General features: G+C 39.3%; 2 protein-coding genes and 1 long non-coding RNA gene across 3 annotated transcripts; 1 reads left to right on the top strand and 2 right to left on the bottom strand.

Moving 5' to 3' along the window:
- Positions 1-37,181: 37,181 nt before the first annotated feature.
- LOC110882301 lies at positions 37,182-38,110 on the bottom strand. The gene is made up of 2 exons (XM_022130356.2): positions 37,424-38,110; positions 37,182-37,367 (listed from the first exon to the last, which is right to left on the bottom strand). The coding sequence occupies exons 1-2, from the start codon at positions 38,108-38,110 to the stop codon at positions 37,182-37,184; spliced, it is 873 nt and encodes a 290-aa protein (XP_021986048.2).
- Positions 38,111-44,097: 5,987 nt separating this feature from the next.
- LOC110885533 (auxin-responsive protein SAUR21) lies at positions 44,098-44,631 on the top strand. The gene has a single exon (XM_022133232.2). It carries the CDS (start codon positions 44,215-44,217, stop codon positions 44,512-44,514), a length of 300 nt encoding a protein of 99 aa, XP_021988924.1. The 5' UTR covers positions 44,098-44,214; the 3' UTR covers positions 44,515-44,631.
- Positions 44,632-62,787: 18,156 nt separating this feature from the next.
- On the bottom strand, positions 62,788-63,606 carry LOC110938392. The gene is made up of 4 exons (XR_002591354.1): positions 63,587-63,606; positions 63,358-63,428; positions 63,143-63,235; positions 62,788-62,854 (listed from the first exon to the last, which is right to left on the bottom strand). It is a non-coding gene; the product is annotated as an uncharacterized LOC110938392 (long non-coding RNA).
- Between the last annotated feature and the right edge of the window lie 8,483 nt (positions 63,607-72,089).

Below are 72,089 nucleotides of genomic sequence, written 5' to 3'. Positions count from 1 at the left end.
TTCAACCACCTTATGCTATTGGACCAATTCAAGTATTGACAACTTTATTCATGTGAAGGTCACGTCTAATCATGCAAACATATTCATACATCATATTCATGTCATAAACTAGCACATATTTAAATAATAGGCGTTCATTAACACAGTGAGTGGCGGTCCAATTGTGTTCAACCCTTTTCAATTCAAATCAGTTTACATGTGAAAAGATTTTATCGGCTCAATACGTGGCAATATCATCAACATGCTCAACATACCAAACACTACATATTAATCACACACATACAAAACAACCAAATAATAAATGACATAGTAGGTTTCACTAACCAAGATCTTGATTAACAGGAGGCTAATACGTGAGGGTGGGGTTCTGCTGCTGTAACCGTGCGATCAGAGGAGAGGGGGTGGGTAGGATTTGTTGTTGTATTGAATTATTATATGCTATATGCTAATATATAAGGTGGAAAATATAGATAATCTACGTAACATCCAAGTTTGATACCAACTACCTACATGGGTCGGTTACCCTAAAACCGGAGTGGGCCTGAGTTCCTAAGATTTGGGCCGATGATCCCCTACTAATTTGTTTTAAGTTTCGTATATGTAACACAGTTTAGAGTAGTCATAATTTAAATCGAGTGGTGAGTTATGTGCAAAGTATATTTATAAAGCCCAATATGTACGCGACCCAACCCTTTCAAATAAATTATCTAATCGGATTATCGAGCGTTTTAAGTTTAATGGGTTTACGATCGCAAGATTACACGACACTAACCTTGAATGTTCGGGTTGTCACGTCATCCCCAACTTGAAAGAAATTTCGTCCCGAAATTTGGTAAGCGTCAAGTGTGCGAGAAACGAAGTGAGAAATCAGGATTGTTGCGGGTTCTGCTCGGTTGTGACATCATCCCCAACTTGAAGAGGAATCTCGCCCCGAGATTCACCAGTTTTGCTTGACTCGGCTTTGTCTTTGGGAAAAAGGTGGGGATACTTGAGCTTCATCTGATCCTCGCGCTCCCACGTGAACTCCGGTCCACGTCTTGAGTTCCAACGAACTCTAACGATGGGAATACGACTGTGTTTACGCACTTTGACCTCACGGTCCATGATCTCGATGGGTTCTTCAACAAACTGTAACTTGTCGTCGATTTTTAACTCTTGAAAAGGTACCGCTAATGCGTCGTCAGCATAACACTTCTTTAACTGCGATACATGGAATACGTAGTGAACATTACCCAGCTCAGTAGGTAACTCCAACCTATAAGCCACCTTACCGATACGCTCAAGAACTTTAAACGGCCCAACATAATGTGGGTTCAGCTTGCCCCGCTTCCCAAAGCGTACAACCCCTTTCCACGGCGAGACTTTCAGCATGACTCGGTCATTCACTTCAAACACTACCTCCTTGGCACGCTTGTCCGCATAGGCCTTCTGGCGGTCACGAGCAGCTGCCATACGTTCCCTGATTTTCACAATCATGTCTGAAGTTTCGAGTACCATCTCAGGACCGGTGATCTGACTATCACCCACCTCAGCCCAGCAGAGAGGTGAACGGCACTTCCTCCCATACAGTGCCTCAAATGGTGCCGCTTTGATACTGGTGTGGTAGCTGTTATTGTAGGAGAACTCTACCAACGGCAAGTGCTTCTCCCATCCTTTCCCAAAATCAATAACACATGCCCGCAGCATATCCTCTAGTGTCTGAATAGTGCGCTCACTCTGACCATCCGTTTGTGGATGATAGGCCGTGCTCATATCGAGACGTGAGCAGAATGACTTATGAATGGCCTGCCATAACTCTGAAGTAAAACGAGGATCTCGATCAGAAATAATAGAAGTCGGCACCCCGTGCTTAGAAACCACCTCTTTAAGGTACACTGCTGCGAGCTGCGAATACTTGTCTGTCTCCTTGATTGCTAGGAAATGTGCTGACTTTGTGAGACGGTCGACAATCACCCATATAGTATCGTTCCCTGCTTGTGTTCTAGGTAACCCCGTAACAAAATCCATAGCGATCTGTTCCCATTTCCACATAGGTATCTCTGGCTGCTGAAGTGGTCCCGAAGGCTTCTGGTACTCTGCCTTGACCCTAGCACAGGTCAAACACTTACTCACGTAGGTGGCAATAATAGCTTTCATGTTCGGCCACCAATACAAAACCTTGAGGTCCTGGTAAATCTTATCAGACCCTGGATGAATAGAATATCGTGACTTGTGTGCTTCGTCCATCACAAGTTCTCGAAGATCACCAAATGAAGGAACCCATATCCGTTCCATGAAGTAGTAGATATTGTCAGACCGTTGCTCGAACTTCTTCTTGTGTAGCCCTCGTAATCCTTCGGCTTCGATATTTTCTTCCTTTAGCGCTTCAATCTGAGCTGAACGAATCCGGGCAGGTAAATCAGAGTGAATAGTAAGCTGTAGGGCACGAACACGCTTCTGTTTCGGTTCCTTGCGACTAAGGGCATCAGCTACAACATTAGCTTTACCCGGATGATACTTGATAGCACACTCATAATCATTGAAAAGCTCGACCCAACGACGTTGCCGCATATTCAATTCCTTCTGGTCGAAGATATGTTGAAGACTCCTGTGATCGGTATAGATGGTACACTTGGTACCGTACAGGTAATGCCTCCAAATCTTCAACGCAAAGACTACGGCTCCTAACTCCAGGTCGTGTGTCGTATAGTTCTTCTCGTGTACCTTCAACTGTCGGGAAGCATAAGCTATCACCTTGTCTCGCTGCATCAACACGCAGCCGAGACCCTGAATAGACGCATCGCAATAAACCACAAAATCTTCAGTACCCTCTGGTAGAGATAAAATCGGCGCGCTGCACAACTTCTGCTTCAAGAGCTGAAAAGCTTCTTCCTGGTTCGATCCCCAAGAATAAACAACTTTCTTTTGAGTCAGGGCGGTGAGGGGTTGAGCAATCTTAGAAAAATCCCGGATAAACCGACGATAATATCCTGCAAGACCAAGAAATTGACGCACCTCCGAAGGATTCTTTGGTGCCGCCCAATTGCGAATAGCATCGATCTTGGCAGGATCCACATGGATACCCATTTCGTTAACGATGTGCCCGAGAAAGTGTACTTCTCGAATCCAGAAGTCACACTTAGAAAACTTTGCGTACAACTGCTCCCTCCTCAGGAGCTCCAAAATAAGGCGAAGATGGCGGTCGTGGTCTTCCTTGTTCTTGGAGTAGATCAATATGTCGTCAATGAAAACGATAACGAAGTCGTCAAGGTAAGGTTTGCACACGCGGTTCATGAGATCCATGAAGACCGCTGGTGCGTTGGTCATCCCAAATGGCATGACCAGAAATTCATAGTGGCCATACCGCGTCCGAAAAGCTGTTCGAGGCACATCCTCCTCTCTAACCCGTACCTGATGATATCCGGACCTCAAATCGATCTTGGAATAGAAACTTGACCCTTGCAGCTGGTCAAACAAGTCGTCAATACGCGGCAGAGGATGACGGTTCTTGATCGTCACCTTGTTGAGCTCGCGATAGTCGATGCACATACGAAAAGACCCGTCCTTCTTCTTCACAAATAATACAGGGGCTCCCCAAGGAGAAGAGCTAGGACGAATGAAACCCCTGTCTAGTAACTCCTGAAGTTGATTCGATAATTCTTGCAACTCTCCTGGTGCAAGACGGTATGGAGCACGAGCAATCGGTGCTGCTCCTGGCTGGAGTTCAATCTGAAATTCTACCTGACGATGTGGAGGTAAACCAGGGAGCTCTTCAGGAAAAACATCAGGAAACTCTCGAACAACAGGAAGGTCTTCGAGTTTCCTCTCGTCAGTCTGAGAGTCAGTAACAAGGGCCAAAAGGGAAGGATAGCCCTTACGTAGACAACTTAGAGCCTTCATGGCTGAGATAATACCTACTGTAGCACCGCTACGATAACCCTGAACCGATAAAGATTCACCACTAGTAAGGGGAATACGAATGACTTTCTCCTTGCAGAGGATTTCCGCCTGATATTTGGATAACCAATCCATTCCGACAACTACATCAAAGCTTCCGAGAGTGACAGGGAGTAGGTCAATGTCAAATACTTGACCTAAGAGATCTAATTTGCATCCCATGAGGACATGAGACGCTTCAATAGTTTTACCATTTGCTATCTCCACTACATGCTTAACAACAAGAGGTGTAGGACTCAATCCTAGACGACTACTGAACCCCGTAGACACATAACTCCAATCGGCACCCGAATCAAATAAAATTGAAGCATAAACACCATTCACAGAGAACGTACCAGTAACTACATTGCCGTTGTTCCGAGCTTCACCAGCTCCAATAGTAAATCCACGCCCACGCGCCACGTTGCCCCCATTGTTCCCACCATTGCTCCCTGCATTGTTACCACCTGTATTCTGTTTCAATTGTGGGCAATCCCGCTTCATATGTCCCTCGGCCCCACACTCATAACATCCTTTTCTAAACCCCTGACTCTGCTGAGATTGCTGCCCTTGCTGTCTCTGATTCGGCTGAGTCTGCTGCTGCTGCTGTTTTGGCTGTGGAGCCCTACAATCCTTAGCCTCATGGCCTACCTTGTCGCACCTGCGACAAACTCGAGCACACTGCCCATAATGATGAAACCCACATTTGCTACACTGAGGCTTCTTTCCCACATAAGAGCTCTGATTTTGATTCACTGAGGATGATTGGCTAAAGTTGCGAGTACTGCCAGTATCTGTCTTCTTTTGGGGCTGAATCGAGTGGGACGCCTTGTCCATATCACCCCACTTGCGCTTACTATCAGTGACAGGAGTAGTGGCTGTGGTGGTGGCAGCTGTAGCTTTAGAAACACGCGGTGGTAGTGAGTTGCTTTCCACCTCCTGATCAATAATCTTGTGAGTCAACCGGACAATCTGGGTTAAGTTATTGAGGTTTGCAGCAGTAACCAAACCCTTCACTCGTGGAGGTAACCCCTTGATGAATAACTCGATCCTTCGAGACATAGGTCGAGACAAATTCGGACACAAGTCAGCCAACTCATACGACCGCTTCACGTACGCTTCAACCTCAGATCCCACCAGTTTCAGATCGTAATACTCGTTCTCTAGCTTCTGTATCTCATCACGAGGACAGTATTCCTCCCTCATTAATTCCTTGAAGTCTTCCCAAGTAGTAGCGTTTGCTGCATCAATACCCAGCAGCTGAACCTGGGCATTCCACCAGGTTAAGGCACCATCCTCAAGCGTGCCTGTCGCATACTTCACGCGGTCCCCCACGGGACAGTTGCACATGGCGAACACTGACTCAGCTTTCTCGAACCACCTCAATAGTCCCACAGCCCCTTCCGTCCCGCTGAAGGTCCGTGGCTTACAATCCATAAACATCTTGAACGTACAGGCAGGCTGGTTGTTCGGGTGCGCTGGGTGAAGGAAGATACAACACAGGAGTAAGAGTTGTGTACACGATACAAGATTAAAAGTATTTGGTACAGTTCATACCAGCTTGGTAGGCTGCCAGAGCCTCAGCCACACGTGTGTTTATCAGATTTGTTAACTCAGCCTGAGTCATGTTGATGCTACCACGTCCGTGTCCTCGTCCACTCATGGTTCTATAATAGGAGAAGGGAACGAATTTAGGAGTCGAGAACGAGAAAAGTGTTCAGGTTTATCACGTTAGGGACGATTAACTACCATGTTCATACACAAACAGGGAAGAACCCCTCTTACACTCGTTAAGCCTCATTGGGATTTGCATGCACCACGCGTTATTATTATGTGTGCACCCATGATAATAAGGCGGTTTGCATGCTCCTCTCGATGCTTCTTAACTTATGTTTGAAGTTTCTCCCACCCCAATCAACACAAAATATGCACTACCAACAAGATTAGGATTTACTAGATGTAAGTGTTATGTTACACTATCAATGTGTCATGATGCCTACCATGCCGTATCGTGTATGCTATAAATATAGTTACGTTTACTAGGCATATAATGCGTAAACTAATGAGGAACGAACCTTGCAATCTGAAGCTGAGTGTCATGGTCATCGTTTGGATCAATTCGGTTATAGTATGGTTTTATGAAAACATTTTAAAACCGAGTTCTCTATAACCAGTGGCTCTGATACCAAACTGTCACACCCCCAAATCTCCACCTAGGGCATGTCCCTAATGGAGGTGCAACGATCCAACAAAGAGCCACCAATCATATCAAACACAAGTTATAATGTATTGAAATACCCAATTGAAAGAAATGTATCGTTTGAAAAGTTAAACCAAAACCAAAGTATTGAGCGGAAGCATAAATGTATAAGCGTATAAATGTATGAAAACCAAATCAATATAATTGTTTATCATGACCATAACCACTCCAGCAGCATCAGACGGCAAGTTCCCAAGTTCCTTCAATAATTACCTACAAGCATGTAAACAAGTGTGTCAGACTACGCTGGTGAGTTCAAGGTTTGTGTTTGTTTACTAAGTTGTGTTACCAGTCATATGAGTAAAACAGTTTACAAGACGTTATGTTGTTTGTTGTTATGATGTTTGACGTTTCGATGTTGTTATTACTCGATTACCGAATGGCCATATGATATGTGATTGCCAACCCCAATGCCTCTATCAAAGCATTGGTCATGTTTTAAGGTAATTAGTTCACGCCCGTTCTCCTCGAACGTCGTGAGGGTGCCAAACCTAATAGCGCTATCAACTAATAACCCCCGTTGCCCTACAAGCAACGTGCCGGTAGATATTGTGGTCTTACAATGATAGAAAACTGAGTACGATAACCAACATCCCATTACACATGCATTCCCCCTCGGAACGTTACCCATTATCCCTTCCCTGGGATCCATGCTTGAGAAAGAGCAATGAACTCACCTTGGTTTGCTCGGTTAGATATTGTACTTCTAATGTTAATTACCGCTAGGTCCGTTACACACGACCTAAGGTATGATGAACATAAATAGGTATGTGAGTATAAGGTTACGCAATACCCTAACGTGTATCCAAACAACCACGCATTTAAATGTGATCACTCAGTAAATTGAATTGAGTTAAATGGGTTTCGTTATAGTTTAAAAGTATTATTACAAATTGGAGACCCAATAAATAAACAATATTTAATGGTTAAGTTACACGCAATCAAGATGAGCAAGTATAACAAATTAAGCGACCAACACAATTCGAACACATACTGCAACCTATAGAACTCGCCTAATCATCCATTATTTAATCAAACACCTAAACTTCATACCACACTGTTATGCATATATTCGGCTCATATTTAAGAAATATTAATGTGTTACAATATATCATACTGGTTATGTATATACACTCGCCCACATGCCTACGCCTATACTGACATGAATCACCAAGTTGTATCTCATTACATAATTGAAAAATAGAGTTCTAGTTATATATATATTCCACTAGTTCATGCATATAATTGTCTTTTAGGATTTCGGCTGCATATTAGTTCATGCATATAATTTTCTTTTGACATACAATTGTCACTATCTTGGGATCCTCTAACCCATGTGCAGCCACAAAAAAACATCATATATCTACCCCCTTTGACCGACATTTACATATACATGCACATGGGATACAAACTACAATTTTTCATGCTACTGACAATACTTTTGACAATTGAGGATCAACCAACCACGTGGCCGACAAGAAGAATCCATAAATCAACAACTGTTATGTGCACACAAATATGAAATATCATTGGACCATTCAACCACCTTATGCTATTGGACCAATTCAAGTATTGACAACTTTATTCATGTGAAGGTCACGTCTAATCATGCAAACATATTCATACATCATATTCATGTCATAAACTAGCACATATTTAAATAATAGGCGTTCATTAACACAGTGAGTGGCGGTCCAATTGTGTTCAACCCTTTTCAATTCAAATCAGTTTACATGTGAAAGGATTTTATCGGCTCAATACGTGGCAATATCATCAACATGCTCAACATACCAAACACTACATATTAATCATACACATACAAAACAACCAAATAATAAATGACATAGTAGGTTTCACTAACCAAGATCTTGATTAACAGGAGGCTAATACGTGAGGGTGGGGTTCTGCTGCTGTAACCGTGCGATCAGAGGAGAGGGAGTGGGGTAGGGTTTGTTGTTGTATTGAATTATTATATGCTATATGCTAATATATAAGGTGGAAAATATAGATAATCTACGTAACATCCAAGTTTGATACCAACTACCTACATGGGTCGGTTACCCTAAAACCGGAGTGGGCCTGAGTTCCTAAGATTTGGGCCGATGATCCCCTACTAATTTGTTTTAAGTTTCGTATATGTAACACAGTTTAGAGTAGTCATAATTTAAATCGAGTGGTGAGTTATGTGCAAAGTATATTTATAAAGCCCAATATGTACGCGACCCAACCCTTTCAAATAAATTATCTAATCGGATTATCGAGCGTTTTAAGTTTAATGGGTTTACGATCGCAGGATTACACGACACTAACCTTGAATGTTCGGGTTGTCACAATTCTGAGCCCGAGGGTGTCTATACTTATCAGACCGAGGAGGAGAAAAAGCTTGCTATGTTGGAAGCGAGTTTGTCCAAACTCGAGCAGTATTTATCAACACCCAACCTTTCCGATGAATATCGAATCAGCTATCTAGTTTCCAAGTGTCAAATGTTAAAAATGAAGATAGAAATAGAAGAGCGTCTCTCACCTTTACCTGATGATATTAGAGATTATTCTCACATGGAGGAGGAGGTTGTGGAGGATAATACCACACCAATGAATCCTTTATCTGATGAAGAGTCACTGGTGGATCAGATGGTGTGTGAGGATGATGAGGCAGAGCAGCAGTCTGATGAGATAAATGTGCGTATCGAACCTCTTCCCGTATCAATCATTCCAATTAACAAGTGTGGGGAAGGGGGTTCGAGGAAGAAGATGAATAGGGCGAAGCTACAAGACATCGGTGTATATCTCGTGAAGTGGATCAGCCAAACCCGCAGGTGCTTTCTAAACATGCCAATTATACTAACCAGCTTATGGAGATGGCATGTAAAATTTCGGGCATTCATTGGAAATACAAGGGGTAAATGTGCATTGAAACCACCGTGGCGCATATCAGGTACGATCTGGCTGAAGATCTAAAACTTAGCGCTCTCGGGAGGCAGCCCGAGGATGTAGAGTATTGTATTTTTGTTTTGTTTTGTGTTGCGGGTGTATTCTTGCAGATTTTAATTATCTGCACGGATGCGTTTACCAAAGTGTGGGGAAGTCTGAGGAGGTGACGATCACTTTTGTCCATAATCAATCTCCATTTGGACGAAAGTGATTCGAATTATGTCAAGACAAGCATCCCATGTTGAAGCAGCCGCGAATGAAATGCTATACGGTTGCTGTGGAACAAGGCTCAGAAGATTCATGTTGGTGCACTTGTGTCTGTACTTTGTCTGTATTCGGTCACGTTATAAACGATGTCCTTGTTAGTCATGTAAGTTTGACCAAGTCAACTGTCCTCCTAGTTTGACTTGGCCAAACAGTTAGAAATATGGTTGTCTTTTGTCTGGCTCGAAGGATGCTCATCGAAGGATAATGTTGATCCTTCGATGAACTCGAAAGATGAACCTTCGATGGGTGATTCGATAGATCATCCTTCGAGGTTAATGCAGATCCTTCGAAGACTTTTAATCGATAGATGATCCTTCGACCATCTATCGGATCCTTCGGACAAGACAACCAGTGCTGGGTATATAAATACCCATGCAGTGTGTTCATTTCAGTTTGGACACTTTGAGACAGACACATCCGAGAGATATTGAGAGCTTTCTGTCAAGAACACACACACACATAGTGAGAGTTTGCAAAACTGATTTGTAAACATTGTGCTTGTAACCGGAACCTTCATTCGTATTAAGTGGTGTTAATCGGTGAACCTTTGTGTGTTTGTGTTTATACTTGTTCCATCTCGGTTTGCTTGCTAGCTTGGATTCCGCACTCGCTAGTGGGTTTGTATAACAAGGTTTAGGTTCGTCATCCTCCGAGAGGGACCTACAAGTGGTATCAGAGCCAAGGCTCTTTACCTTGTTTAAAACCGGGTTTGTTCAAGTTCTTGGTGTGTTTGGACACTTGGTTTAGCACCCGTTTTTGGTGGTTTTCCTGCATCTTTAAACTGAAAAACGCGTTCTAAACCTTTCGGGAGTGTTCAAGTTTGGGTTGGGTAACTTAAAAACTTGTTTTTAAGGAACTTTGTAATTTCCGGCCAAATTCCGGTCATTATTCCGGTGACTGTTTTCTGGATAGGGTTGTCCATTTTGGGTAATATTTTCAAAGTTGGTGAAAAGTTGTGTCTGCACATACCTTCTGCCGAAAGTTGTGCACCAACCCATCACCTTTCCCACCTACCCGTCAACTTCGTGTCAGTGTGTCAGAAGCTTTCGAAAGATATCCTTCGACATCGAAAGACCATCTTTCGATCAAAGACAGCTCGATAGATAAGCATCTTTTGAGTAGTCTTTCGAAGTCTAAGCATTATCTTTCGTTCTTGGAATCTTTTCGAAGGATACATCGTCCGAGCTACTGTTACTCTTCGAAAGATAAGGATCTTTCATTGTGAATCTTTCGAGATCTGTGTTCGAAAGATAAGGAGAATCTTTCGAAATCATCTTTCAAAAGATAAGGATCCTTCGTGTGGTCAATCTTTCGAAGTCAATCTTTCGAAGTCTTTGTTCGAAACTCAACAATGATCTTTGGAACACTGTTGATCCTTCGAACAAGTCTTGATCTTTCGATTCTTGTCTGTTTGAATTTAACAGTTTGCATTTGTGAAGGTTTTCAATTAGTATCTCATCAAAATGAGTTGTACAAGTCCTTGGGACTGGAGTATTGACTCACAATCTAGTCAAGAGCTAACCTCCGCTGCAGCTTGGCACTTTCGTAATTGTGACACATGAAAGGACACGGTTAACCACCCACAACCGACCCGCTATAACCATCGAAACTGATTAACCATAACCACCATAACCGATCGGTTATGGTTATGGTTTTCCATTAACCGACATCGTGGTTATGGTTATGGTCTTACGCCAAAACCGACCCAAACCGACCCATGCACACCCCTAGCAAAGAGTATGTTTCCACAGCCATCAATAAGTGCTAGTCAATGGGCATTGCTGTCGAATCAAAATCAAAACATACAGAATCTTGTGGTAGCAAGAGGAGAAGGATATGCAGCTACCAGAAAGACACATCATGATTTGTTGAAGAAGAAGTTTGAATCATTTCACTTCTTAGAGAATGAAACCCTAAATGATATAACTACTCGTTATTATCATTTGATGTGTGAGATGTATTCTCGTGGTGTTCTTGTCTCTCAACAGGAAATGGTAGCACGGTTTGCTGATGCTCTACCTCCAAAGTGGAGCCCATTCATAGAGTTTTTAAAGCATACGGGCGTTTTAGATGCTGTCAATGTTAATATCTATGAATTCATTCAGAAGTTGGAGCACAAGAACGAAGAGGAAATTCGGAAAGCTAAAAGGATTACACCTACTCAAAACACAGAAATGTATTTTCCTGGTTTTGGTCCTTCAGCTAGTTCTAGTTCTGTTCAGCAACCGAAGCTTCAAACGGCGTTTGTATCCAATACAAGCTCTTCTCCGTGTCCACAGTTCAATCAAACCCAACTACAAGCCCAAGTTTCCACAACACAGCCTCAATTTGATCCAAGTGTCGATTGTGGTCCGGACATACAGTTGGGAAACGGTGATCAAACAAGAACTGCGTTCTATGCTGAAATTGTCAAGAATATCAATGATGGTGAATCTTTGGGAAATGATGACAGTTCAGGATATAGTGGCAGTTCGGATGAAGAATCAGATTTAAATGAAAGAACTGATTCTGAAGCTGATAATTTGTCGGATGATGCCAAGGAGACAAAAGGTCAAAAATCTGACTTGATCAAGAAAACTGATGCTACATCGAACGAAATGGAGAAGATTCTCACTGAAGATGGATCTTTCTCTTCTCAGATTTCCTTTGTGGCTAATGTCACAGATTCTACAAGTCAGGTTCAAGCTAAAACTCCTAGCATATGTAGTGATTGTGCCGATATGAAACTTAAATGTGATGAATTGAAACGTGAATTTGAAACAGTTCATAGTCACAATCAAAGTTTGGTTATTGAACTGTCCAAGTGCAAAGAGGCAAACATGGTGTTAACTCGAAACGAAAAGGATTTTAAATCTGTAACTGAAACCCTAAAGAAAAGTGTTTCCGTATTGAAAAAAGTTCATATGAAACTTAAATGTGATGAATTGAAACGTGAATTTGAAACAGTTCATAGTCACAATCAAAGTTTGGTTATTGAACTGTCCAAGTGCAAAGAGGCAAACATGATGTTAACTCGAAACGAAAAGGATTTTAAATTTGTAACTGAAACCCTAAAGAAAAGTGTTTCCGTATTGAACAAAGTTCTTTATCATAAACAAGTTAGTATTAACGATTATATTAATCTTGTTGAGGAAACCAAAAAGGAGTTAGCCATTGCCAATTGCGAGCATGATGCTATCAAGCAAAAGTTGGAGAGTTATTCTAACTCCCGATTTGTGCTCGATCACATCATAGACGTTCAAAAACTGAAAGGTAATGTGAAAGGCGTAGGGTATAAGGCGTGTCCACCCCCTTTGAGACACAACTATACCAAAATGCCCGATGAAGAGGAAATGCCTCGGTATGAACCCAGTGTGCCTCTTGATATTGAGGAATTTGTTACTGGCCTAGGGTTCAAACCGGACAATTCATCGGAGGGCTCATCTGATAACAAAGAAAAGTCATCATGTGCTTCAAATCAAAGTCCTCCAACCATTGAAGACTATGATTCTACAGATGATGAATCAGATGTAAGTGACCAGGATGAATCACTTGATGAGACGAAAGGAGTAGAAATTCCAATAGAGAATCATATTCTTTGTGATCCTCCTACTCCTACCGTGCAACCTGTTGCCAAGAAAGTGATAAATCCTGTCAAAGATGTCAAGAATGACAAAGAAAGTGTGTTTGCTGTTAAAAGCAATAATTTGTTGTACACTTTGGTTGGAGATGTTAAAATTTATTCAAACAACGATTTTCCAATTAAAAATGTCAATCCATCCTTGATTGATAAAGTTTTTGAAGATAACACAAGCAAGTTTTTGGGAAAGACGATCCCTGGAGTTACTGTAACTCAATGTGATCCAATTCCAAAGGCTGAAATCAGAAAACAATTTGGAAATCAGAAATCACCGACAAAGCAACAACCAATTGCTTTTAAGGGTAAACAACAACAACGAGCTCCAAAGCCAAAGGCTAAGGTTGAAACAAAAGGAGCTCGTTATCAGAAGAAAAGCAAAGATGTTAAATTTGTAGCATCAAGGGGTACGGACAAAATTGAGACTTTTGAAAACAAATCAAACACCGATTTTGTACAACAAGTCAAGATTTTGAAACGAAATAGCGATAACAATTACACCCAACACACAAACGGGTGTGATGAAAGAGCAAGTACCTCAGGTTCTACAGGTTCGACATCTGCTAGTCGAACAAATTCTCCTAAGTTTGTTGAAAGGAGAACTTGTTTCAAATGTGGGAAGTTTGGGCACATCATTAAAGACTGCACAAACTTGCCCAAACCAAATTTTGTTGAAAGAACCCCCTCTGAACAAGGTCACTCACAACGTCGTTCCGTTTCTTCAAAACATGATAAACGCACTATTAAAGAACAAGAAACAAAACAACGACGTAAAAATGTAAAGGTGATCGAAAAGGCTTTAAAACCGGAAACTGTTAAAAGGAAACCTAGTTTGTCACAACCTTTAAAACCAGAAATTGTACATAATACACAATCTGGTAAACAGAAACAAGCTTGGAAACCGAAAACAGGTGAAGGTTCAGGGGGAGGCGTTAAATTTCCAAATCATCAAGAGATTGAAATTACATTTCTTGATTCTCAGGGGCAACCCAAGTCTATGAAGGCTTGGGTCCCTCTCTCCAACTAATCTCTGAGTGAGTGTGCAGGAAGTTCCAGGAGGGAGGAACTATCGATAGTCATAGGATTGTTGATAGTGGAGCGTCCTTGCACAAGAGAGGCGACAAAAGAAATTGTTGCCTTTGATAGAGAGAAAAAGAAAAGAAGAAATATCTGATAAAAGAAATTGGAAATTGGAAAATTCGACCAAATGAAGGATGTGCCAAAATTTGGTCGTTATGGTTTTTGATCGGGTACTCAGGAAAGATTCGAATAAAATGTACGCACTAGAAGCACGTCTGAAGTTCACAATCAGCAAGATAAACGTGCAGTGTACATTTCTTCGCGGTGTGATTGAAGAAAATGTGTTCGTTGAACGAACTACACCGGATGTGCAAATGTCTTGGCATGGATTGAACAACCACACACTACTTCTCAAGAGGAAGACAAAGACCTTCGCTAGTGCAATGTGGAAGACCAGCCGGAACCAAAGGTTTTTGATCATGTTGCTATGAAGAGATTCTCCAGTAGCTACTAAATCGTCTTTGAAGTCCACACCGGGTGGATATCCAGTTTGGGAGAGTGCTCAGATTCCTTGCAATGCACGAAACAGTTGCAGGATACGGTTTTTAAAATTTCTAATCTCTCCTATACTTGTTGATTTTTAAGCTACTTTATGAATTATTATCATCTCATACAGCACTCTTAGACCAAACACATCGAAATTAAGTATCACTTCATACGTGATTGCTTTGAGAAAAGGCTAATCGATGTTGTTAAGGTCCACACCGATGACCAACGTGCCGACCTTTTTACCAAAGCATTTGACAAATCTAGATTTGACTTTTTATTATTGGTAAACGGCATTAAGGTCAAGCAAGAGTAAACCAACATCGGAAAATCATTTTTGTAAATACCTTTGTGTTTTAAATTTGTCTCAGTTTATTGATTTTAGGGGGAGTAAATCCAAAAATCGGAAAATGCAAAAACATCGAAAAATTTCAAAAACACAAAAACAATAGGAAAACAAAAATGAGTTTCCTGGCGAGCAAAAGAGAAACTGATAGTACATCAGTGGTCTATTCAAACCTCTTTAAACCTTAAATGAAAAACGATAAGCAGCTCTATATAAGATGTATCGGTAGGCTCACAATCATTTTAAAGTGTGCAGGGTGATATAAATCTTAAATCGACTGAAGACCAGGTGGGAACCATTCATTGGCATATGGTCTTAGTACCGAAATTTCGTTTGATAGATTGCCGAGGTTCTGAGATATTCGGTCTTTATGCTGCTTATCATCTGGGTATCATGGTTGTATCTTTTACCGAAAAATAACGGGGACGCAAGTCTAGATCTTCCATGATACTATACATACGTGTACATAATACATACTGCATTCGACCTCAATAAGTGATAAACAATCACATGTCCAAACAAATAAGTGATAAAATATCACATTTACCCGGGAGTCAAGTTCGTCTCTCTGCTGTACGGAAGTACTGACCTGTTCACGGACTTGCTCCTGTGCCCTCATGCATATGAAAATCAAGTTCCTCTTAAATAAGTGATTCTATCACAAAGGGCTTGTTTTCAAATCAAAATAAGTGAGTATCTCACATCTTATACGGTCAAACAGATGATAATCGGTATACTCACCGGTAAGATGAATTCTCGTGCATACCTTGATACGGGAATGTGTCGTGATGTGGATGAACACCGGTCGGTAAGTATAAATCATACCTTAACGTATCCCCTCGCCATGATTACATCTGATAAGTTGAGCTTAAGTGGACAACAATACCGATAATTGTTATAGGATGCTTATCTTAATGTTAACTAACTGAACAACAAGAGTGTTTGACATGACCGTACACTGATATGATTCTCTTACCCTCGAAACTCGCAAAAAGATTGTCTGTATATATTTATTTACTGCTTAACTTTTATTGTCTTATTTTAAACAGTTTCGTCGTTTGGTGCATATCAGCATGACATTAGCGGTGATGTCGTTTGATAACACTCAAAGGATATTAAAATTGTTGTCTTTCGTAATATTAAAACACACCTAAAATCTGTTTTAATATAAAATTTATAAAAGCCAAAAAGATTTTATTTCTACTTTATTTTCGATCGTACGATGTTGGAGCTCGAGTCTTCGTTACCTGTTACCTGAAATCTGAACGAAAACCGAATTGACTAAATCTTCATAAACGGTCGAAATTTGCAAATTTTGAAAGTTAGAATTTAAAATTGACAAATTTATTAAACTTTCAAACTGTCGGACGGTGTTTGACTGTGACATGGTCATACGTGTGTCATTTGTTTATGTTAACTATATTCCAAGCAGTTGTTCTCATTACGCGTTTAGATTTCTGGCATGTGCAGATTCTAAAGGCAAGGAGAACATGGTCGATGACAAAGCTTCGGAATGAAGACACGACGTGAAGGCACTCAAGAGATGAAGTTGATCGAGTTGCCGCTGACCATCATCAACACCACAAGGATCTCACTTCATAAAGATCAAGTATTTCACGAGCATAACTCAAGGGGGAGCTTATGTTAAGGGGGAGTTTGTCAACACACTTCCTACATGATACGGGTAGTTTGTTGATACACTCTCTGCTTTCAAGACGTGAAGACTTTGAAGATCCTCCGACATTGAAGACTTGAAAGGACATCAGAGTCTTGAAGACATGAAGATCAAGGATGATCAAGGTCAAGACAAATCTGCAAACATCGAAGATCGAGACAAAGCTACAGCCAAGGGGGAGTTTGTTGGTGCACTTGTGTCTGTACTTTGTCTGTATTCGGTCACGTTATAAACGATGTCCTTGTTAGTCATGTAAGTTTGACCAAGTCAACTGTCCTCCTAGTTTGACTTGGCCAAACAGTTAGAAATATGGTTGTCTTTTGTCTGGCTCGAAGGATGCTCAACGAAGGATAATGTTGATCCTTCGATGAACTCGAAAGATGAACCTTCGATGGATGATTGGATAGATCATCCTTCGAGGTTAATGCAGATCCTTCGAAGACTTTGTAATCGATAGATGATCCTTCGACCATCTATCAGATCCTTCTGACAAGACAACCAGTGCTGGGTATATAAATACCCATGCAGTGTGTTCATTTCAGTTTGGACACTTTGAGACAGACACACACACATAGTGAGAGTTTGCAAAACTGATTTGTAAACATTGTGCTTGTAACCGGAACCTTCATTCGTATTAATACAAGTGGTGTTAATTGGTGAACCTTTGTGTGTTTGTGTTTATACTTGTTTCATCTCGGTTTGCTTGCTAGCTTGGATTCCACACTCGCTAGTGGGTTTGTATATCAAGGTTTAGGTTCGTCATCCTCCGAGAGGGACCTACAATTCATCCGCGTCAAATCAGGGGAGTCTGTTCCGTTATCTGTGTGTTTTTATTTATGTGTTTAGTGTGTCGTAAATAGTTTCTCGCTCCATTGAGGACAATGTAGGAATTAAGTGTGGGGAGGGGAGACTAGTGTCTAGTTGTGTCGTAGTGTCATAGTCGTGTCAGTCAGTCGTGTCGTAAAAAAAATTAAAAAACGAAAAATCCAAAAAAAAAAATGAAAAAAATAGAAAATGTTTCGAGAAAGTTTTTGCAATAAATGGAAAATGATAGGTATAGTTGGATAGTTGGCATTTAGTTACTATATATAAGAGATAATGAACGATCGGTCACGCGTCTAACTTAGGATATGTGGGTAGGCCCAGCCGGTTGAAAGGTTCCTTAGATTTGATATAAAACAACTTAAATAGGAGTCTTGTGGGTTTCCGCCTTGAGTTATGGTAAAACTGAAATTGTGGAAGGTATAAGGGGTACATCATAAGTAAAAAACTTATAAGTTTTTCCGATTAAATTGGCACACCTGTTTCTTTTTGTGAAAACAAATCCGAAACAGTGTGGCGCCCGAGAAAAAAAAATATTCCATCCATTCATCTGAGCACATGTAAAAGAAAAAAGAAAAAAAACGTGAAGTTTATGGCATTAACCATGGGGATGGTGACTCGTATGGCGTATGACCGCTGAACTGATCGTATACAAAAGCATGTAAGCTCGCAATATCATCCATTCATCCATCATAAAGTTTAATCGGAATAATATAAGAGTTTTTTATGTAAGGCGGTAGATTATAAATCTTTTAATCTCATAAACTTGAAACGGGATTAGGTGGTGTTGTAGTCTTTTGAGTGTGAGATCCATAGATAACTATAACTTGCACTTAAATGAATCGTGAATAAAGCCTTGGAAGCTGGCGGTTGGGTTTAGGTGGATCGTATACCTGCAATCTTAATTAATGTGTGGTTTGATTTGCTAATAAAATAATCGAATATATTGGATGCCAATGTTTCTGATTGTGATTCCATTGCAAATAATTTTTTCGAGACGAAAAAAGATAAGTGTGGGGATGTGATGTAGGGTCGAAATAAGTTATAGTTTACGTTAAAGTGTGTCGGGTTTTAGTATGTTAAACATCTTAAATCATATGTGTTGGATATTTATTGTGTTTTTGGTATGTCGTCACTTAACAGATACTAAATGAGGTTAAATGAAAGCAAACGAGCTGAAAAGTGGGATCGACAAATCAATGCGGGACACATAGCGAAGAAATCAAGTTTGGGCACCTTAGGCGACACGCGGGGGATGTTTGTGTTTGGTCCACAACCCGCCTGGCTAACCCAAGTGACATGGGTGCAATTTAAAAATGGAAGTCGGTCATTTGGTTCGTTCCCACGACGCGGGGGTGGTTCGTTTTCTGCCGCGACGCGCGGCCACGTTTAATTACGAACAAACTGTTTAGGTCGGCCAATTTTGTCATTTAAGGATCATAATTCACAATTAATGGGGCAACCGTCATATATGATTGATTGGTGGGGAATTTTATTAGAATATATCATATGCACAAATTCCATTCAATAGCCGACATATGAAAAAAACCTAAAAAAGGGAATACACTATTCATGCAAATATAAAAAAGGAGGACTTTTATGAATTTGAAGGAGAACCGTCAATACAACACATCAGGGACGAATTAGATTATTCATCATCATTCAAGCTTTTCACTGAAGTCTAACTTATTCAGGATGACAACCGAAGCGGCAAAGACAACCATGCGTGGCTAAACTTCTTGTGACTTCTACCCGGATGAACGTTTATGCGGTTTGACATAATTATTTGTTTTTCTGATTCTTGTAAACTGGTACAGCTTGACCACTTGTGTTGGATTATTGGTAAACGTTTATTGTGTTTGAATTACTTGTCGTTTATTAAGCGTATTGGCAACTTTCTTGCGTTGTTAGCGGGTAGGTAAATCGGTGGGTAATTGATACAATCAAACGGGTTATTAGGTTGCATAGTGAATCTTAAAAACTATCCCTATTAACTAATCAAATTCATTAATTCCGAGGCCATGTCTATGTGGTGTTTTGAATCAGAAAACGGATTTTTATATTAAAACGGGTATTCGGGATTCCGGGTGGAGGTTACTTCTTCTCATCTTAATAACACTTTTCGTGACAAATTGTGTTTTCTTTATAATCAAACAAACAAACCCCCGATTTAGATAGTTTAGTTTTAGTTAATTTCTTTAACACTGACCACAAATTCCCCATGGATACGATACCCTACTTACGCTATCTACGTAGCTTATTTAGGTTTTTGATTGACCCTTACGACAGTCATCACTAACTCGTTAGTAACATAGAAATGCTTTTAGTTTTGTTTGTTTTAGTTGTTTTAGTATTTAAATTTCTATAACTAGTACTTTTATTTGGTTGTTTGTAAGATTAATGTTTTTTAGTTTAATTAAGAATCTTAATTTGTTCACGTATGTCTCCATAATGATTTGGTATTTGTTTGTACATATTGAACATTTTTATCTACATATAGTGTGGTTAATGTCTACACTTTAAAATATATTTACCAACACATCAACGTTTTTTTTCAACACAAATTAAGATCAATACCTACACATCTTCAACATTTACCTGCACATAATATTACCTTTACCTACACATAAGATTACTTTTACCCACACATATATTCATGCCACGTCAACTGCCATGTCGGATGCCACGTTGGATGCCACGTTGGATGCCACGTCGGATGCCATGTCATCTGCCATGTCCGCTGCCACGTCGGATTCCACGTCAGCTGCCACGTCAGATGTCTTCTAAACAAATTTTCTACTTTTAACCACACATATAAATGGCTTTTTAGCCACACATATATGTGTAGGTATAGCTTGCTATATGCCTACATATAACTTATGTGTGGATAATTACCTATATCCAAGTCATGAGCCTACACATATTTCAGACCCGTAACCCATATTTCAGACCCGTAACCCATCTTTATCGGTGACCCGGTTCAGCTCCGTAACCCGTATTTCAGACCCGTAACCGACCCGAAATAACCCGCAACATCAAGATTACCCAACATTCACCCCCGTAATCTTGATCTACATCGGTCTTGCTACACGAACCACGCAGGCCCGTCTTCCCCTTTCTCTTTCTAGCGTGAACCCTTTTCGTTCTTCGGCTCACGACTTGGTGTAATGTGAACACTTTCGGTCTTTGTTCACAATCGGTCTTTCGGTCTGAGCTTTTTTTCACAAAAGCTTTTTTCGGTCTTCCTCGGGAAAACCGTCGGCCTCGGTTACCTCCTTCGGTCTATTGTGAATCCTCCGGTCTCTATTGGATTCACATCTTTCGGTCTCGGTCTTTCTTGGTGCGAACATCCGGTCATAGTCACACCCACGGTCTCGGCCTTATGTTGTTCGGTCTTTCACACGGCTTCGGCCTTTACGGTCTTGATTGCGACACATCGGTTGTCACCATCCTCACGCCGGAACTTGGTTTCGGGCCACAACATTTCTTCTCGGTCTCAAACGGTCTTTCTTACGCCGGTATCTCCTCCCGGCTACGGACTCTTTCTTATTTTCTCCCGTCGGAACAACCTTTACGACAGCGGTCTTCCTATTACCAGTTCTTCTTCTCCGGTAACGATCTTGTTACGTCCTTTCGGTCTTGTTGGCAGCGGCCACTGCTACGGTCTTCTTTCTTCTTTCTTTCTTGCGATTTCTCACATGAAATCGTCTACTTTCTCTGCAGTTAAAGAGCTGCTCCCCTTTCTTTCTTAGGGTTAAAAACCCATTTTCTTGCTTCCGGCGAGGTTGCCGCCTGTTTTGCTCGACTTCCTTCTTTGACTAACAAAACCAGCCTTACGGTCTTCATCTCGGTTCCTCCTACTGTTGTGTTTTACCCTGCAGCGAAAAGGGCTGCACTTTCTCGCCACCGACTCTCAAAACGGCCCTCGTTTAACCTTCGCTCTGATACCAAATGTTGGTTCAGGCCCCAATTATACACACACTCTCACTCACTAAGTGTTGGTGAAATATGCACAAAAATAAAATCAAAGGCTTCTTCCGAACTCACTGAATATTTCAAAATGAAGGGTACATAACAAAACAATTAACTCTATTATTTATAATAAACAAATACATGCACATGCATAATAACTAGTCCACTTCTTCCAGATATTAAGCACCCCAACGTTCACATGATCACATCCACATTTTTCCCACTTTACTTGGTCATCCAATACTAGGTCAAACCGATACCCGTAACCCATCTTTATCGGTGACCCGGTTCAGCTCCGTAACCCGTATTTCAGACCCGTAACCGACCCGAAATAACCCGCAACATCAAGATTACCCAACAACAGATGCATGTGATATTGGTCCCCTTATTCACTAGTTAATGTGATAAGAACTCTGACCATATATATTTCCTGGTATAGTCCTTCTTTGCTTGCCAGTGGAGATTGGTGTCCACAAAAGCATCCATAATTTTATTGTAGGGACCCAAAACCATGTGCGTCTGCTCTATCCTCCATATGTCACCGTCTATTGTGAAATGATCATTATATCCTGTTCTTATATAAAGCTTTCAGCATTCCCAATACAACCACATCAAAACTCATCTACAACATCATATCTTTCACCAGGAAGCGCTACTTCGATTCTTATCTTCCTTCAACAACTTTTGTAAGTGAGCAGCCTCTAGCTTCCTTGAAAACATGGCCATACATATGCCACGCATCATTTAAGCAAGAAAAATTCTCAAACGGTCCCTCTCTAATGGTAGCACCACTCCTGCATCTATGGACATCCCCAAAGGCTATTTTGCCATTTATGTTGGAGAACAAGAGAAGAAGCGGTTTGTGGTGTCTGTATCACTACTAAGCGAACCTACCTTTCAGGAGCTACTGCATCAGGCAGAAGAAGAGTTTGGGTACAACCATCCAATGGGCGGGCTCACGATTCCTTGTAGTGAAGATGTATTCACAGATCTGGCTTCTCGTTTGGGAGCATTTTGACTTGTATACATCTGTCTATATCTACAACAGTTTTATAAACATCTAACCAGTAGGAACCATTTATAGTTGTAAATTTAGATCATTGATCCAGATGAATGAAATTTAATTTGGATATTATTTTGAGTTCATGGTATTCTATATTTTTATAACATGGTTTTATTTGAATAAGAAGCGAGTTAGTAGCTAGTTAAAAAGGTTTAACTGGATAGCTACACTGAGAATTACATGCTCTCACATTTAGATAAAACCTGACAATAAGAAGATGTTTATAGCTAATCCAGATCCTGTCTTGTAAAAAGCATTGAAATAAGGCCAAGGTTACACGTGTACGAGTCCCGAACTTGTTAACAATACAGACTCAGTTTAAATGGTTCTCCTGTTTGAAATTTCTATTAATATAATTACCATGGTCAAGGAAAGAGTTCCCACTATAGAGTCTTAAGTGTTCTTAAATGAGCTAGCTAGTGTTTGAGGTTCACATAAACACCTGACTCGAACAAAAAGGCAAGATAGATGTAATGGTGGCAGTCCAGAATTTGAGGTCAGCATAAACACTGAGCTTCAGAGATATTGAAGAAAATAATCGTTAGCGCTCAACAACTTTATGAAACTTCTTAAACCTCCACATTACGATGTAACGAAGGCATTCTAGAGTTTTTACTCATCTTATGTGTTGATCAGCATGTCTGAGGCAGTCAATAAACAATTTTCAGGAGGCTCAGGTATTGGTTAATGTTTTGTAAGTGCAGTTCCTGCCGGGTAACAGTCGCTTATCAGTTCTGGTCAACCAAAGCAGAAGTCCAAGTTAAAGTCAACCATAATGAAGAATTCTAGACTACATGAAGACCATGCACTGATCAAGGGGGAGTTTGTTAATGCACTTTGGGTGAAAAATGCATTCCTTCCAATTGTTAGGGTCTTTATTGTATATATCTTGGAACTTAGTCCAAGGTTTATCCTTGGACAAATTGTCCAAGTTTTGGTTTAGAACTTTGGTCAGGAGTTTGGTTTTTGTCTGAGTTTTGTCCCTAGTCTATATATATGTGTTGTATAGGATTAGGGCACATAATAAGAACGACAACGAGAGAAAGAAAGAAGCTTGGTGCACCTCTCCAGAGAGACTATGTGTTAGTGAGAGAAAGCTAGGGTTTAGATCTTTGTGATCTAAATCCAGCTTGTAGATGATGTATACTTCTTTGGTTTGTGTAATCTGTGATGACTGATTCATCAATAAAGAGATGCATCTTCTACATATTTCTATCTTGTTCATATTTTGTTCTTCATGTGTTGAATCAAGTGCAATGTTTGTTGTTCGTCATCGATCCGGTGCTTTTACAGTGGTATCAGAGCATGGTTACTGATTCGGAATGGTCTAACCGACTTCTGAATCACCATTGCTCTTAATTTGATGTTTGTTTCCGCCAAACATCTTGAAGACTTGAAGATTTTGCAGAAAAGTTGAAGAAAATGAAGCTGTTCGTGGTTGTTTTGTTCTCCAAGTTGTTGCAGATATGAGGCTTGATCCAAAAATTGCTCTGTCCGAGTTTTTCTTAGTGTTAAACTTGTCTGAGTTTTTAAAACTCTGTGTTTGTTGTTTCCGGGGTTTTGGTGAACTAGTGTGAAGTCACACTAGGGAGAAAGTCCGGAGACTTGTTTCTGAGCTTCACCATGTCCGAGTATTGTCACTGTCCGAATTTTTGAATCCTCTTCCGAGTTTCTTAATCAAACCAATGTCTCCGAGTTTTGTTTAAATTGCTTTTAACTCTGAGTAGGTTTTAGTTCAAACTCCTTTTCAAAGGTCCGAGCTTTTTGAGCATAAATGCTCCGAGCTTATAATTATGTTCATGTTATTCCGAGTTTTAACATGAATGTTCCGATCTTTGACCTTTGGTATATGTTCCGAGGTTTTAACCAATATGTGATAATGTCCGAGTTCTTTTTAAATTGTCTAAAGAACAAATTCCGAGTTTTTACCAAACAGGTTGTTCCCAGTTTTTCTGTTCGTTCCGAGTTTTATAGCAAACGGTTGTTCCAAGTTTTTATCTAGAAACATTAACTGAGTCCGAGTTCTTTATGTTTTTAACTGTCCGAGTTTTTTCTCACATATTTTATTTCCGAGTTTCTAAAAGTTCACTATGCTATCCGAGTTTGAGAGTCATGTACATGGGTCCGAGCTTTACAAGTCACAATGTTTGTTCCCAGTTTTAAAAGGTCAATAGGGTCTCCGAGTTTGATTCCGAGTTTTCATATGTATTATCCACGCATAAATTCCGCGGTTTGAAGTAGAATTTTATGAGTGATGAGGAGACTGAGTCAACAACTGGTCCGAGTTTTGAAGATTGGTTGTCCGAGTTTTTGAGTTTAAACCGTCAACAACTGGTCCGAGTTTTGAAGATTGGTTGTCCGAGTTTTTGAGTTTAAACAGTCAACAACTGGTCCGAGTTTTGACAGTGATCTATGTCCGAGTTTTTTACGTACTCCGATGAATGTTCTTTGTTCTTGGGTCCGAGTTTTGACATAAACTCTATTGTTCCGAGTTTTTTATGTGGATGTCTTTTATGTGGATGTCTGTTCCAAATTTTTTACTGCAAGTATATGCTCCGAGTATTGATGTATTGTCCGAGTTTTTCAGTCGTTTGGAAATATTTTTTTTCCGAGTTTTTATAATGGTCCAAGTTTTTGCCACTTGACTGTTAGTAGTTCTGTGATCTGAGTTTTTTATATATCGTCCGAGTTTTGATACAGTTTAGATCAGGTTCAGTCTCCGAGTTCTAAACAAGATAAAGGTTCCGAGTTCTTTTTGAATCTGCGACTTTTGCAGTATATCATTGTTCCGAGTTTTGAGGTCCCTTTTTTAGATATGTCTGTCTTTTACAGCCTTTAGATATGTTCCGAGTTTTGTAGATATGTCCAACTTTTGCAATCTTACAGTATCAATGTTCCGCGTTTTGAAGTCCTTTTTTTTGTAATCTGTCGATGTCCGAGTTTACAGGGTTTGATTCTGTAAATGGTTGTCCAAGTTTGACTTTTGAGTTGATGGTCCGACTTTTCTATATATAGTTCCGAGGTCCGGATTTTTTTATTTTTTTTAAATCATCTTCTGTCACTCCGGCACCTAATCCGCCAACGTATATCAGTTTTCTTTCGGTGGCTTACGGTAATGTTGGGAGCTTGCGTAGTATGGCGGTAATGGTGTTTAGTTTGTTGGGCGGTAGTTAAAGGATGGTTGAAGACGCCAGAAGGTAGTAGTCGGCGGATTTTTATGTGGCAGCTGGAAAGATAATCGGAATTTGTTATTACGACGGTGATGTCGGCTGAAAATGTTAAGTTGGGGCTAGGGCTTCATGGGGTCACCTTGGTGGATGGATCCTCGTAGTAGGCCACGATTGGCTAAATGGTGACTTGGGCTTACATTTTTGAGTTGGCAGATTATTATTTTCATGTGTGAGAATTATTATTGGGCCCACATGAAGCAAAGATGGCTTTTGATTATGAATTGATACTTGGCTCTAAAAGTCACAGTCCACGGTTGTTTACAAGACTCTCGGTGTTGGGAGTGTTGGGATGTGGCTCTTACTAGAGAGTTTTGTGACCAGCTGGGAATTAAAAATTGTTGGTTTTCTAAGCTGAGATGTACTCCGGGTTTCTATGTATCTCCGGAGGTTTGAAACAAGTAGTTCGATTGTTCCGAGATTAGTCTTTCAGGGTTTCCTTTATTTCCTTGCTTGTTTCGAATTCCTTTGTACTCTAAATACTGCTCAGATGATCTGATCCGAGGTTTCAAGAACTTTCGGGTTTTACGAGTTTCGAATTTTCTAGAATTCCGGGTTACCTGGGGTACCAGATTTTTAACTAAGTTTAGAAGCTTGTGTAGTTCGGAAGTTTCGAGTTGTTCATGTTTCGAGTTTTTCTAGTTATTCTGGGTTACCTGGGGTACCGGATAACTAACTAAGAGTCAGAATTATGTGTAGTTTGGAAACTTGAAGTCGGTTTCGGATTATCAAAAGTTTTATGGTACTTATGTTGTCCGGATCAAGTGAGGAGGTGAAGAGAATAAGGCTTGCTTGGATTTTTGTATTGTTTACAAAGAAAAAGGGGGAGTAAAAATTTTGACATTCCTGTTTTCTTTGTAAATCAAAAGCTGGTGATGCTACATCGAAACAAGTTCATGTTTACTATCTTTGAGATTAACTTAGTGTTAATCTTACCAGTGGCGAAGTGTTTATAACATGAAGCAAGTTGGAGCTAGTGTATGATTGAGTTTTGTCAAGTTTGTTCGAGGTTTAATCAAGTGTTAACATGATGAAGCAAATTGTTCGTTTGGCAACTAGTTGAAGGTCATGCCTTTATCGTATGCCGGTTAGAGTAGAGAAGATTAGTCTTCTTGGTACCTCTTCCAAGTTGGTGATTGGATTCTCGAAATAGGTGTTCTTACATTGAGGGGGAGATCAGAGACGAAAGTCAATGGGTAATTGTTGGATTTGTGAAGATACGAGATTGGATCTTGAAAATTCGAGATGAAATGTTTTCAGACACTCGGTTGAAGACTCTGATCAAGATGGTGGATGTACTTTTACAAAGTTCAGTTTGTTATTAAATTATCGAACTGAGCTTCATGTCTTTGTGAAGTTTGAAGTGTTCAAGATTGGGCATTGGAAATCCAATGTTTCTTTCTGCTACCGGTTAGGTTTGAAGATTAATGTATCGAGCGATATTCCTACATGTGGTTGTAGTTCGGTTCGCGTTAACTTGATTCGGGAGTAGTTTGAGGGGGAGGATCTACAGTGTTTGATGTTGGATTCTTCGGGTTTCTCAAAGCAGCCTTAAGTGATCGTCAGCAAGTCTTTAATTAGAAGGGTTGAAGATCGCTGTGCTCCACCTAAAAGATCAAGTCTACCTAAAAGATCAAGTCTCAACTAAAGTTGAAAGCATGCATGATATCATCAGTCAAGGGGGAGTCTGTAAGTGCAGTATCCGGTGATTGAAGATTATCGATGCCACACAGAACTGATGCAACAGTTAAGGGGGAGACTGTAACTGCAGTTCCTGCCGGGTAACTGTCGCTTATCAGTTCTGGTCAACCAAAGCAGAAGTCCAAGTTAAAGTCAACGATAATGAACAATTCTAGACATGAAGACCATGCACTGATCAAGGGGGAGTTTCTTAATGCACTTTGGGTGAAAAGTGCATTCCTTCCAATTGTTAGGGTCTTTATTGTACATATCTTGGAACTTAGTCCAAGGTTTATCCTTGGACAATTTGTCCAAGTTTTGGTTTAGAACTTTGGTCAGGGGTTTGGTTTTTGTCTGAGTTTTGTCCCTAGTCTATATATATGTGTTGTATAGGATTAGGGCACAGAATAAGAACGACAACGAGAGAAAGAAAGAAGCTTGGTGCACCTCTCCAGAGAGACTATGTGTTAGTGAGAGAAAGCTAGGGTTTAGATATTTGTGATCTAAATCCAACTTGTAGATGATGTATACTTCTTTGGTTTGTGTAATCTGTGATGACTGATTCATCAATAAAGAGATTCATCTTCTACATATTTCTATCTTGTTCATATTTTGTTCTTCATGTCTTGAATCAAGTGCATTGTTTGATGTTCGTCATCGATCCGGTGCTTTTACATGTTTGCTTGGTCAACTCTTGACCGAGTAAGATACTCACGTGTGTTTAATGTGGACTCAACAAAGTGGATGTCATGGGTATCACACGAAGGCTACAACGTGGGATTACGTGCTTTAATTGTTAATTACAATTTTTTTATTTGTTTCTAGTATTTAAGCAGTAGGAATAGTTTTATTTGTTGAGCACCTTTTCAATTATTCCCTTGTACTCGTATTTTCAATTTGAGAAGTAAAACCCAGAAAATTGTCCCAAATATCGCTTCTGTTGTGCATTGTTGATCTCTGATTTCACCAACACTTGGTATGAGAGCTTCAAGGTTCAACGTGCATGCCCAAATACCCCCGTTACAATACGATGTCAGTTGTGGCGACTACCTCTTCAACACCGAAGGAAACTAATTCAGTTTCTCTTCAAATTCCGACACTCACACTAACGAATTACACTACTTGGGCCATCAAGATGGAGGCTGTGATGGATGCTCAAGGGTTATGGGAATCTGTCGAACCGGTAGACGGAATTGCGGTCGACGAGAAGAAGAACAAAACTGCAAGAGCATTTATCTTTCAAGCGATTCCGGAGGACGTCTTGTTGGAGGTGGCAAAGAAAAAGACGGCTAAGGAGATCTGGGAATCGTTGAAGACGAGATATGTTGGTGATACTCGTGTGAAAAAGGCACGGTTACATACTCTTACAAGTGAGTTCGAAAAGATGAAGATGAAAGATGGTGAGTCGATTGACGAGTTCGCGGGAAGATTGAGTGGGTTGGCTTCGAAGTATAACAGTGTCATTTCTACACTTGAAGATGAAAAATTGGTCAGAAAGTTGCTGGATGGGGTCCCGGATATGTATCTTCAACTTGTTGCCTCTGTGGAGCAATATTCGGATGTGGAGACGATGCCGTTGGAAGAGGCGGTTGGGCGATTGAAAGCGTATGAAGACCGTCTAAAGCTCCGTCAAGGTAACTCGAGTGGCGATAATGGTTTGTTACTTACAAAAGCAGACAACCACTTGAACACAAAGAGAACAAGCAAGGCTCCATTCTCGGGCAGCCGGGGTAGAGGTTCGTTCTAAAATGACCGGGGCGGTAGATCGAGTTCAAGGGGACGAGGAAGTACTCGAGGTAGAGGTAACCGGGGTGGTTACACAAACACTCATCACACAAACAACCGAAAGCCAAAATATTTGAAACACATTAAGTGTTTCAAGTGTGATCAATATGGTCACTATGCCTCCGAATGTAATGAATTGAATGAGCAGAAAGATGAAGCCAATTTTATTCAAACACAAGAGGAGGAGCATGCTTTGTTATTGAGTGTGCATGGAGAGCAAGTTGAAGATGTGGTTTTTTTGAATGAAGACAAAGTATTTCCAGCCAGAGACGATAATGACAATGAAATCTGGTACCTTGATAATGGTGCCAATAATCATATGACGGGGGAGAAGACATTTTTCGCCGAACTTGATGGTAATGTGACGGGTCAAGTCAGATTTGGAGACTGGTCGAAAGTACAAATAAAAGGAAAAGGAACAATTTTGTTTAAGTGCAAAAACAGAGAGCAGTTAGTATTGCCAGACGTCTATTTCATTCCGGCTTTGAATAGCAACATTTTGAGCTTGGGGCAGATGACGGAAGTTGGGTACGAGGTGAATATGCGGAGTGATTATTTAAAAATGCATGATGTAAATGGGAGACTCATGATGAAGGTACAAAGATCAAAGAACAAGATGTATAAAATTGCTCTGAAAACATCACAACCTGTTTGTCTTGCAACAAAATTAGATAATGAAGCTTGGCTATGGCATTCAAGATTGGGGCACATTAACTTTCGCAGAATGGAAGAAATGGCGAGAAAAGGTATGGTACGGGGAATTCCGAGTATAAAACACCTAACATAGCTTTGTTAAGGATGTTTGGTTTCGAAACAAACCCGGGCCAGTCAGCGAAAACATTAAGAGATAATGGCGCTTCCAACGTTTAGATGCCGGAAGACCTTGACGTGAGTAGACCTTATAAGAGAAGATCCACCGCGTAACCTGTACGAACACAGCAAATTGACTCGCAGTTCCGAATGAAGCACAGTGGAGAGCATAGGAACCACTGGAACTAGTTTATGCGGACCTCTGTGGTCCAATCACGCCTCAAACAGCAGGGGGTAATCGATATTTTCTCTTGATTGTTGATGATTTTTGTAGATTCATGTGGGTGTACATGATTAAAACAAAGGACCAAGCATTCATGGAGTTCAAGAAGTTTAAAACACTTGTCGAGAAACAAAGCTCCTACAAAATCAAGACTCTTCGAACTGAACTGACCGAGGCGGTGAGTTCACATCACGAGCATTCAACCTATTTTGTGAAGAACATGGTATCAATCGGCAGTTAACGGCACCCTACACACCGCAGCAAAACGGTGTTGTAGAGCGCCGAAACCGAACAGTTATTGAAGCAACCAGGTCGCTATTGAAGACGATGAAAGTGCCAGATACGTTTTGGGGGGGAGGCAGTTCGTGATGCCGTTTACGTCCTGAATCGGGTGAGTACGAAAGCATTGAACAACATGACGCCATACGAGCGGTGGAAAGGAAGAAAACCGACACTCCAACACTTGAGAGTGTTTGGTTGTGTGGCATATGTGAAGAAGTTCAATGAAATCACGAAACTTAGTGACAGGAGTGAAACTATGGTGTACCTTGGTGTTGAAAAGGGAAGTAAAGCGTGTCGTCTTTACAATCCTATAGAAAACAAAATTGTGGTGCGCCGTGATGTAGAGTTTGAAGAGTAAAAGATATGGACCTGGAATTTGATCCATGTGGGTGAGCCCACATATGCATCTGGGAGTTTTAATGTGCAGGTCAAAATTGGGAGCAATGAAAGTCAAACCCAGAATGTCTCAGAAGAATTTTCAAGCCCTAGCTCGCCATTGCAATATGGTGGGTCATCCCCTGCCACAATTTCACCAACAATTTCACCTGGAAATCAGCAAGATGATGGTTCAAGTGATTATTCTATCAGCTCACAACATTTTTTAAGCAACGATGCAACCGATAAACATGCTCCGTTCGATGACACACCTCCACAAGGGCTGAGAAAAAAATCAAGATGTCTATCAGAACACGACACCTATGAACGAGAATGAGGTACCTGAGTTGTATGATAGAGAATCTGAATTATTGTTGATTAATGATGAACCATTAACCTACAAAGAGGCAGTGATTGATAAAGATTGGTTGGGAGCCATGAAAGAGGAGTTGAACTCCATTGAAAGAAACAAGACCTGGTCACTAGTTGAATTGCCAATGGGTAAGAAGGTGATAGGTTTGAAGTGGGTTTTTAAACTGAAAAAGGATGCAGAGGGTAATGTCACCAAACACAAAGCTCGTTTGGTCGCCAAAGGGTACGTACAGAGAAAAGGTGTCGACTTTGATGAGGCTTTCGCGCCCATTGCCAGGTTAGAAACTATTCGTTTACTATTAGCACTGGCAGCAAAAGAGGGATGGGTTGTTCATCATCTTGATGTCAAGTCAGCCTTCCTTAACGGTGATCTCGAAGAGGAAGTATACGTATCCCAGCCGGATGGTTTCGTGATTGAGAAGAAAGAGAATTGTGTCTATAAACTTGAAAAGCCTTGTATGGGTTGCGACAAGCGCCAAGGGCATGGAATGCTAAACTCGACAAAACACTAAAAGACATGGGGTTCAAAAGATGCTCTCAAGAACAGGCTGTGTACAAACTCCAGAAGTCAAAATCTGATCTTATCGTAGGTGTCTACGTTAGATGATCTTATTGTAACAGGGGCAGACGAGACGAAGATAAAGGAGTTCAAAGAAAAGATGAAAAAGGTGTTCGATATGAGTGACTTGGGGAAGCTAAGTTATTATCTTGGAATTGAAGTTGAACAAAGTGAAAAAGTAATTGTTATGAAGCAAACTGGATATGCGAAAAAGATCTTAAAGTCGGCTGGAATGTTGGAATGCAACCCATCAAAATGGCCCATGGAACCGAAGTTACACTTGACCAAAGATGAGAAAGGAGAAGCTGTTAACCCAACTATATATCGGCGACTTATAGGAAGCCTTCGGTACTTACTTCACACGAGACCAGATCTCAGTTAGTTACTCTGTGGGCGTTGTGAGCAAGTATATGCAGGCACCAAAGGTATGTCATTTTTTAGCCATTAAACAAATCCTTAGATACATAAAGGGTACAGTCGGATATGGGATATGGGCTGAAATATGAAAGGGGAGGAGATGGCAACTTGATTGGATTTAGTGATAGTAGTCATGGGATGGATTTGGATGATCGCAGAAGCACAACTGGAACTGTTTTCTACTACACAAACAACCCGGTTACGTGGTCTTCTCAAAAACAACGTACTGTGGCTCTCTCCTCCTGCGAGGCAGAATTTATGGCAGCATCGGCTGCAGCGTGTCAAGCTTTATGGCTGAGAAGTCTGCTCAGTGAGTTAACAGGTATGGAACCTCAAACTGTGAAGTTACTTGTTGATAATGAATCCGCTATTGCCTTTATGAAGAACCCCGTCTTCCACGGGCGAAGCAAACACATAGATATAAAGTTCCACTTCATAAGAGAGTGTGTGGAAAGAAGTCAGATTCGGGTAGAGCATGTTAGTGGTGAAATGCAAAGGGCTGATGTTTTGACCAAGGCGCTACCTCGGATTAAGTTTGCTGAAATGAGGGCATTGCTGGGAATAAATGATGTTGGGGAACAAGCCAACATTAAAGGGGAGAGTATTGGTTAATGTTTGCTTGGTCAACTCTTGACCGAGTAAGATACTCACGTGTGTTTAATGTTGACTCAACAAAGTGGATGTCATGGGTATCACACAAAGGCTACAACGTGGGATTACGTGCTTTAATTGTTAATTGCAGTTTTTTTTTTTATTTGTTTCCAGTATTTAAGCAGTAGGAATAGTTTTATTTGTTCAGCACCTTTACAATTATTCCCTTGTACTCGTATTTTCAATTTGAGAAGTAAAACCCAGAAAATTGTCCCAAATATCGCTTCTGTTGTGCATTGTTTGATCTCTGATTTCACCAACATCAGGTTCCTTGGAAACATAACTCCCTAAGAAATTAAGACTGTATATTTTCTACTTTCAATCAGCAATCTTGAATTAGAGGGTAATTTCCCTTTTGTTTTATATTTAAACATCGATGTTAATGGTTAAAGCTGTAGTTTAAACACTAGTTTGGATAACCAAGTCTAATGCAGATCACTAGGTGGGAGGACACAGTGTCCTACAAGTGGTAATTGTTGACTCAATCATCAAGACAAAGCCATGTGACATTGGCCTTCTTCACTACTTATTGCACTCAAGGCCATATAATTATTCATGTTGATCTCCTGTTTGGATTGTGATTGAATATCGATGTCCACAAATTCTTTATAATTTTATTTTCAAGATACAAGACCATGTGGGTTTGTTTTCTCGTCCATGTGCCGCTGTCTATTATGTACCTCATTATATCTTCTTGCTATATATATATATATATATATATATATATATATATATATATATATATATATTATTCAACATGCACAATACACCCACATCTTCCTAGAAAATTATCTACAATATCACCCAACCAGAAGCAATACTTTGATTTGATTTCCATAACAAACATTTCCAGGTGAAACAGACTCACACTATCTTGAAAATATGGCCATCCGTATGCCTCGTATCATTCAAGCAAAAAAAAAATTCTGAGGCGGTCATTATCTAATGGAAGCAGAACTCCAACATATACGGACATCCCAAAAGGCTATTTTGCAATTTATGTTGGGGAACAAGAGAAGAAGCGGCACGTGGTCCCGGTATCACTATTAAGCGAACCTTTGTTTCAGGACTTACTGCATCAGGCGGAGGAAGAGTTTGGGTACAACCACCCAATGGGCGCGCTCACAACTCCATGTAGTGAAGACGTATTCACGGATCTTGCTTCTCGTTTGACATGTATACGTTTGTCTTTATAACCGCAGTTTTGTAAACAGCTAACAATTAGGAACACTTTATATGTAAGAATTTCTAGGGTTTATCTTGAATGAATAAACTTGTTCATACAGAATATGAATTGATAAGTTTGAATCGTACAGAATGAATAATACATATATGAGCGGCCGAGAGTATAACCGCCACAAACTTTAGGTTATAAATAAATAAACATAATATGTCACACTATCTAGATTATAATATAAATGTAATTATCTAATACCCTCCGGTAAGCTAGATAGTATCCATGTTTAGACGAATCTTTAGTCTTGAGAAGTCTTTCATCTAATATGCCTTTGATCCAAATCGCTTGACATCCGGCTAATGATAATGCCATGTACTCTGCTTCTGTAGATGATAATGCCACAACCTTCTGTTTCTTGGATTGCCAGGAAATAGGACTTGACCCTAGAAGAAATACATGACCTGATGTGCTTTTGCTGTCATCTATATTTCCTGCGTAATATCCCATCAGCTTTCCTTGTCCACCTTTCGAAAACGTGACACCTTGATTTAATGTTCCTTTAATATATTTAAGTATTCGCTTGCCTGCTTACCAGTGATTTTTCTTTGGATGTTCCATGTACCTGCTGATCTTAGTTACTGCGTATGTGATGTCTGGCCTGGTGTTTGTAAGGTACATGAGACGTCCAACCAGACTTCGATACATTCCTTCATCAGCAAATGTATCCGAATCCTCTTTTGACAATTTTACTCCATATTCCATAGGAGTAGAGACTGTGTTACATTGCGTCATCCTATATTTTTCTAATAAACTTCGCATGTATTTTCTTTGAGAAAGAATTATGTTTCCATCTTCATATGAAACTTCCATTCCAAGAAAATAGTGTAATTTTCCCATATCTGTCATCTCAAATTCCTTTTTCATGATGTTTTTGAATTTATTGACTAAGTTCATAGAGTTGCTTGCTATAATTAAATCATCAACGTATAAGCATATTACCAACTTTCCCTCGTCGGTATCCTTGATGAATAATGTGTGTTCATACGTACACTTCTTAAATCCATTTAACTTGAAATAGTTATCTATTCGACTGTACCAGGCTCTAGGAGCTTGTTTTAATCCATATAGAGCACGTCTAAGAAGACATACCTTTTTTTCATGTCCTTCCTTGACGTATCCTTCAGGTTGTTCCACATATACTTGTTCGCTTAAATTTCCATTTAGAAAAGCTGTTTTTACATCCATTTGATGTAGATACCAATCATTCCTTGCTACTAGTGCTTGAACTATTCTAACCGTTTCAAATCGAATTACTGGAGCGAATACTTCTTGATAATCTATCCCATACTTTTGTTTATATCCTTTTACTACTAATCTTGCTTTATACTTATCTACATTCCCATGCTCATCAAACTTAGTCTTGTAAATCCATTTTACTCCAATTGGTTTCTGATTTATTGGAGGATTTACCAGTTCCCACGTTTGATTTTTGTGTATGGACTCTATTTCTTTGTCCATAGCCTCTCGCCATTTCATATCTTTGCAGGCTTCCTCGTATGATGAAGGATCCGTATTAGCATAGAAAACATAATTGACTGATTGACTGTTACCATATTTTTGAGATATTTCTTCTTGAGTGAGTTCTCGTGTATCTCTGTACACACTTCCAATACTTCGAGTTTTGATGACCTCATTCTCTGAATCAGTAGATGAACTGTCATTGCTTTGAACTGAGGAGTTAGAATCTTCTGCAGGTACGTGATGATTACTTGATTCTGAGTTTTCGACTGTTCCTGTTACTTCAAGTCCACCGGAATTGTTATTGATATTCGAACATTCAGCAGTATCTCTAATTTCATTCGAGACATCTTGTACTGGTTCTTGATTCACTTGAAATCTTGTAACTGAACTGTTGTCATCATCTATTATAAATGGTATTGAGGTGGTGTTAGATTCAGGTATCCATGTCTTGCTTTCATCGAATATAACATCTCTACTGATTATAATTTTGTTCGTGAGGGGATTGTATAGTTTGTATCCTTTTGTGGTTGTACTATACCCTACAAACACAACCTTTTCTGATTTTACATCAAGCTTACTACCAAGCCGTTTTGGAATATGCACATAGGCCAAACATCCGAATGTTCTCAAATGCTCCACACTTGGTTTTCGTCCATTCCAAGCCTCATATGGAGTAATGCTGGGCCTTGTTTTTGTAACTGTTTGGTTCAATATGTGCGTAGTGCAGGCCACTGCTTCGGCCCAACACTTATATGGTAACTTCTTCATATTTATCATGCTTCGACTGAGTTCCATCAAAGTTCTATTTTTCGGTTCTGCCACCCCATTTTGTTGAGGAGTGTAGCTATTTGTTAACTGGTGATGTATTCCGTTTGACGTTAATTAGTCTTGAAATGCTTTGCTACAGTATTCACCTCCACGATCAGATCTTAGTGTCTTTATTTTATATTCCGACTGTTTTTCTACAAGCACTCTGAATTGTTTAAAGTAACTTAGAGCTTCCGATTTGAGCTTTAGAAAATATACCCATGTTTTCCGCGTAAAATCGTCAATAAATGTGATAAAATATCTACATCCACCATAGACTCTGTCTTCATGGGGCCACAAATATCCGAGTGAACTATTTGTAACGGTTCCTTAGTTTGCCATATCGATTTCTTTGGAAACGGCTTTCTAGCATGTTTACCCGAGACGCATCCTTCACAAATATTCGAGGTTTTTGTGATTCTAGGCATTCCTCAGACAAATTCTTTATTTCCCATTTCGAGTAAAGTGTCATAGTTCACGTGCCCAAATCGTTCATGCCATAGTGTAGAGATATCAGTTGTCGTCGTGGACAGTGCAAGTGATATGTCATTTCTAGGATTCAAAGGAAACATCTTGTTGTTGGTCATTTTAATGATCCCTACAATCCTGTCGTTCGTATCTTTAATAATACATTGTTCCTTAATAAACTCAACTTTGTAACCTTTTTGTAGCAGTTGACCTACACTTAGTAAGTTGTGTTTTAAACCTTTTACATAAAACACATTTTGAACCTTCTTTTTCTGACCTTTTATTGAGATCATTACTTCCCCAATCCCTTGAACTTCTAATCTTTTATCATCGCCCGTTCTCACTTCCTTTTGAAGTGAATCATCTAACTTGACAAACAAACCTTTATTGCCTGTCATATGATTGCTGCACCGCTGTCTAAGTACCAGCAATCTTCCTTAATTTTTTCTTCCATGTTAAAAATCATGAACATGGTATCCTCTTGGGGCTCATCTAATTCATCTTCCTTATGAATTAGTACATTGTCAGACTTATCATCTACGTCTTTCTTTGGACAAAACTTTGCCGTGTGTCCAAGTTTCTGACAATTAAAACAAAAACATCGAATGGAGCCCCAATTCCGACCTTTATTCTTACCCGTCCCATTGTTTGTCCAGATTTGTCCATATTCGAATTCTGCATTTGAAATGCATGTTCCATGGGAACATCATCATATAATTTCATACGCAGTTCATGAGATTGAAGTATACCCATGAGTTCTTCGGTGGACAAATTTTCCAAGTCTTTCGTTTCTTCTACAGTAATAATAACTACGGACTCAAAATTTCGAGTCAGACTTCTTAAAATTTTTTCTACTACTCGTTGTTCACTAATGTTTTCTTCATTCATCCGTAGTTGATTCACAATTAGAGTCGTTCTGTTGAAGTAATCCTCAACAGTTTGGCTTTCTTTCATTTTTAATGAATCAAAACTGCATCTAAGAGTTTGTAATTTTACCGTTCTTACGCGATTTTCTCCTCTGTAGGATTTGTTTAGTGTGATCCATGCTTCCTTAGACGTTTTTGCCATTGCAATACGTTCGAAGACCGTTTCGTTTACTGACTGAAAGATAATATGCAGCGCTCTTCTATCCTTTTTTGTAGAGTCTCGGTATGCGGCTATGGCTTCTTCTGAAGAATTTGTTCCTAGTTCCTGATATCCATCTTCTACTATGTTCCATAATTCTTGAGATTCCAACAAAACCCTCATCTGAATATTCCAGTGATAATAATTTTGTCCTGTTAATTTAGGGATTTGAGTTTGATATCCGGTTGTTGGAATCATCTTGAAACAGACAATTTGAAGAAAGAAAGGAGATCTGGAGTACGTTTTTTGATAGAGATTTGATCGACGTGTGTGGCTCTGATACCACTTAGTAAGAATTTCTAGGGTTTATCTTGAATGAATAAACTTGTTCATACAGAATTATGAATTGATAAGTTTGAATCGTACAGAATGAATAATACATATATGAGCGGCCGAGAGTATAACCGCCACAGACTTTAGGTTAAAAATAAATAAACATAATATGTCACACTATCTAGATTATAATATAAATGTAATTATCTAATATTATAGATAGATGTAAATAGAGAATTGTTCCAGTTGAATGAAATTTAACTTGGATGTATTTTTGAGTTGAAGGAATCTTAACTTTTTTTAATTGCTGGATTTCTTTAAAATACAAAGCTTGTGATCAGCTAGAGATAAAGGAAAACAAGTGGATACTTACAAAGTGAGTTACATTTCTTATTTTGTCACTCAAACTGACACTGCACTCAATCAACTAAATTTTACACCAGGAAGAGACATCCATTATACATAAGTCACTCACTGAACTAAAACAAAACAAACACATGTCCTCGCATCATTTGTTAACAATATGGTCTCAGATTACAGTAGAGTGAAATTCAAATTATGATAATTACCTTGCACAGGAACGAATCTCACCTGTTAGTGTTTTACATGTTCTCGTAATACTTGTGTTAGAATAATGATTATAAGCTAGATCATTATTACTGTTATATTTATTTATTTATTTATGTTACTAACCTAAGTTATATGTGACGGTTACTGTCACTAATGTCCGTATATATACATATGTAATACACACTTGGTATTTTATCAATTTATTCGATATATGAACATAAGATTTCTGCATTCTTCAAACCCTAATATCAGATTTCCAACATAGTGGTATCAGAGCCACATCGATCAAATCTGCAGAAATCAAATCAAATCAATGATGAATCCGATGCAAGGAATACAAACTCAAATCCCAAAATTCACTGGACAGAATTATTATCACTGGAACATTCAAATCAAAGTCCTATTCGAATCACAAGATTTGTGGGGTGTTATTGAAGAAGGAATTCGCGAATTGGGTACTAATCCCACGGAAGAGGCAACCACTGCATACAAAGATGCAGTAAAAAAGGACAAGCGAGCACTACATATTCTGTTTCAATCGGTAGGGGACACTATCTTCGAAAGGATTGCACTTGCAAAATCATCAAAGGAAGCATGGAGTATCTTACGAAAATCCTATCAAGGCGAAAATCGGGTAAAATCTGTTAAACTTCAATCCCTTCGTTATGAATTTGATACACTAAATATGAAGGAAGGGGAATCTGTTGAAGATTACTTCAACAGAATAATTATTGTTGTTAATAAATTACGGATGAATGAAGAAACAATCAGTGAACAACGAATAGTAGAAAAAATTCTACGAAGTTTAACACGAAACTTCGAGTCGGTTGTAATCACTGTTGAAGAAACAAAAGATCTTGATAGTATTTCGACTGAAGAATTAATGGGAATCCTTCAATCTCATGAATTGAGATTGAAGAGATATGAAGATACTCCAACCGAGCATGCATTTCAATTACAAAACGCAAGTAATGATAGATATGGGCAATCAAGAAACGAAACAGGAGGAAAGGGAAGAAGTAAATTTAGAGGCCGAAACTGGAGTTCGGTTAGATGTTATAATTGTCAAAGGATGGGTCACACGGCTAAATTTTGTCAAAGAAAAGAGGACAATGACAAGTCGGATAATGTTTTAATACATAAAGATGAAGATGTCATAGATCAAGATGACACAATGTTTATGATATTTAATATGGAAGAAACGGTCAAACAGGATTGTTGGTACTTGGATAGTGGTTGTAGCAACCACATGACAGGCAATCGAGATCTGTTTGTTAAATTAGATGAATCAGTAAATCGAGAAGTTAGAACCGGAGATGATAAACGTTTGGATGTGCTTGGAAGTGGAGAAGTATCAATAAGAATTAAGGAGCATACACGAAAAATACCGAACGTATTTTATGTCAAAGGATTAAAACATAATCTGTTGAGTATAGGGCAACTTATTCAAAAAGGTTATACTGTACTCTTCAAGAAAGATCGATGCATCATTAAGGACATTAAGAATGATGTTGTCGGAGATGTTAAGATGACTAGCAATAAGATGTTTCCGCTGCAGTTAGACAATGATCTGAACCTTGCATTAACGATGACTACCAAAGAGACTTCAAGTTTATGGCACAAAAGATATGCTCATGTCAACATGGACACACTAGTTAGCATGAAAAATAAAGAGTCTGTACTTGGGCTACCGAAAATAACCAAGGATGAAAATGTATGTGAGGGATGCATCTCGGGTAAACAAGCGAGAAAGTCATTCTCAAAGAGAGTTACATGGAAAGCTAGTAAACCTTTAGAGTTAGTTCACTCCGACATATGTGGTCCTATGCGGACAGAATCAATAGGAGGATGTAAGTACTTTATCACTTTCATCGACGATTATTCAAGGAAAACTTGGGTGTTCTTTCTAAAATACAAATCAGAAGCATTGAATTTCTTCAAGACTTTCAAAGCTTTAAATGAAAGACAATCTGGTTATTTAATTAAGACACTGAGAACGGATCGAGGAGGAGAATACTGTAGTAAGCCTTTCCAAGAATACTTAAAGACATATGGAATACGCCATCAATTAACAAACAGTTACACACCCCAACAGAATGGGGTGGCAGAAAGGAAAAATAGGACGTTAATGGAACTAAGCAGGAGTATGATGAATGTCAAACACCTACCGAATAACTACTGGGCAGAAGCAATAGCATGTGCAACTTACATTCTAAATCGCACAGTTACCAAAACAAGACCCGATGTGACACCGTATGAAGCATGGAATGGTAGAAAACCAAACGTAGAACATCTTAAGGTGTTTGGAAGCTTAGCTTACGCTCATGTTCCTAAACAATATCGAGGTAAGTTAGATGAAAAGACCGAAAGAACAATATTCGTGGGTTACAGTGAACAAAGTAAAGGATATAAATTGTATAACCCATTAACTAAGAAGATGATTATAAGTCGAGATGTGGTGTTTGATGAAAATAAGCAATGGGTCACAAATACAGAAAGTGCAGGGATTCCTTTCATAATATCTGACACAAACGAACCACAGATTCATAGAAATGATATACCGGATAACATACAAGTTGAGCAATCATCAGATGACTCGCCCGTGAACAATGGAAACTCACTGCAAGAAACAGGAACACCATCTCAAACTATCAGTGATGAACAGCAAGTTGAAACCTTACATGAACCAGAATCTGTTTGTCAACAGCAAGATAATGCGGCTTCATCGACATCAAATCATCAACAGGATAACAACTCATCTTCATCAGATTCTGAAAATGAAGTTATCCGAACCAAAACCATACGGAATATATATCGAGGGTCGAGGAAACTCACTGATGCAGAAGTTCAGCAAAAGTATAAAGAGAACCAAGTAGTCAATTTTGTTTTATATGCTAGTTCTGATCCCACAACATTCGAAGAAGCTAGCAAGGATTCAAAATGGCAAGAAGCAATGGACAGAGAGATAGAATCAATACAAAAGAATCAAACATGGGAACTTGTGGATCCACCAGGAAAACAAAAACCGATAGGTGTTAAGTGGATTTACAAGACAAAATATGATGAGAAAGGGAATGTAGACAAATACAAGGCAAGGTTAGTTGTAAAAGGGTATAAACAAAAGTACGGAATAGATTATCAAGAAGTTTTCGCTCCGGTAATTAGATTTGAGACTGTTCGTCTGGTATTAGCTCTAGCAGCACAACATGAGTGGCATCTACATCAAATGGACGTGAAAACAGCCTTCCTAAATGGAAATCTGGATGAACAAGTCTATATAGAGCAACCTCAAGGCTACATCAAAAAAGGAGAAGAGAAAAAGGTATGTTTTCTCAAGAGAGCACTATATGGTTTAAAACAAGCTCCTAGGGCTTGGTACAGTCGAATAGATACATACTTTATCAAGAATAAGTTTAAAAAATGTATCTATGAACACACTCTCTACATCAAGAATACAAAAGAAGGAAAGATTGTGATATGCTTGTATGTAGACGATTTGATAATAGCAAGTGACTCGATGAACTTGATCTCTGAGTTCAAAGATTCAATGAAAAGGGAGTTTGAAATGACGGATATGGGTCGTTTGCATTATTTTCTTGGTATGGAAGTTACGTATGAGGATGGAAATATTACCCTATCACAAAAGAAGTATATGAAAAATCTGCTGGAGAAATATAATATGACACACTGCAATACAGTGTCAACTCCCATGGAGTATGGATTAAGATTGTCAAAAGAAGATCCAGCCGAATTTATAGATGAAAGAATATATCGTAGTTTGGTTGGAAGTCTGATGTATTTAACGAATACCAGGCCAGACATTATGTTTGCTGTAAGCAAAGTAAGCAGATTTATGGAATGTCCAAAGAGAAGTCACTGGGAAGCGGCGAAGCGTATACTTAAATACATAAAAGGGACTCAGGAATTAGGAATCACATACTCGAAAGGAGGGAAGAAACACTTGATGGGGTACAGTGATAGTGACTACGCAGGAAATATAGATGATAGCAAAAGCACGTCAGGTTACATTTTTCATTTAGGATCAGGTCCCATATCTTGGCAGTCAAAGAAGCAAAAGGTAGTGGCATTATCATCAACTGAAGCTGAATACATGGCTCTATGTTTAACTGGATGTCAAGCCTTATGGATTAAAGGGGTTTTAGATGATCTACAAGGAAAAGAAGATTATACAATACCAATCTACTGTGATAACAAGTCAACTATTTGTTTGGCCAGAGATCCAGTATATCACGGTAAAAGCAAACACATAAGAGTTAAGTATCATTTCATAAGAGATCTAATAAAAAGGAGGGAAGTAACCGTACTATTCTGTGCTACAAAGGATCAGCTAGCAGATATTATGACAAAAGCTCTACAGCCAAAGGACTACACAAGATTAAGAGGACTGCTACAAATGAATCTGAAATGATCAAGCTTACGGGAGGGTGTTAGAATAATGATTATAAGCTAGATCATTATTACTGTTATATTTATTTATTTATTTATGTTACTAACCTAAGTTATATGTGACGGTTACTGTCACTAATGTCCGTATATATACATATGTAATACACACTTGGTATTTTATCAATTTATTCGATATATGAACATAAGATTTCTGCATTCTTCAAACCCTAATATCAGATTTCCAACAACTTGTAAATGATGTCCACATAAGCATGTCACACGAACAACAAAGGCAACATTTCTGACCACTACAATCATTAGACACGAAAAAATCAGCACACAGCAACTTGACTACATGTACAACGATATGATTTAAAGGAGATGTTCTAAAAGTTCGCATGTCATATGTAATGATCAACCTGGACGAGACATCCAAAGAACATTTCCTGGAGGTTCTTGGTATTGCAAAACCCTACAAATCAAGAGTTGATTAATTTATTTTTGACATATTCATTGGGCAAACTTTACATAGAGTTATATTTTATATATCTTTGTTGAGAATTAATAAGTTAATGAATATCCTAGGGGCCAGGGACGATTTTCAAACCACTAATTTGGATAACCAGCTGAACCATGGGTCCTTAGGTGGTAAGACACAATGACCCAATATGGATTTTTTGGTTGAAATGCCAAGACAGATGCATGTGATATTGGTCCCCTTATTCACTACTTGATGTGATAAGAACTCTGACGATATATATTTCCTGGTATAGTCCTTCTTTGCTTGCCAGTGGAGATTGGTGTCCACAAAAGCATCCATAATTTTATTGTAGGGACCCAAAACCATGTGCGTCTGCTCTATCCTCCATATGTCACCGTCTATTGTGAAATGATCATTATATCCTGTTCTTATATAAAGCGTCCAGCATTCCCAATACAACCACATCAAAACTCATCTACAACATCATATCTTTCACCAGGAAGCGCTACTTCGATACTTATCTTCCTTCAACAACTTTTGTAAGTGAGCAGCCTCTAGCTTCCTTGAAAACATGGCCATACGTATGCCACGCATCATTCAAGCAAGAAAAATTCTCAAACGGTCCCTCTCTAATGGTAGCACCACTCCTGCATCTATGGACATCCCCAAAGGTTATTTTGCCATTTATGTTGGAGAACAAGAGAAGAAGCGGTTTGTGGTGTCTGTATCACTACTAAGCGAACCTACCTTTCAGGAGCTACTGCATCAGGCAGAAGAAGAGTTTGGGTACAACCATCCAATGGGCGGGCTCACGATTCCCTGTAGTGAAGATGTATTCACAGATCTGGCTTCTCGTTTGGGAGCATTTTGACTTGTATACATCTGTCTATATCTACAACAGTTTTTTAAACATCTAACCAGTAGGAACCATTTATAGTTGTAAATTTAGATCATTGATCCCGATGAATGAAATTTAATTTGGATATTATTTTGAGTTCATGGTATTCTATATTTTTATAACATGGTTTTATTTGAATAAGAAGCGAGTTAGTAGCTAGTTAAAAAGGTTTAACTGGATAGCTACACTGAGAATTACATGCTCTCACATTTAGATAAAACCTGACAATAAGAAGATGTTTATAGCTAATCCAGATCCTGTCTTGTAAAAAGCATTGAAATAAGGCCAAGGTTACACGTGTACGAGTCCCGAACTTGTTAACAATACAGACTCTGTTTAAATGGTTCTCCTGTTTGAAATTTCTATTAATATAATTAGCATGGTCAAGGAAAGAGTTCCCACTATAGAGTCTTAAGAGTTCTTAAATGAGCTAGCTAGTGTTTGAGGTTCACATAAACACCTGACTCGAACAAAAAGGCAAGATAGATGTAATGGTGGCAGTCCAGAATTTGAGGTCAGCATAAACACTGAGCTTCAGAGATATTGAAGATAATAATCGTTAGCGCTCAACAACTTTATGAAACTTCTTAAACCTCCACATTACCATGTAACGAAGGCATTCTAGAGTTTTTGCTCATCTTATGTGTTGATCAGCATGTCTGAGGCAGTCATTAAACAATTTTCAGGAGGCTCAGGTTCCTTGGAAACATAACTCCCTAAGAAATTAAGACTGTTTATTTTCTACTTTCAATCAGCAATCTTGAATTAGAGGGTAATTTCCCTTTTGTTTTATATTTAAACATCAATGTTAGTGGTTAAAGCTGTAGTTTAAACACTAGTTTGGATAACCAAGTCTAATGCAGATCACTAGGTGGGAGGACACAGGGTCCTACAAGTGATAATTGTTGACTCAATCATCAAGACAAAGCCATGTGACATTGGCCTTCTTCACTACTTATTGTACTCAAGGCCATATAATTATTCATGTTGATCTCCTGTTTGGATTGTGATTGAATATCGATGTCCACAAATTCTTTATAATTTTATTTTCAAGATACAAGACCATGTGGGTTTGTTTTCTCTTCCATGTGCCCCTGTCTATTATGTACCTCATTATATCTTCTTGCTATATATATATATATATATATATATATATATATATATACTAGTCGTTTACCCGCGCGATGCGGCGGGAAACATATCAACATATCACTTAAGTTGGTGAGTTTAGGGCTATGTACGGGGATGTAGTTTCCGATGTGGCGTGCGACGACGATGGTGGCAGTGTAGTAGAACGTGAGGGTCGGTTGCGGCCTTCTTCAGAGGCGGAGAATCATCGGTGAGCGACGATTGTTGGTTTTGTGATAGCGTTTGGTGGTTATTGTGTGACGGTCGGTTACCGGCCATTTACAATGAGGCCTTCGGCAGTTTTTGTCCGGATTCGAGTATTAATAGGGTACAATTGTTGCCCGTTCCGAGTATTGAGTTCAGAACACATACCCTATCTATACCCTACGGGTTGAGTCAGTTTTGTTTTCGAGTATAGAAAAACCAGTTCTGATTTTTTTTACCAGGTACGGTTATTTTGTGCACCTCTACGCATAAGACTAACAAACAAACACAAATTGGCACACTTCTGTTTATTTGGGAAAAAATTATTTCTTCTAAAGATTTAATTAAGATCATAGACTTTAATCTTTAACTTGTAGAATCCTTTAATATTTACAAAAATTAATATTACAACTCACGTCAATTATGAAGAAATAGTTGCACCACTGGAACAATACATTTTTACTTTTAGACACAAATGTTGGGAATCTGCTGCTAAAATGTGTAGCAATTAACTATAATTTTTTTACTTTAAAAAATTTAATTGAGCTTCATATACATCAATTGCATCACGAAAGCAATGCCAAGAGAAATCCGGTCTAGGTCGTCCAGTTACAGCTTTTATAGCATGTCCATAACGCCAGTTATATGTAGATAAAATAAAAGACCTGCAAAACCTTAAGAAAGTACAAATCATAGAGAACTCGAATAAAGCCATGTATGTGTTAAAGTCAAAATTAAAATATAAACCCATTTCACTTTTAGTAACTTTAAACCCATATCACTTGTTTGATTCATAGATATAAAACAACCCAACATAAATCCTGTAATTTACGTGTCCATATAGATTCAATCCATTTAGGCCATATCACTTCTGGCCGAACAAGACAATGAATGCCCCTACTAATGAATCAGGGCATGGATTTTTAGGTACCTCGCTACTAAAGTATATCAAAGCCCTTCTCTTGAATGAACCAGCTACCTTTTCATAACAATATGAAGTGCAAAAGGCTTAAGTTACTTCAGCTTGTGAATCATATATAATTGTAACCTCAAGAAAGGTACATAAATGTCTTCATCTGCAAGAGATCTGTGATGAAACAACTTTGCTCTGTTGGGTGTTTCCGCAAGAATAAATACCAAGTAGGTCAAATGATTGCAACATTAACTTAAGCTAAGATTACATCCTTAATAAGATTAAGGATGATGATAGGACACCAATAGGAAATCAAAGAGCAAGTGTGATTAGTTTGGCTAGTTACCTGTAAGCATTTTATCAAAAGTCAACGCATATTTGGTGGTGTCCTCTTTCTGTATGTCACGCATAATGCTAATAAATACCCACACATAAGACGGACCACCCTGTGACACTCGAGTTTCAGTCTGACCTTGTTGACCAGCTTTGACTGACTTGACTCGGTTGACCCTGTAGGTCCCTAAATCGGAGGATCGATTTTCACTACGGAATCCTTGTTTATAACAAACAAAGTTAAGTGTGCGGAATCCACTTAACTAAGCCAACCAAAACATAGAACAAGATAAACACGCGGTTAACCAAAGAAACACACTCGTTTGATTAAACTTGAGAAATGCCAACAACTGATACAAACACAGTTCTTACAATCAACAATGGTAAACTAGCATCTCTAACCTTTGCAGATAACATTCTGTTCCTTTATATAGCAGGTGGGCTAACAGCATTGACGAATCTGAAAGTGGGCCGACGAAACAGAGGAAAGCCCAACTGAAAGCCCAACAGTCAATGAATCAAGTCTGATTCGTTGACTGCCTTGACGAATCACAGCCGAAACACAAAGACCTGATTCGTCGACAGTAAATTGACGAAACAAGTCTGTTTCGTCAAAGCCTGCAATACTTGAACTGTTTCTGCACATACAGTTTGCAGAAACATAAGGCACAGAAGTTGTTTACATATGACATTAGTGCCCTTTCATGCGACATGCATAGTTTAACAGAAATTACAAACAAGAGAGACAAAATATGTCGGACACAAGCGGATAGGAGGATATCCGACTTGGTCGACTACGGATACAGACTCGATAAAGAACTAAAGACCGTACAAAATACGACACTACATACAAGACTAGCGACAGACACAAAAAGTGCACCAACAGACCCTTATTTGACCCGCCGCGCTCTTCGTGTTGACCAAACTTTCACCAAGACCCGAACAAGCCAACACAGTCCTAAATCCTCTCCACCTGCGTATTTTAGTTATCATATCTATCCATATGAGCAAGAAATATTATAATTTTGTTGTTATACTATTCATGTGTACAGGAACTACCAGAATGTATTCCCCGGTAATAGCAGTAGCATGCAATTCGTTGAAACTTTAACGCTTGATGAGCATCCTTGTCTTCGTAGATGATGTCATGCCTGTACAACTTCGTGATATCAGACGCCGACATATTCACCAACCACATCGGGTCCAGTATTCTAAAATTCTTGTCATTGTTGAACACGATCACTGCTTCATGCGTATCCGAATCATAACACCATAGACGCATGTCTCCAAGAAAATCCTGTTGCATCGGCATGAGAGGAATCTTATCTACCACTCTCGGAGGATCATACACCAGCTTGTACCTGCCTGTATTTGTTTCCGGATCAAGTGTGAACCTGATCTGCTGATGCCTTGGAAACTGTGGTTTGTAGGACTTGTCTTTCCATCCCGACTTCTTGTTCATCTTGATAAGACGTGCAAAGTGAGAAGCACCTTCAAAATTTGAGCGATTAATGAGCTCAAGTTTTGTAAGAGCTGCCACGTCGTAGAATGGCAGTGATAGGATACTCAGCAATGATCAGAAATACTGAATCCCGAACTCCCTTTTGATGGCTATACAGTGGATTTCTTTAACAAACATCCAGCATAAGATACGCCCACTTGGCTTGGCCTTTTCTAGCCGTAGGAGATCGACCTGTTCAGGTTCAGGAGCTGGCTTTGCAACCTTTGACAGAAACCGCTGATGCCACGCAGTAAACGCATCTGTGGCATTCTCAGAAGCGTCACGGTTCTTCAAGTGTTCATCAATGTCCTCAACATTATCCTTTAACCAGTCCTCATCAAAAGGAGCAAATTCGGTACCGTCTTCTCTCACATAAGTTGATTTCTTGGCAACACCTTCAAAGACTATTTCTTCAACATTTTCCACATTCACAGACTCCCCAGTCTCCGGTTCACTTGGCATTTTCTCTACTTCTTCGTCGTTTATATCACGCATTGCCATAAGAGTGATCATCTGTTGAGGCGTGAGATCTTCAACTATCTCACCCTCCTCCAGTAGTCCTCCTCTGGTGACTGGTGGTACAACCTGTAAAGCAAATTCTGCAGTACTGGGAACAGAGGATGTACCAGCTAACGCCTCTAGGAGCTGTTCTTCACCAACAGTTCCACTAGACCCAGCCTGAGATGATCCAAGAGTTGACGGCTGATACACAATAATAGAAGATGACATACCAGCTGGGGGTTGCTGAGGTGCAGCAGCTGTATCTGGATTACCCTGATCCTCTGGATCTTCATCCCGTTTTTGCAAGATTTCCTGCTGCTTGCACCGATCTTCCCACAAAGTCGCCACGCGCTTTCTTAGGAATTCATACCCCTTTGTCATTGTCTTCACACCCTCAGCAATGGTCGTATTCCTGGATTCATACCAGTTCTTCATATAATCACACCGACCCTTCAAGTCTTCAGCTATTTTTTGAAGAACTGAACTTCGCCTATCCCGTTCGACTTCAGACGCTTTCAATCGTTCATTCTCTGCCTTAAGCCTGTCGATCTCTTCCTGTTGATGTTGAATAGTGGCCTGTTGTGCACCAACTGCTGTTTTCAACCTCTCAATCTCCACCAACTGACTGACTTGATCACGTTTTGTGATGTGAATGAAGTCAGTTTGCCTTTCAATCCGATCAGCCGCAGCCTCAAATTGCAGAAACAGGAAGTTATTCTTTTCTTCCTGTGACATATTTGTAAAAGTCTGCTGTCGTTCAGTACTTGGCCCAGCTGTCGTTGCTCTAATCGATGCCGCCATAGAGCGTTGAGGAGTAAATTGAGCAGGCACAGTTTGAGCTGCAGGTGGAGTTGTTATCACAGGAGGTTCAGGAGTGGGGGCTTGAGGTACCGATCCTCTGGAGGAGGTACTTAAGTACTTTCGTGCTTTCTTTCTCTTATGATGCTCAGTAGCTTTATCAGCTTTCCTTTTCTTCGCACGCTCCGTTTCAGGGTCTTCAGGAACATATTCAGGATCATCTTCCTGTCTTATCTTTCTGTACCTACGTACCCCACGTTCATCCCGATACATTTCGTATCCGGGTTCAAGTAGAAAGTCATCCTCAGAATCTGACTCCGCCTCATCGTCACCACCAGCTGAGGTGTCACCAGCTGACACTCCCCCTGCTGAGGTGCCACCAGCTGAAGCACCAGCAGTTGTGCCTACACTCGATGCACCAACTGCACCAGCATCACCACCATCACCACCATCACCACCATGACCACCATCATCATCACTATCAGACTCATCTGATACTTCAGGTTCTGGACCGAATTTCTCACTTATCATCCTTTTCAATTCAGGTTCTTCGTCATCAGATTGACTTTCTGCATGACGCCATTTGTTGTCTTCAGGAGCAACATACGCAGTATCATGAAGAGCACCGAATAGTTTCCTTGGAGGGTCACTCTCCTTGTACCGTTTATGTGCTTGTTCCTGATGAGACGTAAAGAATGGAGATTCATAGCCTCAATTTTCAGCAAATCATTGTCGGCTTTTGGCAGGCTTGGATGCTGAACATTCATGATCATCTGCAGAAAACGTGGGTACATCCAATATTTGTTTCCGATGGTTCGATTCTTTCCCGTTCTCGTCAGATTCTCCTTCATATACTCGAATATGAACCTTGAAATACTAAACGGTTTATTTAGTACTAAGGCCACAAAGAGTCCCATGAGCTCATTACTGGCCATATCGTAACCGGCCCGTTTGTTGCTTATACACTGGATAAGAACGTGCAAAAGAAACTTGTATCGTAGCGGAAAGTCACCCTTGTTTATCTGCATGCTGAAGATATCACCAGTACACTTCATCCGTAATAAACACCCACGGATGCATATGATAGGAACAGAAATTGGCGCGTCCGGAATATCCTGTAGCTGAAGAACTTCATTCAGAATCTCCGGTGACACAATCACGTCCACGTTCTCTACCCCACTGCTGATAACCTCCTTCCCATCCAATTCACCAACATTTGCCGAATCCCAGAACGCCTTGATTAGAGACTTGTATGCAGGCGTTGAGTATGTGATTGCATAATTGATACGCGATTCCCGGATCCATTGTGTAATATCTTTTAGCTCGATAAGTTTCTCCTCTGGATCCAAATATGCAACCTGGTTGTGCCGTTTTTCCGACATGATTTCCTCTTCCGTTTTGTTTTCTTTCTTTGTTGCCGGCTTACGTTTACCTTCCTTGGGTGCCATCTGCAAGTATAAAACGTCCACAGTAAATAATAGTCACTTACAAATACATTTGGACATGTATGGATACAAGTTCATGTATCCACTTGACATACAGCCTGTCATACATGCCCACTGTGAACAAACTGCCTACTGTGAAATTTACTAAGGCATTTTGGCGAAACAGACAACATTTGATGAAACAGAGAAGAGTTTGACGAAACAGAGCTAAGTGTTGACCAGATCAGTTTTGTTGACCCATCCTGATTCGTCAAAGAATCCTTTGACGAAACAGAAATGTTCTTGACGAAACAGAATTGGTTGTTTGACCAGTTCTGATTCGTTGACCATCCAGATTCGTCAAACAATCCTTTGACGAAACAGAAGATACTTGTGTTTCGTCAATAAGTCTGATTCGTTGACTCTCTGATTCGTCAACATGTCTGTTTCCCCAATTTCTGATTCGCCGACTGTTCAAATTCGCCGGAGTTGGGTTCTAGGTTTTGTCAGTTTCGCCAAACAATAGTTATAACTAATTTAAATCAAAACAACAGACAATAACCAACAACATAAGTCATAATTCTTCTCCGGAATGATCGGTTTTCTGTTTTTCATTCAAAACATTATAAAAACCCTAACTTTCATAAGGAAGAATAATGCTCTGTTCTTCATCCCAAACCCCCAAACTTAAACATAGGCAAAACACCCCGTAAAACACTTAGATTCCACAGTTCAAGAGCACATTAAATAAGGTAAATATCTACACAAACAAAATCACCGAAAATCCGGTCACCGATGAGGTTTCCGGCGATTTCCGATGAGATAGAACGAGGCCAAAACTTGAAAGGCATGAAGATAAATGACATTGCACCTTAATTTCTGTAAGTTATTGATGAAAATCTGAAGATTTAGTGAGAAAAATGATGTAACCGCCGGTATGTGTTCTTGACTGTTGGGAGAGAAAGTGATGGTAACCTCTTGAGTGTTTTTGAAAAAATGAACCACCTTTTTCTGACATAAGGACTTTATACACCGCCCTACCTTTTTGGCGAAACTCAACTTTGACGAATCAAATGGGGGCTTTGACGAAACAGACAACTGGGCCTTATCTTGGGCCTAAAGTTAGCCCGTTGGCGAAACAGGCTTGGGCTCCCTGTTTCGTCAAAGTCCTTGACGAGATAAACTTGATTCGTCAAAATGAAGCAGATTGACCAAAGGCTGACTTTGACCAGATCTGTTTCGTCAACGGATCTTTGATTCGTCAATCAGACTCTGATTCGTCAAACTTAGTTTCAAAAACACCAAGGCATGAAAATTTTTGCATACTACACACAGGGTTTTAGCAATTTAACCATTTTGACATTCGTTTGAGTTTTCAAAGGCAAGAACGATTTATGAAGTAGGTTTCAGGCTTCCGGTCACAAACACCAAGCAACATCTTTGGCATAATCAAAAACAAGCATAAACACTACATTTCCTAAAATGCTGAAAACTAAACTAACTGCAATTGAACTGATAAAATAAACAACTGTACAGATGCAACCTTTTCGAGTTTCAAGGATAAGGAATCATACCAGCTTACGGTCTTAGTCAACATGATTTGATTTCTGATTAAAGTTCCTAACAAGTATACTACCTCGATTATCGATATTGTTGTCCACATAAACTCATGCTTATCAAACGTAATCATACTTAGGAGATACGTTTTACGGTAAGAATTATACTTACAAGTCGATGTGAATCCACCTCACGACACATTCCCGTATCAAGGTATGCACGAAAATTCATCTTACTGGTGAGTATACCGATTATCATCTGTTTGACCGTATAAGATGTGAGATACTCACTTATTTTGATTTGAAAACCAAGCCCTATGTGATAGAATCACTTATTGATGAGGAACTTGATTTTCGATGCATGAGGGCACAGGAGCAAGTCCGTGAACAGGTCAGTACTTTCGTACAGCAGAGAGACGAACTTGACTGCCGGATAGATGTGATATTTAATCACTTATTTGTTTGGACATGTGATTGTTTATCACTTATTGAGGTCGGATGCAATATGTACACGTATGTATGGTATCATGGAAGATCTAGACTTGCGTCCCCGTTATTTTTTCCGTAAAAGATACAACCATGATACCCAGATGATAAGCAGCATAAAGACCGAATATCTCAGAACCTCGGCAATCTATCAAACGAAATTTCGGTACCAAGACCATATGCCAATGAATGGTTCCCACCTGACTTGAAGTCTGTTAGATTTGTATCATCCTGCACATTTTAGTTTGATTGTGAGCCTATCGATACATCGTTAGAAGAGATACTTATCATTTGTTTAACGATTTTGACCATGTTGACCGACCACACCAGTGAATATCATCACTTTCCTTTTTCCAAGAAACTCATTTTTGGGTTTTTCTAATTTTTTTTTAATTTTAAGAAATAAAAGACAGAAACATAACACATCTTTTTGGATTTTTTGAGATTTTCTAATGTTTTTGTATTTTCTTGAAATTTTCTCCCCCTAAAATGCTAAAAGATTATAAAAGGAAAATCTTTTTGTATTTTTCGGATTTTGAAAGAAAATATTTACAAAAACGATTAGCCAAAGAGTTTACTCAGGGAGCACCTTAATGCCGTTGACCAAAAGTAGATAATCAAACCGTGATTTATCAAAAGCTTTTGTAAACAGATCGGCACGTTGGTGTTCGGTGGGGATATGAATCACATTGATTAATCTTTTGTCAAAACAATCACGTATGAAGTGATATTTAATTTCGATGTGTTTGGTCTTGGAATGCTGCACAGGATTTCTAGTGATCTGTAAGGCAGCATTGTTATCAACAAAAATAGGAGTAGTTAGGAATTCAAAACCGTAGTCGCGCATTTGTTGTTGTATCCACAAGACTTGGGAGCAACAACTGGAGGCAGCGATATATTCTTCTTCACAGGTTGATGTAGCAACACACGTTTGCTTCTTGCACTGCCACGTCACCAGGCGACTTCCTAAGAACTGACATCCTGCTGTTGTTGATTTGCCGTCAATTTTGCAACCGCCGAAATCAGAATCACTATATGCGGTCAAATCAAAGCTATCATCCCGAGGGTACCAAAGACCGGTGTCTGGACATCCCTTCAAATAGTAGAAAATCCTTTTTGCAGCTGACAAATGGGAGGCCTTCGGATGGGCTTGATATCTTGCGAGCAGGCATGTTGGATACATGATGTCAGGCCTCGAAGCAGTAAGATACATGAGAGATCCGATCATAGCACGATAATAGGAACAGTTGACACTTTCACCCTTCAAATCCGGAGTAATCCCGTGATTCCGCGGAAGTAGGGTACCGATGGGCGTTGCATCGGACATCTGGAACCGGCTCAAGATGTCACCAACATATTTAGTCTGATGGATGAATATCCCAGACTCGGTTTGCTGAACTTGTAGGCCCAAAAAGAAGTTCATCTCTCCCATCGCGCTCATCTCGAACTTTTCCTGCATAATTTGCTCGAATTCCCTGCACAAAGATTCATTAGTGGAACCAAATATAATATCATCCACGTATACCTGCACCAGCAGAAGATCTCCATTTTGTTCCTTGACGAAGAGGGTGCAATCAATAAGGCCTCTTCGAAATCCATTTTCCAGAAGATAGTTGGATAGGGTTGCGTACCAAGCTCTAGGTGCTTGATGTAAACCATAAAGAGCTTTGTTTAGCAACCAAACCCGATCAGGATGAACTGGATCTTCGAAACCTGGAGGCTGTTCCACATACACCTCTTCTTGAACATGAAGAAAAGCACTTTTCACATCCATCTGGTAGACTTTGAATCCCTTAAATGATGCATAAGCAAGGAAGATCCGAATAGCCTCTAGACGAGCAACTGGTGCATAGACTTCATTGTAGTCAATCCCCTCTATTTGACGAAAACCCTGAACGACCAATCTTACCTTGTTACGGATAACCACTCCACGGTCGTCCTTCTTGCATTTGAAAACCCATCGAGTGCCAATTTTCTTGTAGTTCTCTGGTCTTTCAACAAGCTTCCAAACACCAAGCTTTTGAAATTGCTGCAGTTCTTCCTGCATGGCTTCAACCCAAGCATTATCTTTCAAAGCTTCTTTCCACGACTTCGGTTCTTCTTGTGATACATAACACGCAAAGGACCAGTCATTCTGCAAACCAGATTCTCTGATGGCTGAATACAAACCAGCATTCTGGTTGTTTCTCAGCTGATCGCGTCTGCACACCGCGATGGACATCTCCTATTATGTTCTGCTGGGGATGGGTATCATGAATCCTCATTTCAGGATTATCTGGCACACGAGCATTGATACCCAAATTGTTAAAATTAAGATCAACAACCAACTCCACACCAGGGATGTGTGTAGAGGTGGATGCATTCCATTCAGCAGTATCTACATTCTGCATATGAGGTGTATCAACAGAGGCACCTTGAACAGGAGCAGCTGGAGCCGAAGATCCTTCAGCTGCATCATGATATTCATCATCTTCAGAAGATTCATTATAATCAGCAGCATCTTCATAAACCTCATTTTGAACCATATTGTTGACAGACGAAGAAGCTTGTGGGTCAACAACAATAGGTCTAACCAAAGGCGAGACAGCAGCGTTGTCACTTTCCAACAACATCCTAGCCGCTGCTGATTCTTCGTCAAAGGTTGGCAGATTGAAGGAGTCAAATAGTCCATCATAATCGAACATCCACGGATCACCCGGAGCCCTAACAGGACTCGTGTACCTTTGAACCCTCACTTCACTCCATAGCTCTATCTTTTTAGTAGCTAGATTCCAAACACGAAAGTTTGGAGTTTCGTATCCAAGGAAGAAGCCCTCGATAGCCTTTGCTCCAAATTTTCCATCTGGTTCAATCATAGTACAAGGACCACCAAAAGGTTCTAGGTAAGAAAGATCCGGTTTCCTTTCGAAGCAAGTTTTGCCATGTCTCTTTACTGTAAGAACTCTGTTTAATGTGTAGCACGCAGTCGACACAGCCTCCCCCCAGAATTGAACAGGGAGTTCCGACTCTACTAACATTGTTCTTGCAGTTTCTATTATCGTGCGATTCTTCCTCTCCGCGACACCATTTTGTTGTGGAGTGTAACGAGAACTGTATTCATGAAGAATGCCTTTAGAAGTACAGAACTCATCCATAACTTGATTCTTGAATTCTGTTCCATTGTCGCTTCGGATCCTTTTCACTTTCAACGAATAGAGATTCTCCAACATTGTGAGAAGATCCTTGAGGATGCCAGGAGTTTCACTCTTGTGTGCCATGAAGGATACCCAATAAAATCTAGAGTAGTCATCAGTAACTACTAAACAATAGGCATCACCGAACGTTGTCTTGTGCTTCATAGGTCCAAAAAGGTCCATATGAAGACGTTCGAGAGGCATGCTGACCGTGTTGATTTTCTTCAAAGGATGGGATTTCTTCGTTTGCTTCCCCTTTTGGCACGATACACAGATATCTTGTAAATGAAAACTTCTCATGGGAACACCATTCACAAGATTATTCTTCACCAGATGGTTTATTTTCCTCAAGTGAATGTGTCCCATTCTTCTGTGCCAAGATATAGACTCCTTTTCAGTGGCTTTAGAGACAAAGCAAGTGACTTGTGCAGACGTGGTAATGGCTTGGCTCATATCGAGAATGTACAGATCATTAACTCTCGGAGCCGATAAGAGAATCCATTCTTGTGGAATTTTGAATCCGGGTTTTAGCACATAACAGCCGGCATCATCAAAATGCACGGTGAACTTCTTATCACAGATTTGCGACACACTGAGAAGATTATGATCAATTTGACGAACATAATTGATCTTATCGAAACACACAATACCATTGGAGATACTTCCCTCTCCAGTGATATATCCGCCTTTGTCTCCCGCAAATGCGACATAGCCTCCTCTAATATTTCTCACGTCGTACAGAAGCCGTAAGTCGCCAGTCATGTGCCTGGATGCTCCACTATCAACAATCCAATGACTATTAATAGTTCCTCCTGGAACACCCTGCACATGTCGTTCAAAGATCAGTTGAGGATGGGGACCCAAGCCGTAGTGGTCTTGGGTCGTCCCTGAGCATCACGAAACGTGATCTCGATCTGTTGATGATTCTCAAACACATTAACTCCCCCTGAACTATCACCCGTTTTAGGTCTCCAAGTTTCTTTTTGCCTACCAGATTGAGTGTTATAAATTGTTTTTGAAGATTCTGGCTTTAATGGCTGTGACACACTTGGTTCCCTTTTAACTGTTTTAACTTCAGGTTTTAAAGCTTTTTCAACAGTTTTTACATTCTTACGTCGTAGTTTCAATTCTTGTTCTTTAATTGTTCGTTTATCACGTTTTGTTGAAACTGACTGACGTTGAGGGTGAACCTTTTCAGGTGGAGTTTTCTCAACAAATTTTTCTTTTGGAGCGTTTGGGCAATTTTTAATGATATGCCCAAATTCCCCACATTTAAAGCATGTTCTCCTTTCAACAAATTTGGGAGAACTTGATTGACCATGGGATATCGAGCTTGTGGAACCAGAGGTACTAGCCTTTTCATCACACCTATTTGTATGTTGAGTGTAATTGTTATCACTGTTACGTTTTAAGATTGTGACTTGTTTTAAAAAAATCTGTGTTAGATTTGTTCTCAAAAGTTTCAATCTTATCAGTACCCTTGGATGACACGAACTTTACATCTTTTGCTTTCTTTTGAACTCGAGCTCCTTTTGTTTCAGATTTTACTTGAGAGACATTAGGCTTTTGAGCTCGCTTGATTGGTTGTCTACTCTTAGAAGCACTGGGTTGTTGAGTGGTTGGAGATTTTTGATTACCAAACTGTTTTCTGATCTCATCCTTAGGAATTGGATCACATTGTGTTACTACAATTCCCGGAAGAGTTTTTCCCAAAAATTTGTTTGTATTATCTTCAAAAACTTTATCAATCAAGGATTGATTAACATTTTCAATTGGGAAATCATGATCTGAGTAAATTTTATCACCACCAACCAATGTGTAAAACACATTGCTGCTTTTAACAGTAGACACAGACTTCTTTTCAACCTTGACAGGATCTATCACTTGTTTCTCGACTGATGAAACAGCAGGAGTATCAGGATCACACAGAATGTGATTCTCAATGGAATGACTACTCCTTTCATCTTGCTAAGTGATTTATCCTGATCACTTACATCCAATTCAGATTCATCATCCGATGACTCATAATTCTCAATGATTGGAGGACCTTGATTCATGGATGTTGAAGTTTCTTGCTGCTTTGCGGATGTGTTTGAAGAATTGTCCGGTTTGAACCCTAGGCCAGTAGAAAATTCCTCAAAGTTCAGAGGCACACTAGGTTCATACCGTAGCATATCTTCCTCATCAGGCATCTTGGTATAGTTATGCCTTAAAGGGGGTGGGCATTTCTTATATCCTATGCCCTTTTGATTTCCCTTCAGTTGTTGAACATCGATGATGTGATCAAGCACAAATCGGGAGTTAGAATAACTTTCCAATTTCTGTTTGATCGCATCATGCTCACATTTGGCAATAGCTAGCTGCTTCTTGGTTTCCTCAACAAGATTTATGTATTCATTTATACTTATTTGTTTATGGTAAACCACTTTGTTAACCTCGGACACACTTTTCTTTAATGTTTCTATTACAGATTTAAATTCTTTTTCATTCCGAGTTAAAGCCATGTTCGCCTCTTTGCATTTCGACAGTTCAATAACCAAATTCTGATTATGACTATGAAGCTTTTCTGATTCAAGCTTCATGTCAGCACATGATTTACAAACACTAGGAGCAGGAGGTTCAGAATTAATTTACCTGACTCGAAGAGGCTGAGACGTTTGCCATAAAGGTAGTTTGAAAAGAAAAAGCTCCATCTTCAGAAAAAAACTTCTCCATTTCCTTTGATGCAGTAGCCGCCTTCCTAATCAGAATTGATTTCTGACATTTAAGCTCATCAGCTTCATTCAGTAGATCTTGAATATCAGCACCTCCTTCCTCCTTCACATCAGGCTCAGACTGATTATCCCCAGAAATAGAGCCTTCTTCATCAGAACTACCCGAATAACCAGAGCTGTCATCACTCTCAGAAAATTCTTCCTTATGAACATGCTTGATGTGATTGATAATCTTTGCATAACAAGCTGTTCCACCACTCTGATCACCTTCTCCAAATTGCACAGACCAGTCACATCCTTCATCAGCTTGAACTGTCAAAGCCCGATTGGGATTTGATGGTCCAGACTGGTTCTGATTGTGGTTAACTGCCACAATCCTCCTGTCTTGGTTTTCTTGTTGGGCATTCACATTTGAGGTCCTCGTCTGGTTTCTAAAGGGGTTATGATTGCCTTGTTTTGTTGGTCGAGTGCACTCACGTTTGAAGTGCCCTTTCTTGCCACAATTAAAGCATGTGACAGCATTAATATCAAACCCATACTTCGTGTCTTTCTTTCCTTCCAACGAAGTTCTACCAGTACGAGCCATGAAGTCTTTGGCCCTTCTAACTGCACTTGCAAAAGCCCACTTAATATCCATCAACTCCATTTCTTCCTTGTCGATCTGTTGATAATCTTCATTGGTCATGTTGATGTTTCCAAGCTAACCTGCTACCAAACCACAGTAAGCACTGACCATTGTATTGATAATTTCCATATGCTCCTTAGCAACTTCAATGCTGATGTGTGAAAGGTTTGAATTATCGACTCGGATTGTGTTAGGGTTTTGAGGTTGAGGATTGTTTGTATACTGAGCCTGCTGTTGTTGTTGTGGTGGTTGGACTTGTGGCTGAGATGGAACTGGGATGTAAGATCTTGGATCAAATTGGGGTTGTGCCGGGTTAACTTGAGGTGTTGGAATATATGATCTTGGATCAAAAGCAGGAGCAGCAGTTGATTGAGGAAACGGAAAGGAGCTTGTATTGGACACAAATGCAGTTTGCAGTTTTGGTTGCTGTGCTGCATTGGATCTGGCCAAGGCGTCGAAGCCTGGAAGGTACATTTCTGTATTCTGAGGAACGGGAGCTCGCTTTGCTTTCCTGATTTCTTCATCATTTTTATGTTCCAGCTTCTGAATGAACTCATAGATGTTAACCGTGTCTAGAGTTCCAGTGTGCTTCAGCAACTCAATAAAAGAACTCCACTTTGGAGGTAAGGCGTCAGCAAACTTATTCACCAAGTCTTGTTGAGTAGATACAACCCCATAAGCACACATTTCACTAATCAGATGATAGAAACGTGTTGTCATATCGTTTAGAGTTTCGTTTTCCAAAAACTGAAATGAATCAAACTCTTTCTTCAATAAATCATGACGAGACTTTCGAGTAGCTGCATTGCCTTCTCCTCTAGCAACTAAGGCATCCCACAATGTTTTCGTGTTCTTGCAGTAGGAGAACTGATGATAGATATCTTTGTTGAGAGCTTGTGTGAGTGTAGCAAAGGCCTTTTTCTCCAATTCATAAGCCTTCTTGTCATTTTCGAGCATGTTGGCATAACCTTCTGAAGTGGACGCTGCAACCTCAAGATTATCATTGAATGCAGTGATGAAACACGTCCAAAGATCGGTGCTTTGCCCTTGAACATACGTGTGAAAGCGGTTTTTCCATGATGGAAAGTCGTTCATATGGTTCAACTTTGGTGGACGATTGTTGCTGCCCGTTTCGCTCTCACTAATCAAAAGATTTTGAATGCTTTGACTTTGATTGGATACTAATGCCCATTGACTTGGACTGATTGATGGCGGTGGAAACATACTTTTCGCCCAAGCTGCAGCAGAGGTTAGTTCTTGACTAGATTGGGAGTCAATACTCCAGTCCCAAGGACTTGTACAACTCATATTTGATCACAATTACCTGAAAACTTGAACAAACACTTGAAAACACACGGTTATGGTTAACTTGCAAACCTTCTGTTGAAAATTTGAAACTGCCTTGACGAAACAGAATGATACTATTGACGAAACAGAAGTTGACGAAACAGAACCTGTTTCTTCAAAGAAGTTTGAGGAAACAGACTTGTGATTCGTCAAAAGGACCTTTGGCGAAACAGACTTGATTCGTCGAAGGGACTTTTGGCGAGATAGATGTGATTCGTCGAAGGGATCTTTGGCGAAACACCTTTCAGTTTCGTCAAAGATACCTTTGGCGAGATACTCCTGTTTCGTTGACTTTCAGTTTCGTTGAGGTCTGATTCGTCAAAAAGGAACTGTCAGAGTTTGGTGAAAGTTGGTGAAAAGTTTATACCCCAACCTGTCTACTCACACGCTCTCCCACACCTGCTATCCACCAACTTAGAAGTATGGTGGACAATAGCAAGGGTCAAACACTCTTTCAAAATACAAACCTTATCTTTTTATATCAAAACATGCCTTTTATCAAGAACAATTTTGAAGATGATAAATAAAATGAAGAACACTTTCAACACTCAAGAACTTTTAAACCCTCTGAAAGCTGAAATTTGTATAAAACTTTCAACCAAAACCAACCGGTTGAAAGTGTAACCTTAAACTAGTATGGTTTTTGGCAAAACTTTCAACAAACAAGCAATAAATACACCTTTTATAGAGTATTTTTCCAGAAAAGTATGAAGTTTCAAGAACTTTTTTGAGCAAAAACAAACACAAACACAAGCTAGACAAATCGAACTATGTTTGATTTTAAACAAAGATAAGAGCCAAAGCTCTGATACCACTTGTAGGTCCCTAAATCGGAGGATCGATTTTCACTACGGAATCCTTATTTATAACAAACAAAGTTAAGTGTGCGGAATCCACTTAACTAAGCCAACCAAAACATAGAACAAGATAAACACGCGGTTAACCAAAGAAACACACTCGTTTGATTAAACTTGAGAAATGCCAACAACTGATACAAACACAGTTCTTACAATCAACAATGGTTAACTAGCATCTCTAACCTTTGAGATAACATTCTGTTCCTTTATATAGCAGGTGGGCTAACAGCATTGACGAATCTGAAAGTGGGCCGACGAAACAGAGGAAAGCCCAACTGAAAGCCCAACAGTCAACGAATCAAGTCTGATTCGTTGACTGCCTTGACGAATCACAGCCGAAACACAAAGACCTGATTCGTCGACAGTAAATTGACGAAACAAGTCTGTTTCGTCAAAGCCTGCAATACTTGAACTGTTTCTGCACATACAGTTTGCAGAAACATAAGGCACAGAAGTTGTTTACATATGACATTAATGCCCTTTCATGCGACATGCATAGTTTAACAGAAATTACAAACAAGAGAGACAAAATATGTCGGACACAAGCGGATAGGAGGATATCCGACTTGGTCGACTACGGATACAGACTCGATAAAGAACTAAAGACCGTACAAAATACGACACTACATACAAGACTAGCGACAGACACAAAAAGTGCACCAACAGACCCTTATTTGACCCGCCGCGCTCTTCGTGTTGACCAAACTTTCACCAAGACCCGAACAAGCCAACACAGTCCTAAATCCTCTCCACCTGCGTATTTTAGTTATCATATCTATCCATATGAGCAAGAAATATTATAATTTTGTTGTTATACTATTCATGTGTACAGAAATACAAAACTTTTTTTCAAAAAAATATGAGCGATGTCGCTCGAGCTCGAACAACTTGTTAAGAGCTTTCAAGCCGAGGCAAGCCGACCAGTTTAACTTCGAGCCAGGAGCGAAGGATAGTTGGTGCCCGGGGGTGCAAGCTTGCCTCTACATGTTATAAGGCAATTGGTGGTGAGAATGAGCAAACAAATACAACCAACTAACTTACAGGTTGCTAAAAGCATGCCAACATGCACACAAATTCGACCAGCCCTTAGTTTAAAGCTCTTTACTCTACCAGTCTGGTCCGATAACATCCAACCTGAAATAACCATTTATACTTGATGGGTTAAATATTCCACCTTTAAACTTTAACTGATATTTAAGTGAAAAAAATTAGGCCAAGTTAATTCACAATTTATCGACATAGACCAAATAACTAACCAGCTTTATTAAGAATCTTCGCTGACATAGCAGGTTCATTTCTAGATGACATAGCCAGCAATAGTAGAACCCTGTTGGCCACACCACAGATATGAATACAAAAAATACATATAAGAACAAACACATACGACAGATATGAATAAAAATAGAGAAAAAAACTTATCAGCTGAAGCAAAATTATTATCTAATAATAATAACAACAACAATAGTAATATGACTTCTTTCTTACCTTCACACCAGCATTTTTTGCATAACTCCTGTATCTCTCGTGTTCGGCATACAAGATTCCTACAAATTACAATACTGGCACATGTGTCAAAACATCGTTTTCTTTAAGCTTTAGTTCTCTTTGGTTTACGTTTTTTTCATTTGCTATAATCTGCTCTAGAATTTCCATTTCATTCTACCAAAATACATATCATAACTTTAAAAATAATCTAGCAGATTAACACAAAAACATAAAAAAACAATATATGAGTACCATTCTCTTCTCATAGCCAAGCTTCCCGTTTCTCATTTTTGTCTTTAGCTTCACATGCTCTAAGCTCCCTTTCACAATCTTTTAGCCGCCATATGCTCATTCGCACCCAGTTAAAACCGATTTAAGTTGCTCATTCACCTTCCTTTGCATCATGCACACAGCAACCCTCAACTGTTAAAAAGATAAGGCACAATGATAAAACCCTTTTAAGTTAATTAATACGTGGATGAAGAAAAGGAGATTCTTTTGAAGAGTAATCCCATAGGAACCCAAATACATTAAATCTTTCATCTCACAAAAAGAGGGTATACAAATTTAGATACATAGTTAAAGAATCGACCAACTATATGAAAAAAGGGGTTTAGTGATTTGTCCTAATATACCTGAAACCACAACGATCTTGCCACTTCGTCTCAAACATTTAGGGCTTCTATACACAAAAACAAAATCCTACAATAAAATTAACAGCAGCAAATGTAGGTCACTCTCGGAGGATGAGGTTCAACCTTAACCTTGTTATACTAACACACTAGCAAGTGCGGAATCCAAGCTAGTGAGCAAACCGAGTTGAAACAAGCACAAACACAACACACAAAGTTCACCGATTAACACCACTTGTATTAATACGAATGAAAGGTTCCGGTTACAAGCTCAATGTTTACAAATCAGTTTTGCAAACTCTCTAAGTGTGTGTGTTCTTGACAGAATGCTCTCCTATCTCTCGAGTGTCTCTACTTTCTGTCTGTGTGCGTCTCTGTGCATCTGTCTAAAATGAACACACTGCATGGGTATTTATACCCAAACATAGCAAGTCTGTCCGAAGGATCATGAGGACTGCTCGATAGATGATCTATCGAGCATAAAGCTATCGAAGGATACACAGGGACCTCGAAGGATGATCTATCGAGGTCCATCAATCATCCATCGAAGCATATCTTTCGAGATCATCGAAGGATAGAAGCAATCTTTCGATGATCCAACCTTCGACACATACATTGTACAACCATATACTAACTGTTTGGCCAAGTCAAACCAGGAGGACGGTTGACTTGGTCAAACTTACATGACTAACAAGGACATCGTTTACATCGTGACCGAATACAGACAAAGTACAGACACAAGTGCACCAACAAACTCCCCCTTGGCTGTAGCTTTGTCTCTATCTTGATCATCTTTGATCTCCATGTCTTTAAGACTCTGATGTCCTTTTAAGTCTTCAATGTCGGAGGATCTTCAAAGTCTTCACGTCTTGAAAGCAGAAAGTGTATCAACAAACTACCCGTATCATGTAGGAAGTGTGTTGACAAACTCCCCCTTAACATAAGCTCCCCCTTGAGTTATGCTCGTGAATTACTTGATCTTCAATGCTTAAAATCCTTGTGGTGTTGATGATGGTCAGCGGCAACTCGATCATCTTCATATTTTAAGTGCCTTCACGTCGTGTCTTCATTCCGAAGCTTGTCATCGACTATGTTCTCCTAGCCTTTAGAATCTGCACATGCAAGAAATCTAAACGCGTAATGAGAACAACTGCTTGGAATATAGTTAACATAAATAAATGACACACTAATGACCATGTCACAATCAAACACCGTCCGACAGTTTGAAAGTTTAATACATTTGTCAATTTTAGTTTCTAACTTTCAGAAATTGCAAATTTCGACCGTTTATGAAGATTTAGTCAATTCGGTTTTCGTTCAGGTTTCAGGTAACGAAGACTCGAGATCCAACATCGTACGATCAAAAAGAAAATAGAAATAAAATCTTTTTGGCTTTTATAAAGTTTATATTAAAACAGATTTTAGGTGTGTTTTGATATTTCGAAATGTAAAGACTAAAAGCAGTAAATAAATATATACAGACATTCTTTTTGTGAGTTTCGAGGGTAAGAGAATCATATCAGTGTACGGTCATGCCAAACGCTCTTGTTGTTCAGTTAGTTAACATTTAGATAAGCATCCTATAACAATTATCAGTATTGTTGTCCACTTAAGCTCAACTTATCAGATGTAATCATGGCGAGGGGATACGTTAAGGTATGATTTATACTTACCGACCGGTGTTCATCCACATCACGACACATTCCCGTATCAAGGTATGCACGAGGGTTCATCTTACCGGTGAGTATACCGATTATCATCTGTTTGACTGTATATGATGTGAGATTCTCACTTATTTTGATTTGAAAACAAGCCCTATGTGATATAATCACTTATTGATGAGGAACTTGATTTTCGATGCATGAGGGCACAGGAGCAAGTCCGTGAACAGGTCAGTACTTCCGTACAGCAGAGAGACGAACTTGACTCCCGGATAAATGTGATATTTTATCACTTATTTGATATGGACATGTGATTGTTTATCACTTATTGAGGTCGAATGCAGTATGTAATATGTACACGTATGTATAGTATCATGGAAGATCTAGACTTGCGTCCCCGTTGTTTTTCGGTAAAAGAAACAACCATGATACCCAGATGATAAGCAACATAAAGACCGAATATCTCAGAACCTCGGCAATCTACCAAACGAAATTTCGGTACTAAGACCATATGCCAATGAATGGTTCCCACCTGGTCTTCAGTCGATTAAGATTTATATCACCCTTCACACTTTAAAATGATTGTGAGCCTACCGATACATCTTATATAGAGCTGCTTATCGTTTTTCATTTAAGATTTAAAGAGGTTTGAATAGACCACTGATGTACTATCATTTTCTCTTTTGCTCGCTAGGAAACTCATTTTTGTTTTTCTATTGTTTTTGTGATTTTGAAATTTTTCGATGTTTTGGGATTTTCAAATTTTTGGATTTACTCCCCCTAAAATCAATAAACTAAGACAAATTTAAAACACAAGGTATTTACAAAAATGATTTTCCGATGTTGGTTTTACTCTTGCTTGACCTTAATGCCGTTTACCAATAATAAAAAGTCAAATCTTGATTTGTCAAATGCTTTGGTAAAAAGGTCGGCACGTTGGTCATCGGTGTGGACCTTAACAACATCGATTAGCCTTTTCTCAAAGCAATCACGTATGAAGTGATATTTGATTTCGATGTGTTTGGTCTTTGAATGCTGCACAGGATTTCTAGTGATCTGTAATGCAGCAGAATTATCAACGTAAATAGGAGTAGTTAGGAATTCAAAACCGTAGTCCCGCAATTGTTGTTGGATCCAAAGAACTTGGGAGCAACAACTTGAGGTAGCAATGTATTCAGCTTCGCATGTTGATGTAGCGACGCACGTCTGCTTCTTGCACTGCCATGTGACTAGGCGATTTCCTAAAAACTGACATCCAGCCGTTGTGGATTTGCCGTCGATTTTGCATCCGCCAAAATCAGAATCACTGAAAGCGACCAATTCAAAGTTATTATCCCTAGGGTACCATAGACCGGTGTCAGGGTAACCCTTCAAATAACGAAAAATCCTTTTTACAGCAGCAAGATGTGAGGCCTTCGGGTTAACTTGATATCTGGCAAGCAGGCACGTTGGGTACATTATGTCTGGCCTTGATGCTGTGAGGTACATAAGAGATCCGATCATTGCGCGGTAGTTTGAGGGGCTAACAGCTTCACCCTTTAAGTCTGGAGTAATTCCGTGATTTGTCGGCAATGGGGTACCAATGGGCGTTGCATCAGACATCTGGAACCGGCTCAAGATGTCACCAACATATTTAGTCTGATGGATGAATATCCCAGACTCAGTTTGTTGTACTTGTAGGCCCAAGAAAAAGGTCATTTCCCCCGTAGCACTCATCTCGAATTTATCCTGCATAATGCGCTCGAAATTCCTACACAAGGCATCATTAGTAGAACCAAAAATAATATCATCAACGTATACCTGTACCAGAAGAAGATCTCCATCTTGTTCTTTGATGAAAAGAGTACAGTCGATAAGACCTCTACGAAAACCATTCTCCAGTAGATAGTTTGATAAGGTTGCATACCAAGCTCGCGGTGCTTGATGTAGACCATAGAGAGCTTTATTGAGCAACCAAACCCGATCGGGATGGATAGGATCTTCAAAACCTGGAGGCTGTTCGACGTACACCTCTTCTTCAACCACACCATGTAAGAAAGCACTTTTCACGTCCATCTGATAAACCTTGAATCCTTTGAAGGACGCATAGGCTAGAAAGATTCGAATTGCTTCGAGACGTGCAACAGGTGTATACACTTCGTTGTAGTCGATTCCTTCTATGTGACGAAAACCTTGAACGACTAAATGTGCTTTGTTTCGGATAACAACTCCGCGGTCATCCTTTTTGCATTTGAAAACCCAACGGGTACCAATCTTCTTGTATCCAGCAGGTTTCTCTACGAGTTTCCAGACACCAAGCTTCTGGAATTGTTGCAGTTCTTCCTGCATTGCTTCAACCCAAGAGTTATCTTTCATGGCTTCTTTCCAAGTTCTTGGCTCTTCCTGTGAGACATAACACGCGAAAGACCAATCGTTTTGTTGCCCGGATTCTCGAATAGCCGCATACAAGCCTGCATTGTTGTTGTTTCGCAACATGTTTCTTGTTTGAATGCCACTTTGCACATTTCCGATGATGTTTTGTTGAGAATGGGTATTATGAATCCTTGTTTCTGGATTATCTGGAACTGGAATATTGATACCCAGGTTGTTGAGATTGAGATCAACAACTAAATCAATGCCCGGAATTGACGAAGAGGATGATGCAGTTGCTTCAGCTGTTCTATGGGTATCCACTGGAGGAGTACCCTCAGAAGTACCATGAACTGCTGTTGTTGGAGCTTCTTGATCTGCATCTAGAAATTCATTATCCTCTGAAGATTCGTTCAATTCAGCAGCATCGTGAAAATCCTCATTGTCGAGAGTATTATTGTTCACCGAAGATGGTTCTTGACTGACAAGAATTGGACGAACCACCGGTGAAACTGTTGCATTGTCACTCTCGAAAAACATCCTTGCCGCAGCACTTTTGTCACGGCCCCCGACCCCATCTAGCCGGAATCGGAAGTCGCGAGCAGTCCAGTGGTACCGGTGATTATTTTTAAAAACACATTGCAGCGGAAATTTCGTCAGGACCGTGAGTTAGGAAAAATATCAGAGTTTAGAAACACCGGATTTTTATTTAAATAGATGAAATAAATTTCATGTTTTACAAAGGTAGCTTTCAATGAAAACAATATTTCTTAAGTTGATTTAATTAATAAAATAAGCCACTTCTTGAAGTCTTTTAGTGCCGGATCCAATCCTTACTCCAATCTACTGTAATTACCTGAAACGCATTTTAAAAAGATTTTGTCAGCGGGAAATACTGAGTGAGTTCATTCATTTTACTAAAAACGACACATTTGTTATAATTCACAGTATTAAGAGTTTTTACATATGTTTATTATCAACCAACATTCAAGAATAGGTATTTGTCACAGACCAGCTCTGTGACTGTGGTCATATCACCATTGGTTGTCCCAATGAGTGACGTATGTCACAATTAGGCTCGCCCACCTAATGTGAAGGAAACAATAATAACAATACTGTGCACAATACCCCACATACCGGCTGTAATTTGGTGATTACATAAACTTAATCACTGTAATTATAACTTTTGAAAAAATGATTTGGAGTATTGTAAAATAGTTAATAAAAAGAGAATGACTCACAAATCAGCATGCAGGATTGAGTTAACAACGTCTTGATTCTATTTCTTCCGATAATTAAGTATGCACTTTATTATTCTGGATCTTCTGATGATTTAATAGTTTATTTGATTGTAAGGGTGTAGTTGGGAGTATTTCTGGTGGTTTAACATAATGGAATACGTATTGGTAAGAAAACCTAAATCAACCTTAACGAATTTCACAAAAACCGGGTTAATGCTCAATACAACAGTTACGATAATTTCCCGAGATCAAATTCTCACAATGAATGACCAAGTGCAATACTTCAACACATTTATCAAAATGACAAACGACAAAGTATAGTACTTCAACTCATTATCGAATTATCGACAACGACAAAGTACAATGCTTCAACTCATTTATCGGATTACCGACAAACGACAAAGCATAACCCAATGTGGGCGGCACTTAGGCATTCCTTGGATATATTGATCACTCGGAAAATGAATCGTAATAGCGATCGAGTAATTACCCTGTATCGTAGCAGAATTTGTGATTGTGGGTGTTTTATAGTAAAACGGCTATAACTCGGAGTGTAAGACGAAATTTTCCGTCGTTCCAACTCCAGAAATCAAGTCCCAACCTCCTCTATTTATACCCGAAATTTGACACCGTCGCGTAGCGCGAGGGGTACCCCCTATAGGCGTCGCGCTACGCGAGTGGTAACCTATGTTCATAGGGTAGGTTTTTGCGTGTATAGGCTTGCTGAGTTGATAGAATTTTAAAATTCTATTTCGATAGAGAGTTATTAAGATAATCGTTGGCTAGGGTTTATCACCCTCTGAGTTTTAGGGGCCCTGATCCTGATTCTGATTGTTCTGGAAATTTTAGGGGTTGTGCAGGATTACTTGGGTGTCTCAACTATAGTTCCCTATTGGGTAAATAAAATAATAGGCATGACTTTTGATGAAAGTTTGTTTATAAAATAGAAACAATAAATAATAAATAATAGTTTTGGGTAACTTTACAAAAAGAGAATAAAATGGTGAGAAAAAGGGATGGACCCACTATGTAACTTTAGGGTTCAACTAGAAAACCTCCTGGTATAAATTTTGGGTATAACTTTTGGGCTATTAAAAATATATATTGCACTTGTGTTAAGTATAGTACCCCTAAATCAACCTTGTCCCGATGTTCCGAGATAGAATCCAAACGAACTTAGTCGGGCAGAGCCTTGACATGCGTTATGGGACTCAGATCAATCGGAAAGGGTAGCGGTGATCGGGAGTTACAATACTTAAAACGGGGCAGAGCCTTATTATTATTATGGGATGAATTTAAAAAGTATATATAAAATAGAATGAGAGAAATCGAGCTATGAAAGAAAAAAATGGACTGAGCAAAGTTTAAATGGTGCTACACCTTCCTATTTATAGCTATTTTGAGAACCTGCGTAAACTTCAAGCTATTTGACACGTATCCATCAAATATTACAAGTATCCACCAACCTCACTTTAATTAATTGTTTAGTTGATTTCTTTTATATGAAAGACACGTATACTGTCTATACACCCAAATTTCAATTTGAAATGGAATATTTATTTTATTTATTTAGGGCAAACGTATATGTACTTACATGTAAGTTTATTTAATTTATATTTATTATATATTATAATTAATTTAACTGCTTTATTTATTTGGCGCTTATAACTTTTAAAATATGACGTTCTAGAAAATAATAAATATGTTATTAGAACGAGTATATTTTTGTCTACATTTGGGTCTAAGTTTTATTAAAAATAAAGTAGGTTCAAAATACAATATATTTTTATAGTTTAATTATTATATGATTCCTAGGCCCGTCTAAGAGCTTCATATTTCTAATGGTCAACTTACCCGTAGACTACCCGTCTAATAATATAAGTTTTTATAGACTTTTATTTTATTATAAATGTCACTCATATCCAGGCCCATTAATTAATATAATATTTCAACCAATTATATATAAAATAGTGTTTAAAACTATTTTGGTTGAATATTAAAATAAACTATTTACTAGTAGGTAATAAATTTAACTTATAATTTACATGATAAAAATTGGTATGCTACATCCTCCCCACCTTGTTTTAAATCTCGTCCTCGAGATTTGGGCTACGATATTTCTTTTTAGAGTTATGTTACTTTTTAGGCAATAAAAATAATATTAAGGTAAATGATACCAATTCAAAATATTAAATTTTGTAAATATGAGTTGTATAATAAATAGGACTCAATGGTTCAACTTAATTAGTTCAAGAAATCGATGACAACCGAATGAGATGGAATGATATAATTTTCAAAGTGACTAGGTTCAAGCCAAAAGATATAGGATATATGGTTAAGAGATATGAATGTGAAGGATTTTTAGAATTAATAAAATTTCTTGTCAAAAGAAATCTTACTTTGATTGGCAACTGAGGAAGGCTTAGAATCGATGGGTTCAAAATGAAATAAAAGCATGAAAATGATTTGTCAAATATTGAATTTATGATATAAGAAATTCTATATGTTGAGATGAGTGAATTGCAAAGATACACCAAAGGACAATAGAGTTAGTGTATTAGAGTTCCAAGTTGTTTTAAATGGTGAAATAATGTGATAGTATATTATTGGTGACTATATT

This window comes from Helianthus annuus, chromosome 6 (assembly GCF_002127325.2).
Source record: "Helianthus annuus cultivar XRQ/B chromosome 6, HanXRQr2.0-SUNRISE, whole genome shotgun sequence".
In the NCBI taxonomy this organism is placed as follows: Eukaryota; Viridiplantae; Streptophyta; class Magnoliopsida; order Asterales; family Asteraceae; genus Helianthus; species Helianthus annuus.
The sequence above is the reverse complement of the archived record's forward strand: the minus strand, read 5'-3'. Positions and strand labels throughout refer to the sequence as shown.

What these genes read in the sequence shown, in the direction of transcription:
- LOC110882301 (XM_022130356.2), bottom strand. Translation starts at nt 38,110, where the DNA reads ATGATTCCAACAACCGGATATCAAACTCAAATCCCTAAATTAACAGGA. An exon ending in CTGGACAAACAATGGGACGG is followed by an intron (nt 37,368 to 37,423) that starts GTAAGAATAAAG and finishes TTTAATTGTCAG; the next exon opens with AAACTTGGACACACGGCAAA.
- LOC110885533 (XM_022133232.2), top strand. Translation starts at nt 44,215, where the DNA reads ATGGCCATACGTATGCCACGCATCATTCAAGCAAGAAAAATTCTCAAA.